The sequence below is a fragment of the Ambystoma mexicanum genome, chromosome 3p (genome assembly GCF_040938575.1).
Source record: "Ambystoma mexicanum isolate Mex_15411 chromosome 3p, UKY_AmexF1_1, whole genome shotgun sequence".
Lineage (NCBI taxonomy): Eukaryota > Metazoa > Chordata > Amphibia > Caudata > Ambystomatidae > Ambystoma > Ambystoma mexicanum.
The window spans coordinates 849755847-849827935 of NC_090925.1; positions in this window are offsets into that span (position 1 = coordinate 849755847).

Genomic DNA, 72089 nt, shown 5'->3' on the forward strand with positions numbered 1-72089 from the left:
TCGAACCGGTGATGGGCACTGAATGGTTGTCGCCTATTGTTCTGGTAGCTAAAGCCAACGGGAAACTGAGATTGTGCGTTGACGTGCGCAGCCTGAACCAGAACATAGTCATTGAGAGACATCCACTGCCGAACATTTCTGAAACTCTGTCAACCTTGGGTGAGCCAAAGTTATTCTCCGTCATTGATCTTTCGTCAGCCCATCATCAGGTTCCGTTATCCAAGGATTGCCAGCACCTCACCGCTTTCATCACTCCCGAGGGTGTGTTCCAGTACAACCGCATGCCATTTGGTTTGGCCTCCGCGGCCTCTGTTTTTCAGAGGGTCATGGAGCAAGTTCTCAAAGGTTTAAGAAAAGTTACTGTCTTTCAAGATGACATTCTTATTTTTGCGGAGAATGAAATCGAACATGATGAGATGTTGAGAGCTGTGTTAGTCAGACTCAAAGAAGCTGGTTTGACAGTTCAGAGGGAGAAATGTAAAATTGCTGTAAAAGAAGTGGATTATTTAGGCCACAGAATTTCATGTGATGGAATTTCCCCTAAGAAATCTCTGGTGGACAGTATTAGACCCCAACATAAGGAGCAGTTACGCTCATTCATGGGGTTGGCGTAGTACTATCACAAGTTTGTTGATGGTTTTGCCACCGTGTCCTCTCCTTTGAGAGAATTGTTAAAGAAAGGTGCAAAGTATGTGTGGACTGATGAGTGTCAGAATGCTTTTCTAAGAATCAAAGATTGTATTGTGAGTGCGCCCTCTTTGGGGGGGTTTGTTGCTAATAGGAAAACTGTGTTAGCAGTGGATGCGAGTACCCTGGGCCGGAGTGCTGCTCTTTCTCAGTTTGATGCTGGCAAGGTGGAACATGTCATTGCTTTTGCCTCTCGACCTTTGAGGGGGGCTGAAGAAAATTATTCTGTTGTAGAAAGAGAGGCTTTAGCAGTCTCGTGGGCTGTTGCACATTTCAAGTTTTACCTCTGGGGTCAGACTTTTACTGTGAGAATGGATCACAAACCACTAGTTCAATTATTGGGGAGTGTGGAATGGGCCAAAGGTTCTCCCAGAATATACAGATGGATGGTTGATTTACTAGCTTATGATTTTAGGGTTGTGTATATACCTAGTAAAGACAACATTGTGGCAGACTGTTTGTCAAGGTTGCCTGTACAATACAAGGACTCTAGGTAAGTGAGTATTGAACAGGGTTTAGGCATTTATGAGGTTGAATATGAAGCCATAGGAAGAGATGAGTGGAAGCTTGCCGATGATATGGATGAAATGCTAAAACAGGTAAAAGTGTGGACCAAAACAGGTTGGCCCAGGAAGGATCTCATTGAGAAGAAATATGAGTGTTACCATGGTATAAAGGAGGAATTAAGCTTATCAGAGGATGGCTTTCAGCTCAGGAAGGGAGTGAGAGTGGTTCCCCCATGTATTATTAGATCCAAGTTGGTGAATATTGCACATCAAGGTCATCTGGACATAGGCGGCACGAAAAGACATGTTAGACAATTTTTTTGGTGGCTGGGAATCGACAGCGAGGTTGAGAAATGTGTGAGAGGTTGCAGAGAATGTGAAAAGAGTGACAAGAGTAAGGTCATTAGGGAGACTCCCATAAGACCCGTGAGTGTTCCAAGCGAGCTATGGAAAAAGGTCGCAGTAGACTTGATTGGTCCACTGCAAGATTTGGGAGATGACTTTAACTACTTGATTGTGCTTGTGGATGTTATGCCGCCGAGTTCCTGGCGTCTATGGAGCCGCTGGCGACGCAGAACTTAGTCCCGTCTGCCAGCGGCTTTCGGCCACGCCCCCTGTTTCCTGGTTTCACTTTCCTTCTGTTCCCATTGGCTGGGCGCTCCGCGGCCTGGTGTTTTAACCAGCCACTTCTGGGTCACGGATGCGTCGCAACGCTTCCGGTTTCATCCTGTTGCCCTCTTCCTGGATTACTCGCCTTTCCCGCCGGTCGGGTCCTCCCGCCCAGTCCGGCTCCCCCCGCTGTTCTTCCTTCGTCCTTCCGCTGGTTCTGTCTGCCTTTCTCTCGCTCCCTTGGCTTTGTTTCACTCGCCCGCCTCCTCTGCCCTCATTCCAACTTGCTTACCCTCCCTCCTTCCCATCTTCACTTACCGCCTTTCTTCCTCTTGTCTGTTCCGCTTGCTCCGTCCTTCTGTTTCCTACTTACTCTCGCTCAGCTCTGTACCTTCCGTGTACCAGTTCCCTGCCTTGTCCTTTGGATTTGCACGCGCCTACCTCCCGGATAGTTTTGCTGTGACCTTCCGTTTACCAGACTCCGGCCTGTTCACCTGGACTGCCTTTGCTTACCGTTTTGTTACTTCCACTTCAAGCCTCGTGTACCAGTTCCTCGGACCGCTTACTCGACTGCCTGTGTCCTGGGGGGGTTCACTCCCACGTGTGGCCTCCAGACACTTTCCACCAACTCTCACCCTTCAAGCATTCCTGGTTCCACTCCTCCAAGGCACCCGACGATAACACAGGGGTTTTTTGTTCCTAAGGGCTTTTTCCCCTCCTGGTCGATCCCAGAGGAGGGGCCTCTTGGTCTCCCTTCTTGGGGGGCACGGTGGCTTCCTCCCGGGGTCGTGCCTATCTACATAAAAAAAAGGTGCGATCACGAAGAAAGGAAAAGAAGGATTCTTGGAAGGAAGAAGAAGGTGAGGAGTCGGGGGAGGGGGAGATCTCAGAATCTACACTGTCGGACGAAGATATCACCGATCCCGGTGACAGTTTGCGACGCCAAAAAGAGATGGCCACCCCACAGCAGGTACAAGAACTCGTAGCCGCTGTACAAAGTCTAAATTTGGAGATGCAGAACCTTAAGACAGCTAACGCCACCCTACAACAGCGTCTGATTGACAGGGAAAGACCTTTAACCGATTTACCTCGACTTGCCCTAGTATCAGGGAAGTTCGATGGTTCCCCTAAAAAGGTTAAGGAGTTCCTGGACGCATGCAATCTTAATTTTTCCTTTCGCCCTCAGACCTTTGCCTCAGACCACACCAAGGTGGGGTTTATGATCACCCACATGACCGGGAATGCCCTGGCTTGGGCTACCCCTCTAGTAAACCAGCCAGGCCCGGTTTTACAGGACTACAATGCCTTTAAGGCTCTGATTCAACAAACCTTTCTGTGAACAGAGAGTACCTACTTGGCCTCGGAGGAACTCCTTGACATCCGTCAGGGGAATTCTGATCTACTGACATACATCACCGCTTTCAAACAGGTGGCAGCTGAGGCAGGTTGGCAGGAACAGGCCCGGTATGCCATATTTCGGCGAGGTTTAAGGGAGGAATTGAAGGACGAACTAGCCCAGATAGAAAGACCGGTGTCTTTTGCCGAACTCCTGACAGCTGCCCTCCGAATTGACTTCAGAATGACGGAAAGACGTCAAGAAAAGAAGAAGACCAGGTTAAGTGTACCCCCTCTCTTGGAGACTCACTCACCCGCGTCAGTGCCCTTCCAACGGACCGCTAAGGAAGAACCTATGCAGATCGGAACCACCAGAGCCCCGCTCACACCTGAAGAAAGGAAACGGCGCAGGGATGGTTCCCTGTGTATGTACTGCGGGTCTTCCTCACATCTATTAAGAGATTGTCCGGAAGTACCACCCAGAAGGTCGGGAAACGCTCGCCCTCGGTAAACATTGGGACGCATTACCGAGGGGCTGCTCTTAGTCCCTATGCGCCTCTTTCTGTATCCTCTACTGAAACGTCTGAGGACTCCCGGTTGATGGTGCTCACAGTTTCTCTCACGGTGGGCCCCAAGGAAGTAACCACTTTAGCCCTACTTGACTGTGGAGCAGCAGGGAATTTCATGGATACCCATTGGGCAGAACGACATGGAGTGAAAAGGATAGCCAAACGAGAAGATCAAAAGGTGGAAGGAGTTGATGGTGAACCTTTGAGCTCGGGTTTGATCACTCACACCACAGAAGCACTTACTTTGTCCATCCAACAACATATCGAAAGCATCACATTCGATATCATCAGGGCTGCTCACTTCCCCCTAATCCTGGGTATCTGTTGGCTATGCAGACACAACCCCAGTATTGACTGGCCTAGAAACTTACTTAGTTTTCAGTCCTCACTATGCAAATCGGAATGCTTGCCAGAACCAAGATTCGAGACCGTCAAGACCACAAATAGCTGCGAGGTCAGAACAGTACACTATCTCCCACACTACCTGCAGGAGTTCAACGAGGTAGCAACTGAAAAGATACCCGTCGAGCTCCCTCCGCACCGGCCTGAAGACTGTTGCATAGATCTCACCCCAGGTGCACTGGTACCCTTCGGTAGGATGTTTCCACTTTCTTTGGAAGAGAAACAATACCTCCGAACGTATTTGGACAGCAACATGGAAAACGGGCTCATAAGGCCTTCAAAGTCCCCTGCAGGGGCATCCTTGTTCTTCATCTCTAAAAAGGATTCAAAGGAGTTGAGGCCGTGTATAGATTATCGCGGTCTAAACAAGGTAACCATAAAAGACCGGTATCCTATGCCATTGATCACCGATATCCTACAAGCTGTACAGGGTGCTACCATCTTCACCAAACTCGACCTGAGGAAAACTCTATCTACCCACACCGGCTTTCCGCAAGACGGCACTTACCTGGTGTCATGACTCCAAACTTGCAGGACACAGGGGAGTGGCTGGCACTCTCGAATACCTTCAAAGACATTTCTACTGGCCTACGATGAAAAGGGATGTAGATCGGTACGTTCAGTCATGTATTGTCTGTCTGCGGAGTAAGTCATCCCGTCAACGACCAATTGGTCTACTGGAACCAAGTGCTGTACCAAAGGGTAGTTGGAGCACGATCTCTATGGATTTTATAGTGGATTTGCCCCCGTCTCAAGGATGCACCTGTGTCATGGTGGTAGTGGATTCATTTACCAAATTGGCTCACTTCTCCCCATTGCCTGGTGTTCCCACTGCAACCAAGATGGCGGAAGTGTTTCTCCAAGACATATTCCAGTTACACAGTATGCCTAACAAGATAATTTCAGACTGGGGTAGTCAGTAAACCTCCCGGTTCTAGAAGGCACTGTGTGTCAGACTAGGTATCGAAAGAGCTCTCACCTCTGGATTCCATCCGCAATCCAATGGGCAAACCGAACTCCTGAACGGAACCCTGGAACAGTACTTAAGGTGCTTCATCAACTCCCAACAGGACAACTGGTGCACACTACTCCCTCTAGCTGAATTCTCCTACAATAACTCCACACATACCGCTCTGGGGTTTAGTCCTTTTTTCGGTAATTATGGTTTTCACCCTCGCTCCATTCTTCCTGTCTCGGGCCTCTCTACTAGCGTACCATCGGTAGATTCTTCCCTCTTCCTCCTTAGAGAGACACACAAGAAGGTAGAGGAAGGCCTTAAGTCAGCCCAAGCTCAGTATTGCATTCAAGCCAACAAACACTGTAGACCCGTACCAGGATGGGATGTGGGTACCATGGTCATGCTCTCCACTAGATATTTACCTCGTTGGGTACATCCCTCCAAGCTATCTCCCAAGTACCTAGGGCCATACGAGATCATACAGAAGATCAACCCTGTGGCTTTTCGCTTGAAATTACCCAACAACTTCAAAAGGGTCCACCCTGTTTTCCATGCCTCTCAACTCAAGTCATTTCATGCTGACACTTGGGCACGTCAGGTTAGACAGGCCCCGATTCCTCAGGGTTCTACTCGGGCGGAATATGAGGTCGCCCAACTCTGTGACTCCAGGTATCATAGAGGCAGGCTGAAATATTTGGTTAAATGGAAGGGCTACCCTTCATCGGAAAACTCTTGGGAACCCATCACACACATTAATGCTCCTGTCTTACTTTGCAAGTACCACTTCTTTCATCCAGGGAAACCAGGGGGAGGATCTTATAGGAGGGGCATACTGTCATGCCGCCGAGTTCCTGGCGTCTATGGAGCCGCTGGCGACGCGGAACTTAGTCCCGTCCGCCAGCAGCTTTCTGCCACGCCCCCTGTTTCCTGGTTTCACTTTCCTTCTGTTCCCATTGGTTGGGCGCTTCCGCGGCCCGGTGTTTTAACCAGCCACTTCCGGGTCACGGATGCGTCGCAACGCTTCCGGTTTCGTCCAGTTAGCCCTGAGTTGCTTGCTACCTGTTGCCCTCTTCCTGGGTTACTCGCCTTTCCCACTGGTCGGGTCCTCGCGCCCAGTCCGGCTCCCCCCGCTGTTCTTCCTTCGTCCTTCCGCTGGTTCTGTCTGCCTTTCTCTCGCTCCCTTGGCTTTGTTTCACTCGCCCGCCTCCTCTGCCCTCCTTCCAACTTGCTTACCCTCCCTCCTTCCCATCTTCACTTACCGCCTTTCTTCCTCTTGTCTGTTCCGCTTGCTCCGTCCTTCTGTTTCCTACTTACTCTCGCTCAGCTCTGTACCTTCCGTGTACCAGTTCCCTGCCTTGTCCTTTGGATTTGCACGCGCATACCTCCCGGATAGTTTTGCTGTGACCTTCCGTTTACCAGACTCCGGCCTGTTCACCTGGACTGCCTTTGCTTACCGTTTTGTTACTTCCACTTCTAGCCTCGTGTACCAGTTCCTCGGACCGCTTACTGGACTGCCTGTGTCCTGGGGGGGTTCACTCCCACGTGTTGCCTCCAGACACTTTCCACCAGCTCTCACCCTTCAAGGATTCCTGGTTCCACTCCTCCAAGGTACCCGACGATAACACAGGGGTTTTTTGTGCCTACGGGCTTTTTCCCCTCCTGGTCGATCCCGGGGGAGGGGCCCCTTGGTCTCCCTTCTTGGGGGGCACGGTGGCTTCCTCCCGGGGTCGTCCCTATCTACATAAAAAAAAAAGGAAGACGAAGGTGAGGAGTCGGGGGAGGGAGAGATCTCAGAATCTACACTGTCGGACGAAGATATCACCGACCCCGGTGACAGTGGATTACCACTCAAAGTAGATTGAATGGAAGGTGATAAGAGAGGCTATGACTGCTCAAATGATCACATTTTTTGAAGAGGTATTTTATAGGGAGGGATTCCCCACAGAGCTGGTATCAGACAATGGAGTTCAGTTCTGCTCTGACAGAATGGTAGACTTCTTTAGGAGGTTTGGTATCAGACATTACAGAACAGCCCTCTACCAACCTATGGCAAATGGTTTGGTGGAGAGGGCAAACAGATTTATAAAAGGAGGGTTACAGTTAGCCATTGCGTCAGGTCTAAAATGGCAGACTGTTTTGAGGGAAATGGTGTGGAATTACTGCACGACCCCGTATTCTGTTACTAGAATTTCTCCTTTTATGTCCCTCAAAGGTAGGCAACCAGGGACCAAACTGTGTCCGGGATGGTTGGATTTGGCGAAGAGTACTTATGTGGACAGAACTAAGATTATGTCACAGATAAGAGAGGCTCAAGATGAGTACATGGAGAGGGCTAATGCAGAAAGGAAATCCAAAGCCATAGTTTGGAGGAAAGGAGATATGGTTTATATCAAAAACCCTAGATTGTCTCCTAAGTGTATTGAGAGCAAATTCATTGGGCCAAAAAGAATTTCAGTAGTGAGAGGAAATGTAGCCATCATGGAGGGAGGGGAGTGCTGGTCCATGTCAAGGTTGGTGAAATGTAACAACAATGGTCCGGTTGAGGACTGTGAAGGCACTGAAGATGAAAATGATGATGATTTATCATTTAGTTCAAATGCAAACAAAAGGGTGAACAAAAATGTATTAGAGGATAACAATGTGAATGTGAATTTGGAGAGAGTGAGGAGTAAACCTCTTTGGTTAAGAGATTATTATCTAGAATAATTTCAACATTGTGGGGGAGGAGATGTGTGTTGAGATATTGTTTTCTCACTTGAGTTAAGCATCAGTTCTTAATGGTTTAATATGCATCTACACATGTAATCTTTTGTATATTGCTTCGTTTCCATTCTGTTCCACTGTGATGTAATGTATTCATTTCAGAGTGTTGCTCTTTGAGAGCATTCCGTATCAAGTCAGTTGGTGCCTGCTGCTTCAGGCAGTGCCTGCTGTCACCTTGTGCTTAATCTAATAAATATCTAGAAGTGTACATTTGTGGCCTGGCCCTGATTCTTAACAATTCACATTGTTGCCTGACTTATAGATTCACAGTGCTGCCTGTCCAAGAGATTCACAGTGCTGCCTGTCCTAGAGATTCACGCTGCTGACTTTCATAAAGAATCACACTGCTGCCTGCCCTAGAGATTCACATTGCTGACTGTCCCAGAGATTCACATTGTTGCCTGTCCTATAGATTCACACTGCTGCCTGTCATAGAGATTTACACTGCTGCCTGTGATAGGGGTTCACGCTGCTGACTTTCATAAAGAGTCAAACTGCTGCCTGTCCTAGAGATTTGCACTGCTGCCTATCCTAGAAATTCACATTGTTGCCTGTCCTAGATATTCACAATTCTGCCTGTACTAGAGATTCATATTGCTGCCTGTTCTAGAGATCCACACTGCTGTGTGTCCTAGAGATTTACACTGTTGACATTCATAGAGTCACACTGCTGCCTGTCATAGAGAGCCACACTGCTGCCTGTACTAGAGATTCACCCTTCTGCCTGTCATAGAGATCCTGTTATGACATGCTCATTCCGCCCATTCTGGACTGCCTAGAAAGCCTGACGCTTTCTGGCGACGGAAATTTCTCCTTCCAACATGGCTGCCGCTACTACTAGCTTATGCTCTGGCAGCGGTCTAGTGTTTCGGGCGCTCCCGTGTTGTCATCATATAAGCTCCATTCAGCATGACAACCTCGCGTGTCAACGCTCAGTTGCCCAGGCCATTGCTTGCTTCCGTGCTCAGCACTTCCTCCTGTTCCGTTCCTCGCGGAACTGTTTGCCTTCCTTGGTTCTTTGTTTCCTGTTTCTTCCTGGCACGGCCGCACATCCTGTGCCATTCATCCTGCCTTTTCCTTACCTCTGTCTGTTGCCTTATCTGTTGCTTAGCGTGTTCTTACGCTACCCGCTCCCGCTGCTCCTTTGATCCTCCTCACGCTCATTCATCCACTATTCGCCTTCTATTCAGCTTCTCGCGCCAACTTTGCGGAGCGGACTCGATTCCCTGGAACTGCAAACTTGTCACCACTGCATCCAGGACTCTTCCAAATTTTTGCCCTTGCAGGGTTTTTTCCTGTTACTGGGCAGTTTCCCCGATGTCAGCCAACCTGGTCATTTAGGACCGGCAGGGTGGCTTCAGGGGAGGCTCGCCCCTTCCTGCATGAGACCCGCACCTCCAAAAAAGAGGTCAAGCCACCACCTAAGAAGAAGTCATCCAAGAAACCCCAGGTGAGCCAAGAACCATCACCTGCACGTTCTGACAGATCCACACTGCGGCCTGTCCTAGAGATTCACACTGCTGCATGTCATAGAGATTCACACTACTGCCAGTTCTAAAGAGTCACAATGATGTCTGTCATAGAGATCCACACTGCAGCCTGTCCCAGAGATTCACACTGCTGCCTGCCTTAGAGATTCACACTGCTGCCTGGCATAGAGATCCACACAGCTGCATAGTCCTTGAAAAATGCACATATTTTAAACTTAGCTTATGCTGTATCCTTTTAGCCATACATGCAATGAATGCACTATTGTATCTTGCATGCCTCATTGAATTCATTTCCAGCATGGCAGCAATTCCAAGAGCTACCCATTGCCTATTTCCATGACACTGCCTCGCTGACCAGGGGTACTAATAGGGTTAGACATTATATTGTCTGAGGTGCCATCTGCTACCTCATGAATCATGCCTCAGTCAAAGGGATGACTATTCCATTGGCCCCTTGGACCTCAAACTGTTTTGTTCACACAGTCTATCATGCTGTGTTGGCACCTGTGCCAAAAGATACTAAAACAAACCTTTGGGTGGTTGAGTTGGAAAATCCATGATCCCCATTCTTTTGACCTTAAAGCATCCCCTAGTTTCCATGAGGTCTTTGGAAACATCTTGGTCCCCGGGATATCATCCTTAGAGCAAGAGGAGTGCAGGTTCCGTAATCATGGTCCAGATGTTTGTGAGGAAAAATGCCTGAATTAAGCTGGATATTGGACTCCTGTGCAGTAGAGTGGGGCTGTTATTGATAATTTCAATGACAAAGCGGTCCTCAAAATCGTGGAAAATATATTCAGAACTTTTTAGTAACCGGAAAGGAAGATACAGAGGAGGGTTGTGCCATTGAGTCGGAACCGGGCTAAGTGGCTCCCTTTGGTCACATGAGTACACTCTCAGGAAGCGAAAAAGAGACACTTAAGGACCAACTTCAGGAAACTCCAAAACGGGTTCATTGCTTCATCGATATCTACGGCTGGAGCATCCTTACTTCTTGTGCCCAAGAATGATGTCTTGCTCTGCGACCCTGTGTGGACTATCAAGGTTTGAATAGTGTTACCATCAAAGATCATTATCCTTTGCCCTTGATTGGGGACGTTTTCGAAGTTGTACTTGAATTAGTATTTTTTCACCAAACCGGGATAGTGGAAAGCAAACACTTGACGCATGTGAATCCCGTCGATGAGCCTGTGATGCAATCCCTTACCTAATTTTGGGGACAGACAGTGAAGTGGTCGAATGGCCCATGTGCTGCCCAAGTTAGAGGATGCTGGGCCTGGTAAATGGTGGATCCCTAGACCACCCCCACTGTCCTTGCCAGAAGGCACACAGGTTAACCCACATTCTGAGATGGGCTACAAACCTAGCTCATCTTGCTAGCAGATACTAACATGGAGTGCAACAGGTGGTGTCCCTTTAATTAATGCTGGTCTCTCTCCATCCACTGCAGATTGGTTTTCTCATGGTCCCCATGCACTACTGCTATTGGGAACATTTCGGATGTTAGGAAGCCTTGTCATTAGCAACATCGAAAGTTCCGGGGACAAAGAGCCTTCAACCACAGACCCATCGTGCTCACTCCAGACAGGATGCACTGACTGCAGGAAACAAAAAACACAACAAACATTGTTTGTGGCATCTGCAGTATGCATGCAATACATTGTGGCAGCTCCCATGTACAAAGACCACAGGAACATAAAACAATGCCCAACCAGAAGCTTCCCTAACAGATGCCGGGTCAGCAGAGAGGAATGCAAAAGAACAGGAGGCATTCAAGGAGATTGTTGAGGGTGGGGGAAAATCAGCCATGCTTACAAAATAAATGGTTCCTGGCCTGAAATGGCTTTAGATCAGACCCCTACTATACCCCAATGCACCCCATCACCTGGCTCAATCAGGGAACAGCATAATCCAGGTCCCATGGGCCAATATCATTGAGGAAAGACCAAGACGAACACAGGAGATGGGATAACCAGTTTATTTATACCACCTCCTTTATTCAGAAGGTGTGGGGTGTTGGAGAAAGGGCTGGAGAAAGGAGATCAAAAGGGAGAGAGGTAGAGAGAGGAGTGCTATTGGAGAAGTGCACTTGGAGGAGGGGCTGACGATCAGAAGAGAAGAAGGAGGTACAGAGTGAGGAAGGTGCTTATCTGGAAAGTAAGAAGGAGACACTGAGAATTTGGAGGGAGAAAGGTAGCCATCCGAAGAATAAGGAGGAGTGACAGAGTGGTAGGAGGATGGAAGATAATCTGAAGGATAAGGAAAGGCAAAGTGTTTGGAGTGAGTAAGATGAGCGTCTGGGGAGTAAGCAGGAGCAACAACGTGTTTGAAAAGAAGAAGGCAAGAGAAAAGGCAGACGCCTGGGAAGACTGACTGCATATGGAGCTTGTAGGAGGAAGATTGGAAGCAAGGTGCAGATGGGGGCATAACAGTTGGGGGAAGGTGCTTCAGAGATCAGGACCGATCAGTCAAAGAGGAGAGGACTGCCCTGAGGAAACAGTAAGGATCCACGGGATGATTGTCACAAAGTTGCAGGAGGGTGGTGGGGGCAGAGCAGGGAGTTTAGAAAGATCCCTATGAGACAGCTTCAGGGCAGGGTACAGACTGTAGCATGAAGAGGTGGCACAGGAAATAATGAGAAAATCTGAACTGGTGAGGTGGGAGGCCAGAGAGTGACGGGAAAGAGAGATAGAATAAGAAAGACAAAAATGGGTGAAGTTAAAGGAAGACATCAGGAGGGGTTCAGGTGTTATTAGAAGCTTAAAAAAAAGAACAGGAGCCCTGAGTCAGACAGAGCTGCAGTGAGCCAGGTTGGTCCAATGTAGGCACAAATGTAATGAAGGTTAAAGGTGGTGCATTAACACTGAGAGTACGGTGGGTTTATAACATGAGAGAAGAGGTCAAGAAGCCCATGGACCACACTCAGACATTGAGTCAGCCAGGAGCAGTGAACTCCAGCGCCTCCACATCTCCATCAATCCTTATTCCCTGCATTCCTGCAACTTGTCTAGCCGACAGGCAGTGATGGACAGTTGGAGAAGCAGAGACTCCTGGGTATCACTGCTCTTGGCATCAGAGGCTGGGTGAACCTGTTTGGCATGTGGGAGTCCCAGAAGCCCTGCGCCAAACTTAGAGAGACTGTTCACCGGACTGAGCATGAATCCTGGGAAGGAGAAGGAGTTTCCAGAGAATTTGAGTCCATCTTCTGTATTCATCTCTTTGGGAAACTTAGTGTTTATTTTGTTCCCTGTGACATATTCTTGTAGAAATGAAAAGTGTCAGACATTTCTTTCTGCCATAGTCTCTTTTCTTCTGTGTTTTAATTCAAGTGCCCAAAAGGGCGACACACCAGAACCCGGGATGGGCTCCCTCTTCTCCTCTACTCTACTACATCCACAGGGCTGTGGGTGAGTTACAAGGAAAATGCACGCCTATGTCTACATTTCTCTTTTTTTGTTTATAGGCCCGTGGACTAGGGATTGCATTGGGACTGGAGTACCGCTTCTTGCTTCTTTTTCACATTTATTCTATCCTCCACACGCCACAGATCGTGGGTGTTATCAGGTGTTTTTTCTTGTTTTTTCGTCCACCCAGCAGACCATGGGTGGCACTGGGGGCAGGGGGCTCCCCTCTTTTCCTGTTTCCTATTTTCTGTAACGCTCACAGATGGCAGTTGGCATTGGGGCCAGAGTACTTCTCTCGTTTCCTATTTTCCTTTTCTTTTTTCTTCCACGCCCCTCAGTAATAAAGTGCTTTTTCTTCTTTTGGTTTTCTTACACCCTTTAGAACAGGGGTGTCATTGGGGCCTGAGGGGCTCTCTTTTCCTTTTCTCTTCACCCCATAGAGATTGCAGGTGGAATTGGGTCTGGAATACTTCTGTCTTTTTCTTTTGACTCTTTTGATTTTCTGCTGTACCTGCTGACTGCTGGTGGAACTGGTACTGCAGTACTCTCCCCTTTTCCTGCTTCCCTTTTTCTTAGGCACTCCTGCAGACTCCACATGGAATTGGTACTGACCCTTCTCACCGTTCTGTTTCCTTTTTATCTTTCTTTTTGTGCGCAACAAGAATTGTATCATAACAAACCAGCGTGTGCTTGGCGGGGCTACGGCTGCTTCCTGCTGTTGATCTTAAACAGTATATGGGGCTCCATTTTTAAAGCTATAACATTTTGACAGTGGGAACACCGCCTGTTTCCGGTATTAATCCTGCCCTCTGTGTGATAGGATTTTTTATATCAATTTAATAAACAATTAATATAAAAATGATATCAAATGTATATCCAATTTATATTGGATGCATATAAACTGAATATAAAGTGTGTTTGTGATTTGATATGAAAAGGGTATCATTTATATCAGTTTCATATTAAAATTATTTCAATATGGGAGAGCGTCTGTGCACTGTTGCTCGGTGGAGTGCAAAATGAGTTGTGAGGAGTTAAACAGTGAGTGTTAGGGTGATGACCCAGCAGTGGGCTTGGCCTCTAAGTCCCGACGTCATCATTTTATAACAGATTTTATATATATTTGATACGCCTTTGAATAGTTTTATATAAAGCTGGTGGGCATTTTGATCAGAACTTGAATAATGTTTATATGGAATATATATTATTTTTTTATAACGTAGGCGTATATTTGTTAGGACCTTGAAGAACGTTTATATATATTTTATATTATTTTCATATAAAGCCGGCATATATTTTAAGAATGTTTGATATCAATTTGATTGAAAGGGCCGGCTTAAGGCTAGGGTAACATGGGGGTGGGCTTTAGAACCCGGATATATAGCTTTTTGTGACGTGGTAGAAAACACAGCACTTTTTGAGCTAACCAAGGGCTATTCAGAAAATGGCGACTAGGATCAGCTATAGTTGTGACGAGGGGAGAACAACCGCATGTACACTGGTGGATTTTATGGTGTATGAGGGGATGGAAGATGCTCAGGTTTTAATGGCTGGTTATGAACCCAAAGAGTTTTGGGGCAATGATGATGCAGTTATGGAGCAGCCATTTGCAGCCAATGCAAGATCAGAAGACAAGGACTGTGAAGCTATGACACTGCAGGCAGATGCAGAGATGATTACAGAGACGGTTTCCGCCCCCCAGAACCATGATGAAAAACAAGGTTGTGTGTGCTGGGGTGGGTTGAACCAGGCTGCGGCAGAGACTATTAATACTTATTGTGTCAGTTGTACAAACCAGCTTGAAAACCCAGGTTATTGTAAAAATAGCCTGTGCAAGACCTGTCTTCTGCTGATGGAGACCGATAGCCTTAACGACAGTGCTATTATTCAGTGAGCTTGCTGTTCAAAACAAATTGAAAACCCGGGGATAACAGTCTGTGTAGGCCTGTTTTACGCTAATGGAGACTGGACACAACGGCCACTCTTCGGACTGATATTTGAGCCATTAAGGGGGTCACTGCAATAGTGGCTGAGGCGTGTTTAAAACAACCCTTTTACAGATGGTTCTACGGACATAAAATGAATGATCCCTAGCAGGATGTGCATGAACCTCTGGAAATATATTACGCGGATAATTCTGTAAGTAAAATATGTTTTGTATTGAGCCCTAAACGCATTGTAGACATGCTGCGCTTCACTCAGCCATTGACTAAGATAAGGATTGGTGCTGGGACTGAACAATGCATATCTAAAACATTATGGACCATAGAATCTACGAATAACCCTCTCTTGAAAATGAGCAGTTTAGACGCATGTGTTCGATGGGTGTTAGAAATATCATTGAGAAAACAGTTCCCTATTGGGCGGGGATAAAGTTTATTTAAATGAGCGCCTAATGTAATGTAACATGCTTGCTTAACGAAGCGGCAGCATTCAATGTGCTTGTGCGGTATTTGCATGTATTAAGCATTCTATAACGGGGTCGATTACTTAAGTATTTTGATATGAATATATTTTGAATAAAAATGACTGTTTTAAATGCGAATAAAAATCTGTTGTTTATAAAAGCTGACTGTGTCTTTATGTTGAGCTGTTATGGGCTACCATGCCTGCCCCGAATCTGTCAAAAATATATTATTATGAAGGAGGTGTAGGCAGTTATGGAGGGGTTGACAGCCTGTATCATAAACCGATGGGCGCGGTTAAAATGTAGCTTTCAGGGGAGGAAGCCTACATGCTACACAAACCGACCTGAATACATTATAAATGGCGAATGACTGTGGTATGTGATGTCAATCAACAATGGCAGGAAGATATGGATTTGAGTCAGTTTCGTGAAGATAACAATGATTTTCGCTATATTCGAGCCATCATCGATGTTCTATCAAAATATGCCTATGTTGGGGCTTTGAAGAACAAGTCAGGCCACAGCATGGCAACAGGTTTTAAGTGCATATTTAATAAAGGCAGAATTCATGCTAAACTACAGATGGACGCTGGTAAAGAGTTTTTAAATAAGCTGTTGTAGAATTTTCTAAAGGAACACAGTGTGCACCACTTTGTAACACACTGTGAAGTTAAAACCACTTTTGTAGAACGTTTTATACGAACATTTAAAAAACGGCTCTGGCGAGTTTTTGCAGCTAAAAACACCCAACGATATGTGAATGTGCTACACGCATTTATAAATGTATATAACAATACGCATCATAGATCTATTAAAACCATCCCAGCTGATTTAAAGTCACAGAATTCCCTAGAGGTCTGGAACAAACTGCACAGTGAAAGACTTTTAAAAAATACAAAACGTATACCCCTTAAAAGGGGGAAGCATGTGCAGATTTCCAAACACAAGGCCGACTTTACAGAGGGGTATGAGCAAAATACAGCGACGAGATCTTTATCGTAGAAGTGGTGACTCAAAGGGAGGGTGTCTATATAAACACACTAATTGATTATTCGGGCAAGGGTGTTCACAGTGTTTTTTATAGGGAGGAGATCCAGAAAGTCATTAAAGACCAACTGCGAGTTTATAGAATCGAAAAAGTCATAAAAAGTAAAGGCCATGGAGCCAGAAAACAATATTTAGTTAAATGGCTGGGTTGTACTGCCAAATACAACAGTTGGGTGTCTGCTGGATCCCTACAGACCACTGGTGTGTAATGGTGGTCGAAATGGAGTCTGCATCTTTTTATATTATGCTTCCCAGCAAAACTTCAGTCGAGACATTTCCAGGGAACTAACTGTCCAACTTTACTGTGAAGCTGACCAAATCCATATGTCTGGAGGGGCAATGGACGGTGGCGCTCACTGAAGTTCAGTACGTCCGATCATGGGACACTTTAGCCCCGGGGAAGCCACCTTTATTATAAAACAAACAAACCCTCTGAGGCTCTGGCCAGGTGGATTTCCTGAGGGGCATTATTCAAATATACAGGAGCTTTTGAGAGTCATCAACAAGCCCATATCAAACACACCTGAATATGAGCACACAACGCTACAACTAGACCCACAGCAGCATCAAGTTTTTCTACAGAGTCCAGACCCATCTGTTAGGTTTTCAACAGCGGGAAGCCTGCGCAACATATTGGGAACTGTGCAACACATTGGAAGTAAAGAACATTGGGATAATACCTTTGCCAACATTAACAGGGTTTCTTATAGCTTATTGCTCTATAGCGATGTTGTGGAGTATCAACGGGTGGGGATAGCTATGCCCCGCTACTTAGAACCGTGGAGATTAAAGGGAACAACAACGATATTGTGAACATTCAATACAACAAACCCGATTATGTTCCTGTGTGTAAAAACCATCAACATACAGATAAGAGACGACCAAGGGTAGTTTGTATCATTTAAATACAGAAAAATCTGGTTGCGGTTGCACTTCAGACCGCTCCGGCTGAAAAATTAATAACACAGCATTATAATTGCTGTGGTAAAGAACTATGGAGACCCAAGGGCCCATATGAAACATTACATGAACCAGGCCGGTTATAGTGATCAGCCATATTTTTTAGCGGAACACCTGTAATGTGTGGGGCGGGACTCAGCTGTATCTTTAAAAGTCTTTTTAGACGCAAAATGCCCTCTCTATATCGCAGTTTTGAATAAAAAAAACCACACGTGAAAACGGCAGTGGGCAATATTGCAAAATACGTCACGGGACGTGTGACAGCGATGGTTGCTGAACGGCTCACCCAAGAGAAAAAGCAGGGTCAGGATGGATCAGGTCTCATTTATAAACCACGTAGGAGTGTTAAGAGGAAGAGGTCAGCATCCCTGCTACGTGGCCCTTCACATCCCACCACGCAAAGCAGATCAAAAGCCTGAAGTGCAAAGTCGAGTAGGAAGGAGAAATGTGTTATTTGTAAAAGACACAAGGGCAGTGATATTTTTTAAAGAACACTTGCATACTTACATGGAACATCAGGGGAATGTGTAAAACCAGAGCTCGATCTCTTTAACATACCTCCGACACAGGCCAGCATCGATAACAGTTTCTTTATCGAGCTCTCACCTCTCATGGCTCTATCACCATTAGCCCCCATAGAATTGTTTGTATCGGGCTCGACTGACATGGTTCTAGATTTGAACAAAACGCTGTTACATCTAACCTGTAAATTATCAAAGGCGGATGGAACTGACATTGTGGCTACAGCACGAGTGGGCATGATCACTTACACGATAGCCAGCATGTTTAATCAGGCGGATGTGACGGTAGGCAATATATTGAAAATGCAGAACAAAAATATGTTTACTTACAGGGTCCATATAGAGAGCTTATTAAATTATGGCCACAATGACATGGATAAGCAGCTCTCAGTGGGTCTTTTTTATCACGATAACGGGGGACATTTCAACAACACTGCTCTGGACGGTTACAACAAGGGAACGCAAAGGGAGCCTTTCATGCCAAGACCAGTAGAGTATTTGCTTTACTAGTCCACCTACACGCTGACCTTTTCTTTCAGGATAAACTATTGATGAACGGTGTTGATTTTAAAGTGAAACTATCCAGAAAAACAGACACTTTTTGTCTCATGAGCGGGGATGCCAAAAAATACAAACGAGTCATCATATCGTCCAGTTTATTCGTTAAACGTGTAAGCTGCTCTCCAACTATTAGACTGGCGCATGCAGAGGCTCTGCAGATATCTAAAGTGAAATATCCTGTGAATAGCCTCTCTCTTAAAGTCTTAAGCATTTCGCCCAGTAGCCACGGCACCAGTCAAGACAACCTGTTTCTGGGGCAGCTCCCAAAAATAATCATCAGGGAATTGTGGAAACAACATTGCTTATCGGTGCATATGATTAAAACCTCTTTGACCTCAAGCACTGTAACACGAACTATGCGGTGCTGCACAAGAACGGTGTTCTAATTCCTGCCAAATCATAGACTCCAAATTTTGGACTGCCAAACAGAATCAGAGAATACATGGGGCTGGTGGCTGTCACTGCAAAGAACATGCGTGATGTACCAGTTTCATTGACACACAATGAGTATGCTCTCGGCTATACCTTGCTAGTCTTTCATCTAATACCCGATAGCGCATCAGTGGGTCCTCATGAGGAACAGAAACATACGCGCTGAAATAAAGTTTGAAAGAAACCTAACCATTACACATTCCCTGCTAGTGTGTAGCATTTTCAATAGCGTTCTTGAGATCAACGCGCAAAGAAACCTACTTTTTGATATTTAATGGATACACTGCAGATAAAAGGATTTTTTTGTATAAACATAGACACGCTCGAAGAACATTTAATGGTGTGTACGCCAGCGATACATGTCCCAAGCACCTACCCAAAAAGCTCCCGGTTACCCTGCTGGTGAACACCAATCGTCAAGACCAGTGTGGAACACATTGGGTAGCTTTGTGGTTGGAGGGAGATGTGCTGACAGTGTTTGACAGTTTGGCGCACTTCCCACAACATCCCATATACACCAGAGTTTTAATGGACTATGTAAAAAGGATTGCAAAATATGTATACTACTATGCCGGTTCAAGACTCTAAAGCCGTGACATGTGGTCAACACTGTATATTCTTTATCAGTCAACTGTCAGAATGGAAATTGTTGCCGGCTGTTTTGAAAATGTATTCGAGCAATCGCATGCAAAATGATCAAATGGTAACCAGATTTGTTAACAAGACATTACCTAATGTGTATAGATCTCACAAAATGTTTACAGTGTGTCAAAAATGTAAATTTGGATCGTCTATACAGTGATACATGCATCAATAAATAGCTTTAAGAATCAACATGTATTGTGCATTATTATGCATACTAAATAATATAACTTAATAAAGAACAAGTCGTTTTTATGAATTGAAAACCTTTATTAATAAAAAAAAGCATTTTGAATGTTTTAAAGAAAAGAAAAGGAGGTTATACCACAATATAGGAAAGAAGAAACGTATACATTCAACAATGATGGGGGTTGCATCATTCAGATAGCCCTATAGGCATGTCACGTCTTCGAGGTGGCCTAGACATTTAAGTGTCATGTGTGATGGGGGTGGGTTAAAATTCCTTAAACTAGCTGGTATTCCGTTCCTTTTCGGGGTTGAGGGAGTCAGGACTGTTTATAGGAATGTTAGAGGGCTAGGATGTTGGCAAGGAGTTGCGGGAACCCCAGTTATTAGCTGTTCCAGAAGGTGTTGTTGGGCGACATTACCCACAACCGAAGTCAGAATATTTAAATCAGCGACCGCTTGCATAAACCCATTCCAGTCGATGGAGGAATTTATTGTAGCATTGGGGTGTCGGTCTGTAAAACGTTGTAATAGATTGTGCAGGTTCAAACCCCTTAAAACCCTGCCTTTGAAAATAAACTCTCCCCTTTCGGGCGACACGGCCACATCTGTTGCAAGTTTCATCTTATGTAGCAATAGTTCCGCATTAGGTTTGTAGCACTGGCTGAGTGTGTTCACCACATGGGCCACAACCAGATCTGCCTCTGGTGGAGCCTTCACAGCACTAGATTCTTCGGGTGGCATGTATAAAATTAGTTTGTTTTGCTCTGCATCACCGTGTCGGGCATGGTTTAGGTATTAATGCAGAATATTTTAATATTAAGCTGCTTTATCATGCGCTGCTAAATCAGATCTGTTTAAAACATCTTAATTTCTGTCGTCGATACACACGGTCACAACCTTTCATATATCCCAAGCCCGCTTGGGCGTCGGAGTCATCAGGTTTTCTAACTGATGCTTGTCCACCAAATACATTTTGTGGGGGTGTTCCATTATTGTCCCCCGAGCAAGCTGGTGATTAGCGATAGGGCTATACCTATGAGCAATCGTATGAACCCACCGTCCTGTGAGACCACTTTTCTTTTAGTCCTTAGCGATATTTGCTTGTTGCTCAATTTCTTGATGACCTTCTTTTTCCTTTTCAACACACTCATTTGCCAGTGTGTTAGGGGGACATGCTCTGAGCAATCTCCCAAATTCTCAGAAGCTGCGGCTAGAATGCCCTTGCATTGTTGAAGGGTGTCATATACAAGCATTTTCAAAAGTGCAATGTTTCTTCGTATGCGTTTCGAGATGGTGAAAGCGCAACCGGCTAGTGATGCAATTTTGCTCATAATGTTGTTTTTAGATGCCTTTTTCGGGATATAAACAACGGGTAGCTCCGGCAGAAATATATCGGTGCACAATCTATAATCCTCTAGAGTGGCTGTTTTTAAAGCAACCAGGAGATAATCTGTAGGGTTTACTGGTCATGTATTCAAAAGCCTCCATGAAAAAATGTGTTTTGGTCCGATGCATCTGGCGGGCTATCATGGCTAATTGTTGTACGGCTAATTGTTGTTTATCACTGGGGATTTTAAATTACACTATATAACTAGCGTTTAGCGTTATAGATCTGTTGCTCTTGCCCTTGTTGAACACGTTTTGCACAATATAACAAATGTTCAGATACAGTGATAGGAATATTGAGTAAAGGCTTTTTCTAGTTTGAGGTTCTGACCCCCCCTCGGTCATCAAATCATCCACGATGACCATATTCACCATGCTCCATGGTAATAAATGATCTTCATTTTGAGACTCTCAGACATACCTTCTACAAACCGAAGGTGTTTAAACTGCTGTTGCAAGGTGTTGTAAAGAGGTTGCTAGGAACTGTAAAACCAAATAATATTATCGGGGGCATGTGATATCGTGGAGAAGGCATTTTCTTAAAGTGTTTTGCCAAAATAACTTTTCCTGCAGCTGGGAGAGTCAGCCAGCACACACACGAAGGGGTGTTGTAGCCTAGTATCCATAATGACAAATACTTGCGCATAAAAAAATATGTACAGTGATCTAGGTGTGTGCTTCTTGGGCAAGGTTAAATCACAGCGGGTGGTTAGCCTTTCAGCCTTCTACGAGTTAATAAAACAAACATTGCTATATTTCCTTATCTATATCTGACATTTAAGCACTGCATAAATACTTACAAATCAATTGTCATATCACATAAATTGTCTTTACCGAAAATACATGATATACTGCCTGAAAACTGTATAAAACCCATGCACTGTATATCACACACAACATAGTTTTAGAAGTTATAATAAATAATTCAGCATGCTGTATCATGACACCTGTTTTTACAAATAAAAGAACAACTCTGCTTGTTGGGGCATCGGGCAATTCAGAGACCCATTAATAAATCAAAAGAACAACTTCGATCATCGGGGTGCCCAGACATTTCTCAGACCCCTATGGATGAATCAAAAACAACAACAAAAAAAGAACAACTCCACGCTTTGCCCCCCCCAGACATTCCTGGGCCCTTTGGATGAATCAAAGACAACAACAAAAAAGAAGAACTCTGGGTTTTGGGGCCCTAAGACATTCCTCAGGTCCCTTTCAATGAATCAAAAAAACAACTCCACGCTTTGGGGCCCCCCAGACATTCCCCCGGGCCCCTTTGGATGAATCAAAATAACAACTCCATGCTTTAGGGCCCACCAGGCAATCCTAGGGTCCCTATGGATGAATCTAAAACAAAAAAGAACAACTCCAGGCGTCGGGACCCCCTCAGACATCCCTCAGGCTTTTGATGGTGAACAACAACAAAGATATTCCATTGATGAATGAAAGAAAAAGAACAACTTTGTTCATATGGGCCCCGCCCAGACATTCCTTGGGCCCTTCCGATCAACGGCCAAGATGACCCATCCTTGGGCCCTGACATTCGGTAGCGCCAGTTGTCAAAAGTCAGCGCTTGATATCTTGGTAGCAGCAGCTCCTCTGGTGTATAACCCTTGGTGATTACAAAATAGAGCGCCCTATAACCCACTCTATACCTTGTGCTTGCGGATAGGGACTGGGTCCAAAAAGCCTGTGTTTTGACAGAGATATTTCCATAACACTTGTTGCCGGGACTCCTTAAACTATCCCAAAATCCATTCTCCCTTTGCGTGGCAACCCCCGGGCTTTTGTTCGAAGTGCCCTGAGAACCAGCGAATGGCACACTCCACAAATCCTGGCTTTGCAGATCCATCCTCGATGATTGCATGAACCCATCAGCCACATCCATGGGCATTCCTAGATCCATTTCTCCATGCCTTGATGTTTGCAATATTGCACAATCCCCAATACATTCCATACCCATGACATCAGCATCCATTGTTTGCAATGGCCGACATGCCAGACACAGTGCTGCAAAAGCGAAGAGACCATGATGGTTTGTCGGACCCCCAAGCAGCATTCTCGGGCCTACAAAACAGTCATCTCCGCAGGCTGTTTTTCTAGAAGCAGCCTGCAACAACATCCAATTGTTAAGAGACATTTCTGTAAAAAACATAAAAATATAGAGCCAGAATTCAGCATCTTAAACCTTTATAACAACCCAGCACAAGGTCCTGAAAATTACAAATGTCAAACGTTTTATGCATCATTGCATCACATGTTTGATCTTTGAGACTTGGCAAAAGTGTCAATATTTTATAAAATTTGCAACAATATTTATTGCGACACACACAACTTAGAAGACCCAGTGGTCTAAAATAATATTATATATTTCAAAACATTGGACACATGGGACAGTTGGACCAGACATAGGACCGTTGGACCAGACATGGGACAGCTGGACCAGACATGGGACAGATGGGCCACACACAGGACAGCTGGACCACACACGGGACAGCTGGACAATTTTCTAAAATGGGCTCGCCATCCAGGTCATAGAGGGTCCAGCATATATTTGGTATAAACACTATTTCAGAACACGTTTTTGCTTCACTATGTCTATATAAATGCCATGCCCATTTTCTTGCTCAATTGCTTTTTTTCTTTCTAAAATGTATTCATACAGGTTCAGGTCCTAGGTGTACATGTAACATTGTTTAAAGCAACAGCACATTTGGTTGTGTGCTATCAAAAACGAATGGTTTGCAGTTTTTCCATAGAAAAAAAGGGTCTCTACAAACATATAACTTGTGCTGAGCGAAGTGTGCACACATTTGAAAACAATGTCCTGGCTGTGTGAAAAGCCTGTTAAGCCGAACTAGATAAGGCCTAAATACTTGCAGTCCTAAAACACAATTATATATTAAGCCTTTCATTATTTCACCAGCCGCATTCCAAAGGCCGTTTTCAATATAGTTTAAGCCGACCCCCCTGACACTGTTAAACCACGCTTTAACTTCCATATATAGAAATGTAGGCTGGAAGTTAATGCTAGGTATAATAAAAGGGTACCTGCACGTACCATAGGCCCTCCAGGTAAACTTATATATCAAGCAAATAATAAGCAATAAACAATGTTCCTAGGCACAGATGAGGCTAGAGAGAAGATTGCAAAAAATATACACATTTTATAATTTTAAGAAACAAAACCAATTGAACCAATTACATTTACATAAGGACTCAATTTCCAAAATAGTTTTACCCCAACCTATTGCACATCATAATTTCATCTCACCAGTCTCTATTCTGTCATACTTTCACAGATACCATCACTGTCTCAAATGTTTGAACACAAAGTGCATAAACACAAAAGTCATTGCACAAAAAACACACAAAGAACAATAAACAGTCCCGTTACTGTCAATACTGTTTTTTCACATATATGTGACCAGTTCTTGTTCATAAAACAACTACAATTGTTATCTCAATGATCTACATATGTTTCGGTCTGCTATGGACTATTCGGTCCTTCGTTTGTTCGACCTCTCTCAGGATCTAGGAACCACAGTTCCTGGTTTCCACAGTAACTAAACAAGATGTCTTCTGGGATGTAATTCTAAAATATAAACAAAAAATGTTCTAATAAATTATGTAAAGCCATCGATTAGATGGTTTTCACCCACACTCACCTCTAACCAGAGATGTGTCAGGGGTAGTGTGGATGCCGGTATTCAATCCACCAGGGCTCTGCTAGAAATTTGCTGACACCTGGAAAAAATAGGACATAAAGTGTATTACTCCCTTTACCCTAGTATCTATCTTGTTTTTTTTTTTTTTACAAAATATTACATTTGTATCTGTTTTCATTACTTACATCAGTATTATCTTTAGCTCTAGAGATGATGCTTCACCTCGGCTCCTGGAGGGAGCTGTACATTTTCTTTGTCGTTTTCTGTTTTCTTTCTTTCTGGTACCAATGGCCAATAGAATGAGACAGAGAGCCACCACTCAGTAAGGAACATCATTCATAGTTTGGTGTAAACCTAGCAGGTACGGGACAGTAGTTACTTATAGACACATTATTTTAGTACTCACCTAATATATAATGGGTACTTGAGACCACATAAGTGTTGTGTGACCGATATAAGAATCACTGTGGAGTTAAAAACAGAAAGAATCCTGTTTAGCATCTACAAATTATGTTCATTCCAAGCATCAAAGAGATTGCTTCAGTACATTCAGATTTAAATCTTATGCGGACATCTGCCATGTACTCTGCAATGTTCACTTTTATAAACATGGGCAAATAAAGTGTATGTCCCAACCACTGGTACTGGTGCCATGCGGGCAGCATAGAAACTGTCCCAAGACTCAAAACGCGTATTGCCCGTGGTTGATACTCCTGCTATATTTACATCCCCCGTCCCGCTTTGCAAGTCATTACAGAGTGTAGCAATGCGGTCTGGACCCCCGCTGTATTTACATCCTCAGTCCCGCTTTACAAGTGATTACAGTGTGTGGAACCACGGTCGGGACTCATGCTATGTTTACATCCACTGTTCCGCTTCATATGTGTGTCATATATGTGATGATAGAGTGTTGCACTGCAGTGTACTATTGTTAATTATGCAGACATGTGCTTACCTTCTTATCATTTTTGATTAATCTCGCCTCTCCCGTATCGAAGAAAATGAATGCATGAGTTGCACAACTCTCATCTCATACCTAAATGGTCTTGGCAAAGTGGGCTGTCCCTCTTCTCATGAACCCTTAAACAACGGTCATAGAGAGAGGACTTAATCCTTGCAGCAACGATCCTAGAAAAAGGACTCGATCCTCATATTCCGGCCAGACAAAGTAAACAGTCGGATCCATGTCCCGATCGTCAATGGAAACCTACTCAATCCCCTTATTCCTTCGGGTCTCCCACTTAGCCCCATATTATACTTTTTTGGCAAGTTTTTTAAAAGAAAATACCGATGAGATAATCAGATGTAAAAAATTGAAAAATTATGAAAAATACACATATATATATATATATATATATATATATATATATATATATATATATATATATATATATATATATATCAAGTGGGGAAAAATAATAATAATAATAATAATAATAATAATACGGGGGCGTGCTCACCTCTAGTTGGACTACGAGGTTAAATTCCACATAACTGCCTAAGATGAAATGTTTGCCACTTTCTCACCTTTTAATCATGTATGGATAAGCTTATTCCATTCGATGGAAACGTTAAACCCTTGTTTGACGCTGTTCAAAGAATGTATCCATCTTTGTTCAGTGCCATGCAAAATCACTGACATGTCACCACCTCTTGTTGGTGTTTTAAACTTCTGCAGTACAAACCACCTCAAGTCCCTGTCTGAATGTCCTTTTTGCAAAAAATGATCGACCACGGGTTTATCCGCGATTTTGTTGCGTATGCAAGAACAATGTTCCGATATGCGTTGGCATATCTGACGAGTGGTTTTCACCACATAGATCTCATTGCAGGGACACATAATTATGTATATCACATTGGTCGTCAGGCAATTGATGTGTTCCTTCATTTTCCATTTTATTGCACCCCATTCAAATGTTTTTGTTTCAGTGAATTCACAAGCAATGCATTTCCCACATTTATAGTGGCCCACAATGGGTTCAAGGCCCCATTGATTTCTCACAGTCTGTTCCACTCTTTTTTCTTCAATATAAGTGTGGACGAGTTTTTGTCTTAAGTTCATATTTATTTTTAAGGCAAATAATGGTTTCTTAGCTAGACTGCCCTCCTGTCTTATCAGATGGCAATTTTTGTTGACGCTTTTCTTCAATATATTACTAATAGGTGAAAAAGTTGAAACACACACCAGTCTTTGGTTTTCAGGTTTTAGCCTAGTTGTAAGGCATATTTCCCGATGGGTATTAGCTGCCCTTTTGCATTGTTGTTTGACCAACTTTTTAGGGTACCCTCGATCGATCAGTCTCTCTTTAAGGGTTTCTGCATGATGTTTAAAGTCATCATTTTGGCTACAATGTCTCTGAATCTGCAAAAATTGGTCATACAGAAGGTTTTGTTTTAGTCCATTTGGGTGAAAGCTAGAGAAGTGTAAGAGACTGTTTTTATCTGTTTTGTTCTTGTAAAGGGTGGTTTCCAGAATTGTGTTGTTCTTCCTGATCAGCAAATCTAGAAAACTGATCTCTCTTTGATTTCTCTCCAATAGTGAACTTTATGTTAGGATCACATACATTTATCCATTTCAAGAATCTTGTCAATGAATCATCTGACCCTCTCCAAATTAGGAAGATGTCGTCAATAAAACGCTTCCAGACAACCACCTTTCCATGAAACTCTTGTTTACTTTTTAGGCTGTTCTGGGGCCAGATATCGGGCCAGATAGATTTGTTCCTTAAAATTATAAAATGTGTATATTTTTGCAATCCTCTCTCTACCCTCATCTGTGCCTAAGCCCATTGTTTATTATTTGCTTGATATGGAAGTTAATGCGGCCTGCACATAAAGAATAAAAACAGTTGGTTTTGAAACATCTCTTTTAAAAATATCATGCAGAGCCCCTAACATGGACAGCCTGTTTAAAAATCAATCATTTCGACCCCTATATAAAATACCGGCTACACCATTTCAACACATGGCTAATATTTAACATGCCCTGTTAGCATGACCTAGCAGTGTGGGGGTCTCACAAAACACTTATCTTAGAGCGGTTTATAATAATTAAATAATTATAAAAAGATACTGGGAATAACTTTTCACCTCGTGCCTGCTTTTCAAGCTTTAATATGTTAAGCGCCAGGCAGCTTAATTAATAGGACCTTGACCAGTGTCAAACATCTCTACACATTATTTCATTCATTGCGCAGGCCACAAACTCTACATTTTTAAGAAATGTCCCTAGAAAAGCACAAAGCTTTTTTCATGAATCAAACAACAAAGAGCTATAAAATATCAACCCTGAAAATGCATTACCCATTTAAAATGTGAAAAAAATCTTGTGACTGCAAAATCAAAAAATGTTTTTAAAAAAAGCATAGGATTCACATTAAAATACAAAATGTTGTTTTAAATTAAAAGTAAAATTCATCTCACCTCTCTTCCTTTCTTTCAATGAAAAATAGGCCTCTTCTGTCCCATGGTCTTCAGTTTCACCAGGGGTCCACGGAACAGCAGCAGTCCTCTGTAGCTTTGCAGTGCTATTCTGGCCAGCTTCCAAAGCCTGGTTTTTAAAGACATCCAATTAGTGACCCCCACCTTCTACACCCCTCCCCCATCATCAGAACCTGAAAACCAATCACTCATAGTAACTTTACAAATAAAATGGGTTGTTCAAAAATACAATTCATGGGCGTCATGCTTGCACAACACATGGCCACTCAAGATAACACGATCCTCATGGCTTGGGAGACATTGTTGCAGCCTGCTATCGGTTTCATTTACTTTCTAATTCAGCTGACTGGCCTGAGTCATCATATTTGCAGCTAAGCCGGACCTTGTGTGTTGTTGCAAGTCGGCTGCGAGCCTTGCATCATTCTTTGGCCTGTGCTGCCATCTTCATAGATAAAGCCCCGCTGCTAGCTATGAAAAACAGCCGTGAGTCTCTGCCCCTCTGTGCACCCATCATAATTTCTGAACAGCATTTTCAAAGGTCATAGGTTTTCATTTAAACTTTTACTCTTTACCTTTAAATGACAGAAATGCACTGTCAGCAACACAGTGTCATTTTGTCACTGATGGTGTTTTGCAGTCAGCAAACCTTATACAAAGGATATTATTTCAAATATAGACCTGTTGTGTTCCCAATAACAAACATGCTCTTGTTTGAAAACACTGCATGCATTTTACACTCTCATTTAACTATGGCAAGCATTCTACAGCATTTTACTATTCATTCTTTTTCAAATGAGCGCGCATAAAAGCGCCCGCTCTGGCCCAATGCATCGTTCTTTCCCATTGGTGCTGCAAACCACATTTACATATAAAAAGGCTAATTGTTCTGAATATGATAGCACATTCTATATTTTTATTCAGGCCCTGCTCTGCTTTGTTATTCTATATTTTCAATGACTTCATGGCCGCTTTATAGCCACCATGCCTGGACATATTATAAAATGTTTTTTTATTTTTATTTAGCTTTTATCCACTTTAAAATACCCCAAACCATCTGAGACCTATTTATAGCTCAATCCTCTCCTTCACATTTTGAAAATGATAACGGCGTGCCCTAAAAAAACACAACCTCCTTTTTATATTCCATTTATCTATAATATTGGGGCATCAGATCTTAAAAGGCAAACCCCATCTTTATATCATTAAATCTATAAAAAAGCAAACCCTGCTTTATACTCCAGCTATAATAAATCTTTATAAAATTTATTATAAATTTGTGACGTCACCCAATCTACATAGCTTTATACTCCGTCTCTATTAAATCTATATAAAATCATCATGCCAGGCCTTAAAGTCCAAACCCACTGATATACATGATTCCCTTTTTGATATCAAAGCACAAACACACTTTATAATCAGTTTATATAAATCTGAATTGTAATATGCATTCAATATAATTTTTATATTACATTTATATTAAATTGATATAAAAAATCCTATCACACCCCATTAATCCCGGACGCATGGGGCGTTGCCAACTGTCAAACTTTTATTGCTTTAAAAAGGGAGCCCCATCTACTACTACCTTATTCTGAGTTCCCATCAGGAGTCATCGTTCTTGTTTTGCCACACTACTACTTTCTCCATTTTCCTTCTTATATAACTCATGGGAGGGACTTAGAATGCTTCATAGCATCAAATAGATAGCATTAAAATTAAACTTGTTTTCATTTGGTAAATTTCTTTTACACTTTCTGTGTGGGGCACTGACTAGATGTACTGGCCTGTACTCCCACACGGCCTACTGGATGAGGAGAGTACCCATTCAGGTCTCTTGCTTCTTTATTTCGCCATAGACACCTCACAACAGCAAGGCTGCCTTAATTGCGTTTTCCTCTCATACAAAGGGCTGAGGGGCTCTTGTTGGTGGAGATGTCCGGTAAGGTGGAACAGATGCTGGTTTTGCAAGCCAGGTCCTGTGAGGCAGGGCTACCAGAGATAAAAAATAATAATTTGGCGCTAATAATTTATATAGCGCTACGAACCCTCAGGTATCTGCGCGCTGCTTATTATTTCCCACGGTGTGTGGTGCTCATTTATCGATCTCGGAAGGATGAGTTTGGCCCCGCCGGGATTCGAACCTGCATTAGCAAGCTCTGCATGGATGTCAAAGCGAGCGCTCTACTCGCTGTGCCACTTGACCGGCTAGATCATAATACACTCTGACTTTTCATTCATGCACAATAACCCTGAACTATTTATCCCTTCCACTGGTTGCGCACCCTCCAGCGTCCCGTGGGGAAACTATTTTTCCTTTTCTATAGCTGCATTACCTCCAAGGACCTATTGAAGTAAAACTAAAGGAGACTAAGGATCCTTATCAAGAATTGACAAATCAAGATTCCATTTATTGCAGACTTGCAAGTTGATAAACGGAAAGCATTCGCTACAAGCCCAATTACTCAAGCCAACCCAACCCGCCTCCATTCTTCCCCTCATGATCGGGCCCCTTGTAATATATCTAACTTCGGTTTGACCGTTGCGGCCCCCAAATATAACAATTGTATCCCTTGTGAGTTTCCAGTCTGTCTTCTGCTTCCTTCTCGTCATTCGCAGCCACGTGATCCACTTCTTCCGGGTCGATCGCTCTGGTCTGATGACATCCCTTGTCCACATGCTCAGGTGAGAGGCAGAGGAGCACGGCTTCCTGCCATAGTTCAGCTGAGAAATAAGGCTCCATTGTCTGAACAGATACGGCTGGTGTGGTGCAAAGATGTTGGCTGGGAGGCCTTCACCCAGTAACCTTGAGAGCCTCTGAAAGTGCTGCCTCAGCAGTCCTACAGCACATGTCCCTTTAGAGAGAACTCGAGGCTAAGCATTGCTTAAGGCAATAGGTGGTGAATTTCCTATCCAATGTGCGCTAGGATTTAAAAGAAATATAAATAATAAAAGCTCAAGCTTATATGAAGTGAGTTTCAATTCAGGTATTCAGAAATTATCCCAGGCTACTCCTCTCCATATCATAATTTACCCACATATTGAGACTACACATCACAAAATACCTTTATGGCGTTAACACAATACAACCCCCCAAACACCCTGGAGGTTCCTAGTGTTAACAGACCCCACCTGTTTTTCCTTTGCACAGAGAATTCTACTCTTTAATACTTTGCTATGGTCCAGTGCTGCTTTTTATTTGCGCAGGTAAACCATCAATCTCCATAGTTATTATTTTTCAGAATACATAGACATTTTCACCATGCTCCAACTCTTTTTGCAAAATGTCAATTTCCTGCTGTATTTGTAGCAGGGCAAAAGAGGGACAGTGATCAGGGGCCAACCAAAGAGGAGACGAGCTGGAGGGTCCATTTGTGATTATCACGGTTCGGTGCTGGTAACAATATCTTCTACAGCACCAGATCACCCTTGCCAATAAGAGAGAACACAGTGAGAGACACAGTGGTGGTGATGCAAGGTTGTGCAGATGCTTCTTAATTCACTGCACACAAAATATCTCCTGGAGTGCATTTAGTAGCAGTATGATGAGCTATTTCAAATGTATGTTTCGTCTTATTATATGCTGTCCCCAAAACCTGTAAACTCTTAATTACATCTGTCACATGTCTTACATCTTCCTCTACTTCCTCAAGACCCTGAAATAGATGCAGCACTAACTTAGGCCATCCTTTCAAAAATCAAACTTATACCTTTGCCGTCTTACTTTCAGTAGCTGGCCAGAAAATGGTGAACTGCTTGGTATTTGTATGAATTGTAAAATGTACATCTGACTCTGGAGAAGCCACTTGCTCTATACAACGATCCTTTCCTTCAAACAACCTTCTTCCTACCAGACTCTATCCAGCACCTTCAGCTTCCCAACACACTCTGTTTCCTACCAGTACTATCTGTCCCTCACCCAGTTTATTTAAACACTGCAATGGTGCTGGCATAATTCCCAATTTGACCTGAAACTAAACCACAGATCAGGGGTCATCCCAGGGCTGAGACAAGGTATCAGGAGGCATCGTTGCGTGCTGAAAGTGCTAATTCAGCAGCAGATAGGGAAACACACCTTCCAACTGTGGGAGTAAAGAAGATGGCAGGTGGGCGTGGCCAAATGGGAAATAACACAGATACTCTGGGTCACAGATACACTGTATTTAGGACTTTGCAGAGAATGGTAAGGGGTAACGATACATTGGATGTAATCTTGGTCCAACACATTGCTCTTTGATTAGCTAAAGGAGGGGAGGGACAAAAGAAGCACAATCACAAATATGCGTTGTGGGAAATCACTTGGAGCGGGCTGGATCTGGGAACAACGACAGATGTGTGCAAAGGGGGGAGGAGGCTCTTTTTACTCATCACATGGCAATTAAGAAAACCGCAACTGGGTAAGGTAACTGCAGTGCATTAAGCTAAAGAAGCCGCCCTGCACGGTAGCTGGAGGGTGGCTCTGTACCAGAGTGTCCGTTATATGACCACTCAGGCCCTTCGGCAGATGACAGTGGCAAAGGAACACGGGACAGAGTGGTGTTCATGGGAGGACCAATCAGATGGTAAATTCCTAAGCTTTGACGAGGGTGCTAGCCCTCAAAGTATCTACCACAGAGTCCGCGAAGGTCATTATCTAACAAGTATCATGTGAATGTCCCCTTTCTCACTAGTTGCAGGGTGTCTTGTGTGCCATTCTCAATGGTGCTGACCAGTGGCAGTATATTAAAGGTTCGGTGGTCAGCACAATTGTTGCTTCATTTCACATACTAGTGAAGGAATTGCCTACAGAAGTAAATGCATCCGTAGAACAGATAGTGGGCATAGAAGCTAAAGGCTGGCTTGAAATACAAGCCACAATAATACACAATTGTAAAAGGAAGCAGGAACGTGAGAGGCAGGCAGCACAGAATGCTGCAAAGGCAAAAAACAAATGAGTACAAAAGAAGCTGGCTAAACACACTATGGAAGGAGCACTGTTAGTGTCAGATGCTGCTGCCGAGGTACCAGCACCTCAGGGAGGGTTCCCCAAAGGACAAGCACTGCACCAAGGAGGGTACATGCAGCCACAGTATGGGCCACAATGAGAAATACTACCACAGCAGAACTACATGCATTGGGGATACTTCCCTATGGAAAGAGGGTTTTCTGAGAAACCCGAAGGTGTGTCACCCGCTAGTACCTGGAGATCTGTCGTCCAGGTGGCCCGGACACGGCCATCGCTATTGGATCCAGTTCCTGGGGGTGGATCAGTGGGGGAGAATCACCTGGGCAAGGGGTCTTCAGGGAGTGGAATTGGGAAAGCAAGGGTTGAGATGTGGTATCCCCTTTCCTGTAACACTTTTTCTCCATCCCACCCTCTAGGATATTTAGAAGCTCTACCCCCACCACGTTTCCTGCACAAACACTTTCTTACACAGTAACAGACAACGGACTAACACAAGAGCCATTTACCTGACATTTCCCAATACACGTGTCAGGCAGAGTCAGGTAATTGACAATAACCAGGCACACCTGATGGCCCTTTACCTTCCCCACAGGGATAAAAGGCAGAGCACGAAAGCATACTTTGAGCAAGGCCGAACGCATAAGGAGACAGCTACACCAAACCAGCAGTTCAAACGGAGAAGACAGGTGGTGAGACCTGGAAGGACGACAAAGGGGGAATTGCCCTTTTCAACTCCAACCCGCAAAGCCTCCGAAAGGGAAATCATAAGACCGGAAGTTACAGCTGGTATGTGGAGAAGCAGATCTCAATGGTACACAGGGGCTCCTGCATTAATAACGCAGGCAGTGAGGTAAGCTGGCTACCGTGCTACTATCTTTGACTCCAGAGAACAGAGAAGCCTACGGGTTCAGCACAGCCAGTGAGTCGGAGGAAGCTGATAGCAAACCAAACTGTGTTGAGCCCAAGGTTGCAAGTAGCAACATTTTTTAATGCAAAGAATTTGCAATAGAAAGAACTTGTGTGTATGTTTGAACTTTAATGAAAGCCCCTTTGAGGTCCAGGTGCAGAAGGGTCTAGCGCCATGTGGGCGCTCATTAGAAAGACTGACCAGGACCTGTTTTGAAACTACAAGAACCAGAAGGCCCTAGGAAAGGATGGCATGAGGCATCAGAGTGGTCCTACAAGGGTTATGTCAAATCCCTTGTACAATCAAAAGTCTCTATCCTATTGCCAGAGGAAAGCTAGGGGAAGGGAACCCCGCTTTCCGATAAGATTATGAACTGTGAAATAAAGCAAGTGTGAACCCGACAGAGGGATGCCAAAAGAAAGCTAGGAGAAAGAAAACACTGCTTTCTGATGAGAATGAGCAATAGATGAACTGTATTAGCAATACATGAAGTGTTTTAAAGAAAGGCCGTAGTGAACCTGACGGATGGATGCCCAAACTGTAAGGTGGAGACTAATACACCTGTGAACTTTGTGTCGACAAAAGTGAACCCGGCCAAGAGTTGTCCACAAAGAGAAGTTGTCATTGAAAGGCCGTAGTGAACCCGACGGAGGGAGGCCTGAGTGGCAAGGAGGACCCGAGCTCAACAGAGGAAGATCCTGGGGGTGAAGATCAATCAATCAAGGTGCAAGGTCAACAAAATAACTTTTGTTTGTTTGTCATTGTGAAACAACAGGCCTTCTCGGGCATGAGACTTTTGCAGGAAAGAAACTTAACCTCTGAAGGTTTCGGATATCGTTGAACTGGAACTGTGAACCTCATGCTGTCGAGGTCCAGGAGTGTGCTGTGCTCAGAAGTGCCGCCTTGCCTTGTGCTTAAAACATGGGGAAGGGAGACCCAGCCTTACCATCCTGACTCGTCATTTTGTGAACATTTCTTTCTTTTCTGGTGTACATTATCCCACACTCTTTTTGTAATTTAGTAGTAAGGATTGGCAATAGTTTTTTTTTAGTATAGGCCCTTTTTATTTGACAAGATGCCACTAGGACTGCCTTATTATTATTTGATGGTTGTAGCTTGCTCCCACCTTAGATTTATGCTTAGATTATGCATTTACCTCACCCATTATAAAGTTCAATAAACACCCTTGAACTGTGATCACATGTGTTACATTACTTTACATTACATGGCATTTATAATGCGCACTATAGACCCACAGGCATCAAGGCGCAGACAAAAGTAAACATATAAATAGAGACACCGGGAACTGTAGAATCTGAGACAAGTGAAAACGCAATGATCACTACTTGAGATCTATACGTTCTGAGGCACTAGAGTAGAGTTTTCAAATCTTTCTTAAAGTTTACTAGCGATTTGTGGTTGGGCATATATCCTGGCAATTGGTTACACAAAATGGGCGCTTTAAATGCGAATGCACCATTCTCCACTTTGGATGTCTTTACTGTTGCCACCATGAGTTCCTTACAGTTTTCACAACGTGAAAGAGAGGGGTATTGAGGAACAGGATACAGGGTCCTCGGACCATGTTATATATGTCACAACAATGGACATGTAGCATGCATTTGTCTGTTTCTGGCAAGGCACAGGCACAGGAAAACCAAGTAGCACAACAGCAATGACTCCAATAGCAGCAGATACTGAGTCTTCCAGTGCAGATACAAGCACAGCGGGGGGGGGGGGTGCAGACCCAAGGAGGATCAACTGACCACAGGGCAATGGTCCCAGCAGTGACCAAGCCACCCAGAGAAGCATGGGGAATCCCAGTGGTGCTAGGGCAAAACGTGGTGTCCCACTACACAGGAGTCCGCGTGGTAGATGGGAATCCCTTTCCCTCCTGCTGAAAAACACACAGCAATAAGGGAGCCCACAGAAAGTCTGAGTGTGTCCAGTCCTGGCAGTTACTGATGACCCCAAAGAGATGACAGTGAAAATAGGACACAGAGAGTTCTCATTTCTCATAGACCCAATCCTGCATTAGAGAGGGGGGATTCCAACTATCGAACAAAGTCATGGACACGCAGGGGTTTTCTGGGGCCATGGTTGCGATTCCAGTAACATACGATTTAAAATTAAATATCGGGATGCAACATCTCGTAGCCCCCTTACTATACTCCAAAAACACACCCATCAACATATTGGGTAGAGATTTGCTCAATAAATTGAATGCAATATATCCTTCACAGGGAAAGGGATGATGTCCTCCATGCCCAGCATTTACAATGCCTGGGAAGCATCTCTTCTCTCAGCAGCACACGTGTAAAGCACCTTGCGAGCACAGCCAGTATATCATAGCAGGTTCCTGTATGGTGTCAAAGTTCTGCTGGGATGGGTCCTGGGAATACAGGGGAAGGTGTTGAGAATGGCTTCAGAATTCCTATTCAGACCACAGTACCAGAAGGATGACTTAAAGGGGAAAACAACAGTGTTACAGTTGGAAGAAGTAGTAATGTGCAAGGACATGGTGATTCTGTGTGGCACAGACGATGACAACATGGAGTGGCAAACAGTACTGTGCATTGACCCCAATTTGACAATTTCAAGAGTGTCAGGCGGACAACTGTTCGCGATGACAAGGAGGAAGGAGAGATGGTGTTCCAGATACAGATACCATGCCCCGTTCAGGTAGTGGAAAAACTGGTGCCCATTCTAACACAGTTAGTGAAGAAGAAAAGCAATCACACAGAGGCAGATCTTATAGAGTTGCAGGATAAATGATGACCATGTGCACTATACCTGAAACTGTAAATAGTTTGCATATAAAACAGAAGCAATATTCAGTATTTATATACAAGACAATTTTCCTGTAATCATTTTCCGCCAACACGTGTTTCAACCTTTACTACCAGGTCTTCTTCAGGGCTACAATCACATACAGCAAAACCAAATATTGACATACAAAAAGGAGAACACAAAAATTAAATAGGTTCACACAGTAAAGGATGTTCCATATTATTCATTACCGCCAAATTAGAAATAGGAATCCATATGTCTGATACATTCTTACATTCATATTAGTTTGAAACACAAGGATCAATTATGATTCACTGCATGGTTTACAAAGGTAAGGGAGAGAAGCATATATTCAAGCTCATATTAGTACCTATTGTTGGCAACATATACAGTAATCACACTGCCATTTACAATGCTCAAATGCCGAAATAGGTAGAACATCTCCTTACCACCACCAAATCCATGTGTCCACCACCAAAGCATTACCCATTTTGTGGTTTATCTAACAAGCAAGTGCTCAAAAAGATTTGTCATTACCGTTGAGTTACAGTAATTGAGATTTGCTAGCACCAATTGTTGATCTTGAGTGTCCAGCTAATTCTGTGCAGTCTATAATAGCCTCAGTACTTATAGGAATAAACAAGTATTGAGTCTCCTAGCCCTCATATAGTCCACAATAGATATTGTGAATTAAATAGAAAAGGTTAAATACCTTGATAGTCTCGTGCCAATCTCTCCCTTGTGTGAATTCTGCCCGCACAGTAAAGAAATCAAAAGGGGGGTCATGCCGTTTGATTCAGGATTTGCATCCACTAAATGAAGTGGTAGAAGAAAAATTTCCCGTAGTTCCGATACTCGCCACAATATTGTGTAATGTACCAAGGCAAAATTCTTCACAGTCATTGGGGGTCATTACGAGTTTGGAGGTAGCCATGGCGCTATTATCGCCATGGCTGCCTCCAAACCCGGGTCCGGGTCCGGTCTGACTGAATGGGGTCTGACTGAATGGGGATTTACTGGGTCATTCCGACTTTGGAGGACCCAGTAAGTGCCCATAAGTACCCATTCAGTAAACCACTCCCCATTCCCATTTGAGCCCCCATAGGGCTCAATGGGAATGGGGAAGGCGCTAATAACGGGCCCGCAAATTGCGGGCACTTTATTAGCTCCAAGGTCCCTTAATGGGGCCAGCCGTTCCTCAGGACCCGCCAAGGGACATCGGAATAGGGTGGTAAGGGTTTACCAGCACCGGCATCCTTACCGGTGCCCGCAAACCCTTACCGCCCAACTCGGAATGACCCCCATTGACTTAAAAAATGCCTTTCTCTCTATACGCCTGCACCCAGATTCAAGACCGCCATTCACGTATCGTGGAACCAGATTTAACATACTTGTGTGCCCCAGGGGTATTGTGAATCGCCCAGCATCTTCAATAGAATAATACAAATGGATCTATGCAACGTGCACACAACAAGCACAGTGATTCAATGTGTAGATTGCCTGCTAATATGCAGTGAGACAGAAGAATAGTGTAGAGCAGACTCAGTGCAAATTTTGTCACTACTCGCAGAAAAAGGGTACAAGGTGAATAAGGAAAGATTACAGTATTGTCTCAAAGAGGTAATGTACTTGGACAAATAATCTCTATTGAAAGGCGAAGAATAATGCCTGAAAGAACAAAGGTCATTCATTAAACCGCTCACCCATGAACAGTGAAAGAAATGCAGAAGTTCCTAGGTTTGTGCAATTACTGCAGAGTTTGAGTATTTGATTATGCCACATTCACTAAACCCCTATTGCAGGGTCTTAATAAAGCACAGAAAGAGAAGAGGGACATAAAATGGACATCTGACATGAATGAGAGTTTCGCAGAACTAGAAGAGGCACTTGCGCATGCGCCAGTGTTAGCAACACCAAACTGTAGCGAGAAATTCAATTTGTTCTCGCATTCAGATGGCTCAGTGAGGACAGCTGTCCTCCCACAAAAGAAGCCGCGGGGACATTAACCACTAGCTTACTACAGTGGAAGCATAGACCCAGTAATGCAAGGACACTTCCCTTGTGAACGATCGCTGGCAGCTGCAGAGTTGGCAATTGAGAATGCGTCAACGATCACCATGGGGTTTCCCATAGTATTGTACGTAGAACACTCATTATTTGCTGTTCTTGAGAAATAAAAAGCACATTGACCACCCATAGGGCATTGGGATATGAGGTCATACTGACAAACCCAGCCATAGAGGTGGTAAGGTATTGAAGTGTAAACCCAGCAAACTACATAGCAGAACCAATACGGGAAGGGGATTACATAAATGATGGGGCCGCACACAAGGACAGGATGGATGGGGACGTATGGGTAAAAGCAGAAGAAATATCAGGTGCAGAAAAGGTCTACATTGACAGGTCCTCAAGTACTGACCAAGAGACAGAAAGGAGACATCCTTTTGCGGCAGTGCTATGCTGCATAAATGGGGAATATGTAATAGCATGCCTCAGCGACTACCATCGCATTATTCAGCACAGGCAGCAAAATTGGTGGCGATGATAAGAGCACTAAAAATGATGGAGGGGCATGCAGCAAATTTCTTTTCCGATTCTGCCTATGTCACATCAACTATCCATTCCGTACTGGCACAGTGGGAAAGGAGGGGATTTCAAAAAAGTGATGCTTCTCCGGTACAACATGTCGAACTATTCAGGGAATTCATTGAGGCATGAAAAGCTCCAGTAGAGATGGCTATAATAAAATGTACCGCCCATTTAGGAAAACAAGACAGGGTATCAATGGGGAATGAAATGGCGGACAGAGCAGCAAAAGCAGCAGCATATTTACCAGAGGAAGGGGGAGTGCTGTGGTACCACAAGGAAGGGGAAAGGGTGCCACTAATTGCAGCGGAAAGAAAGAAGAATGGGAGGAAGAAAGGGAGGAAAGTTTCAATATGATCCCCATAGTACACATGATAGAATTACAAGTAGAAGTATCAAAAGAGGAAAAGGAATTATGGATACAAAGAAGATGTTCACTGTCACCAGAATACCTGATTTGTTGGCAGAATAGCACAGGGAATCCAGTGATGCCGAAAAAACTGTTAAATGTAGCTTTAGAACAGCTGCATTTCTCCACTCATGTGTCCAAAGAGAGCATAGCAGCAGAGCTGAGTGAGCGATGGTACGTTCCAAACATGAATGAGCGAGTAAATGAGTTTGTGGGAATTTGTATGGTTTGTAAACTGTTTCTGTCTGGTCACACATTGAAAACCTTAAGTGGAATGATACCACAGCCGGAAGTGACCTTCCAGCACTTGCATATCGACTATGTCAACATGCAAGATAGATGTGCCTTCTACAGGTACTTAATAGTAGTAGTCTGTCCATTTTCACATTGGCTTGAGGCGGGACCCTGTACAAAGAATGATGCCAATCCGCAGCTACATTCCTAGTGAGGGAAGTATTCCCAAGATGTGGCGTATGTTAAGAGATAAGACCAGATCAGCATTTTGCCAATTATCTCTTTGAGAGAGTTAAAACGTCTCCTAGGAATTCAAAGTGAAACACAAACTTTGCCCAGTTTACCGGCCCCAGGCGAATTAGACAGTAGAAAGGATAAATGGCTTGCTAAAAGAGCGCTTCTCTAAGCTAACAAATATTATGTGGCAAAATTGGCTTTTTTGCCTTCCCCTTGCACTCTTTGCCCTCCATAACACACCTTCTGCGGATCACCACTTGACTCCACTTGAAATTGTAACAGGAAGGACAATGCATGCGCCTGACCCTCCTTCACGTCAATTTCAGACGCTAACCCTAGCTCAGAAATCCTTGGAAAGGAAATGCAAAACGATCTGACTGAGATGATAAATTTGCTTCGCTACATTTCCCGCCAGTTACAGCAATCCACAAGTGTGCCAACCAACATTGAAGAGAGTTATAAGGTACTCCTAGTGGCAACAGTAAAGACACACAGAAGTGATCACATTTCAAGGGTGTTTATTAAACTGTAAATGTAAGGTGGAATAACTCCTAACCTAAAACCTAAATCTAAGATAGGAGCCAGCATTGACCATCAAATGAAAAATAAGGCTGTCATTGTGGTGTCTTGCCAAAGTAAAAAGGCCTATACTAAAGAAACCTATTACCAAATTCTTAAAACTAATTTTAGAGAGAGTTTTGGATAGGGTTTTCAATAAAGAAATAAGTGTTCACAAATAATGAGTCAGGATGTGGGTCTCCCTTGCCCACGTTTTCAGCACTGGACAAGGTAGGTCCCCTGAGCACAGCAGACACTCAAGCTTTCCCAGCACGAGCTGACAGTACCGATCCAGCTATCAGGTTCTTCTGATGGTTAATGTCTCTTTTCAGTAAAACGTCCTTTGCCTTCGAGAGCCTGATAGTTCAACAAACAAACACAAATGTTCTGTTCCACGTATGGCTTTTGGTGACAGTCTCACCCCTGGGTCGCCCTCTTCCGGGCGCAGACCTCTCTTCAATTTTTAGCCTCCCTATTTCGGGTACACAATGGCTTCTCTTTCGGGTTCTCCCTCTGCTGGACTTTCCACCCACGTCAACACATTGCTCATGGAAGTTTAGACTCTTGCACTCATGAGTCTTAATGTATTTTCAAACAATTCACTGTGGACTCCCCTCTGGCTGCTTCACTCCTGTCAACACAATGTTCATGAAACTTAAGATTTCGTCCCCACTTGTTAGCATCCCTCCACTGGGTTTACTCTTGCGAACCTTTACAATGCACTATTTGTGTATTACTTTTAGCATGCAGGATTCGTTTGCCTTCATTTCTCCATCATCTGTCGGTCAAAGACTTTCGCCGGTACAGAGGATTTGACAAGACCCTCGTATGACCACATTGACCCCCCTTCTGCCTTTTCCTAAGGTCTTCTGGTTACTGTAGTTCAACAACAGGGCAATCACTTAGAGTTTCTCAGGTGAACACCCACATGGTGTTTGATTCTGTTATGGTGGCTTTCCCCTTTCCTTATATCAATAGTTCTTTGTTCATTCAAAGTTCAATTAGCCACTTGCTACTTTTGCTCACCACAGTTCGTTTTCTTTATTGGCTCTCCCCTCGACTCACCGACTGTTATGAAATGCTTTGCTTTCTCATCTGTAGAGTCAAGAACAGTACCATTGGTCCATGCATCTCACCTCGGCTTGGCTGTTGGCGTAGGAGGTGCCCGTGTACCATTTACATCTGCTGCAACACACACTTGCTATTGTTCAGGGTCTTAAAATTCCTTCTCTTGAGGCTTCACAGGTCTCTGCCAAAAAAGGCAAGGTCACTTATCCCCTTGATATCCTCTTGACTTGCGCTGTCTTTCACCTTCTCTTGAACTGCCATGCTGAGTTAGCTCTCACATTGTGCAGTCTGCCTTGCTTGTCCTGTGCTCTCGTGCGCCACCTTTTATCCCTTTGGGGAAGGGAAAGGGCCGTCAGGTGTGTGTAATTCTGGTCAATTGCCTGGCTTTGCCTGATCCTTGTATTGGGACATGTCAGGTAAAAGGCTCTGGTGTTAGTCCATTGTCTTTCCTGTTGGCAGTGTTTTGGAATATCCTACGTCGTAGGATGGGGAAAAGGTATTTAAAGAAGGGGGATACCTCATCTCACCTGTTGGTGTCCCGCTCCCACTCTCCAAGGACCCCCCATCCAGGTGATCCTCCCACACTGGTCCACCCCCATGAACTGGATCACAAAGCGATGGCTGTGTCCTGGCCACCTGGATGACTGATCCCTGGGGACTAGAAAGGGAGATAGCTTCAGGTTTCTCACAGAGTGCACAAGCATTTCCATAAACAGAGCCACTCTATCCGGGGGACAGGTCCTCATTCGAACCACAGTGATAAAGTGGAAAGAGCAACAGCTTTGTGGTCCGCTAGGAAGTAATCTTCTCAACACCCACAGCAGTGAAGATAAAAGAATGTCGTGCATGGATTCATAACACTGATGTTCTACGAGATACTAGCAGCATGTTTGAAAGAGGAGGAGTGACTTGATGGGAAGTATAACCAAATTTACATTAACATTTTGTACCCGGATAAGGTGTCACAGGAAAGCCACAATAAAGATGGACAATGGACAAAGAAAAGGGGCTGGGATTGATGAGAAGAGTGGGGCAAAAGTAAAAAGTATGATTCTGTTCTGCATATTTGTTTTCTGTCTTCTTCTTCTCTTCTGGTATTTAGCACACAAGGATAAATTGAGCCCATTGGCTGTGGTGAGAGGGAAACACGCACTAAAATAAGTGGGGCTAGCATACTGGAATTATTAACCACTGGTAGTGAAGGAGTAGATCTGGCCTCGGAAAATATATGGTATGGATAAATGAAGAAAGTGGGACAGGGGCACACTGATGATAACTGTTACGTGTGCTCACTGATTCCACATATCACAGGAACGCTGAAGCAGTTCTTGCCACAAGATATGACAGCAGAAGATGGAGGGTGTTTGGCACATCTGGCCTTGTGCAGAACCAGGGGTATGTTCCAGGGACATAGGGTAGAAGTAAAGTGGATTGTTGAGGGGGAAGAAGTGTACAAGGACAACTTTATACAACTGGAAATCATGGCCCAGGAGGAGAAAAAGAAGCACATGGTTCTGGAAGTTGTAACAAAGCGGGCACAAAAGGGAAAACAGGTGGCCGCTGTCCATAAAACAAAATATTGTAAAACCTCCACAGGGAATGATGTGCCATGGTGGTACACCAGACACTTGATGCAAATCCAGGGTTCGGTGTTACACAACGGGAAATGGGAAAAAGCGATGGCACAGTGCCAAGCGGAAGGTTTGGTGGGCTTTGAAGAAAGAGTGGTTAAGAAAATTAATGGTAGATGTAAGAACATTTGGAACAGTTATATACATGCTTTAACTTGGATAAACAAAACTTACGTCCAGAAAACATAAAGCCACTGACACAATATCCTCTATGTTTTAGAGCCAAAGGATCAATAATGTTGGGGATGAATACGGCTGCAGGAGGATGATGGACATTGCGGCTTTGCAGAAGGGGACCGCTGCTGTGATGGACACTTGGTGGGTGTGCAGAACAAGAGCATACGCCCAACTACCACCAGATTGGAAGGGAATTTGTGCACTGGCGACACTTCATAACCTGACATTAGTGATGCCCTGTGCAGACTTGATACCGCTCAATGAGATGTCCACAGCTAAGGAGAAAATGGCAACAGAAAAACAAACAAACCAACATTAGGTACCAAGGAAGAAAAGGTCCAGTAGTAACTATATTCTGGCTTTGTCCACCAAGAGCCTTGAGAACATTCCATTTCATTTGCAACTATTTAGTTCAGCATCTGTTTTCTTTACTTCTCTTCTGGTACCTGGGATGCAAGTTGCAGGCAATGCAAAATGGCTGCAGATCACCCACTATGAACTGCTCCAACTGGGAAATGAAACTGAAAGGGGACTCGACGCGGTGCACAAATAAGTATGGGCTCTATGGTTGGTGACCATCCAAAACCATTTCGTTCTTGATCTTATGATGGCAATCGAGGAAGGGGTATGTCATACGATAGGCAGCTCATGCTGTACCGCAGTTCTGGCCAATGACGCTACAAATGTAAAAATCACAGAGGCAGTAGAGGAAATATGAACAATACACTAGCGAATGACAAAAGAGGAGCAAGACATTTCATCAGCATCCTGGTTAGATTCATTGTTCACTTGAGCACCCAACTGGCTTGTGGCTATGTTTAAGATAACTGTCCCTCTGCTTGTCGCAATCCTCATCATCACCTGCATCCTCATCAAACCTGAAGGTGTCTCACCCGCTAGTCCCCAGGGATCTGTCATTCAGGTGGCCAGGACACGGCCATCACTTTTGGATCCAGCTCCTGAGGGTGGACCAGTGTGGGAGGATCACCTGGATAAGTGGTCTTTAGGGAGTGGATGTGGGACACTGGATGGAGAGACGCTGTGCCCCCTTTCCTGTAACACCTTTTCCCCATCGTACCAGGTAGGATACTTATGAACTCAACCCCCCCCTTTCCCAACACGAACACTTTCTCAAGGACAGCTCACTGTGAGAGAAAACAGATTAACACCCGCACCATATACCTGACATGTCCCAACACAATGGTCAGGCAGGGTCAGGTAATTACTGATCATTATACACACACCTGACTTCCATCACACTTCCCCACACAGATAAAAGGTGATGCACGAAAGCACACTCTGAGCAAGGCAAAGTACACAACGAAGCAGCAGTTCCAAGATGGCAGTTTAATACAAGGAGAAAGACAGAAAGACCGGAGAGGGTTCAAAGGAAGGAAGTGCCCTTGATCTTTTCATAGAAAGACCGTTACTTTCAGGAGCCTTTAAGAATAAGAAAAAATAAGTCTAGGAATCAAAGCTGAAGAAACCTGCATTGTGTGTCGGAGGTACCCTGGGCTCTCCCACGTCGATAGTTAAGGCGGGGAGAAGCATTTGCCGCTGTGGTACTGTCCTTGGCTCCTACAACAAAGCAGTGCCAGTAAAGGCAGCACAGCCGGTGAGTTGGGGAGACTGATACCAGACTGGCCTCTGTTAAATCCAAGGTAGCAAGCAGAAACATTGTATAGAGAAAACTGAAGAGAACAGTGTGTGAAGCGTATGTGATAAGTGACGCAAGTATAATCAAACAGCAGATGAGTGACTGAACTTTTGAAGACAAGAGTGATACCATAAACAGAGTGGTCTGGCGTCACGTTGGTGCTCATTCGAAGGTCTCTGCAAGGTATCCAACTGAGAGGTGGCAAATGTAAAAAGGAATTGTTATATTGAAGTGGTCTTGCAACAGGTAAAGCCAAATCCTGTGCACATTCGAAAGTCTATAGCTGGCAGCAGTAGCTTCCCTGTCTTGGCAGCCCAACACTGGAACGCCATCCCACTCAACATCAGGACAGACCAATCCTACTACAGCTTCAGACGAAACACCCTCACCTGGTTACGGTCCAATGATCCCCATGACAAACCTTGCCCTCTCACATGCTCATGCCATTATTCAACCTGACTGCTTCTATGCACAGCATTAAATATGTAAATACGTAAGCAACTTGTTAACTATATGTATATATGTACATTCCATGCAATGTAATGCTATGCTTCTTACTCATGTGTGCCTTACCCGGCAACTAAGTTTTTATGTAATCTTAACTTAGTGTTCTCTGTTGCGCCCTGTTACCTCTGAGTTTTGCGCACCATACTAAATAAATAAACAAACAAACAAACAAATAAATATAATAGTTGATGCTAACTGAAATTTGTCAGAACCCGTCTGAGAGTGACTAATTGTATAAGAGGAAGGATTTGAGCCCGGCTGAGGGGGATCCAGGGTGAACCGTGAGTCACCCGAGAAAGAATATTTTATGAACATTGTGAAAGGGGATCTGAGCCCGGAAGAGGGGGATCCAAAGTGACAATTGTTGTATAGAAGGGATCTGAGCCCGGCTGAGGGGGATCCAGGGTGAATACGGAATCACCAGAATTGAGTACTTGTAAGAGGAAAATAACTTTTCATTTGTTTTGTTGCACCAGGCCCTCTGAATCAAGAGACTTTGATAGGGCATGAGACTTGGGCACAGAAGGCCTTTATGCTAGTGATTGAACTGTATCCTTGTGCCAAAGAAGCCAGAGATTGTGCTATGCTCGAGTGAACCATCTTGTCCCCTGCTGACAACATGGGCGAGGGAGGCCCACGGCCTGAACATCCTGATGTATCATTTTTGTGAACACTTCTTTCTTTTGCATAAACACTACCCACACACTATTTGTATTTAGAGGTGAGGATTGGCAGTAGTTATTTTTTAGTATAGCCCCTTTTATTTTGACAAGACATCACTAGGACTGCATTATTATTATTTGATGGTCATAGTTTTCTCCCATCTGTAGATTTAGGATTAGATAGGCATTTATCATACCCTTGTTGAAGTTCAATAAACACCCTTGAACTGTGGTCACTTGTGTCTGTCTTACTGTTGATACCATGCCTTCCTTAGAGTTGTCATATCCATAATTGTGTGTTAATTGTGTTTATTTTATTTATTTAAATTTATAAAGCGCACAACGGCCCTTGGTCATTGTGGCGCTGTTACAGAATGCTTACTTAATTGAGGTTGGTAGCGTTAAATGACAGTGCAGACAATAATGATAACAGGAGAGAGGACAGTACAGGTTTCTTGGTTACAGTGACGCTAGATAACAGGACGGGTCCAAGGTTACAGTGGAGCCGGGACAAATAACAGAAACAGTTATTAACATTACATAGGTGCATCTGTCACGATCCTACTCGCCTGCCATCCAGCACCACTACATGCGTCAATACCTTAATTTCCTTGTTTTATCGCTGCAGTTTTGAACTAATCTAATTGGGTTAAACCAGCAGATGCATTCTGGGACATATATGCTGTCCAAAAGGCAGAGGGCTGGAGGAGGCATACTAAATACATTTGTTTGCAGCAAGCTATTAAGAGCTGCAGAGGGCCTGATTGCATTCACCTGTTCCAAGCTACTGCAGGCTAGGCTACAGAGAGCTGGAGAGCACTTTATTAGAAATTACTGCTGCTACTGCTGCAGGCTACTGAAGCCAGGGCTGGGCTTAATTGAGCACAGCTGCCAGAGTCTGCAATCAGCTCCACCCTGCTGGCCTGCTGGTTGGGAGGGCCTTTATAAGCTCACTTTGAATAGAAGCAGTTGTCAGTCAACTGCTTCCACTGGTGGTTCGTGCTGGTGCTCCTGTTACCAGTTTTTGACCTTTCCTGGAAATCCTCTTTTGGCCTTTGATTCCTGTTGCTGTTGATGCTTGCAGCTCCCTTTCCAGTCTGCCACACTCTGTTGCCTACCGCCCTGCTCCTTTGGGCTCCCACCTGGTGGCTCTGCCGCACTCGGCTGCCTTCCGCCCTGCGCCTCTGGGCTTCCACCTGGCGGCTCTGCCGCACTCCGCTGCCTTCCACCCTGCTCCTCTGGGCTCCCACCTGGTGGCTCTGCCACACTCCGCTGCCTTCTGCCCTGCTCCTCTGGGCTCCCACCTGACGGCTCTGCCGCACTCTGCTGCCTTCTGCCCTGTTCCTCTGGGCTCCTTGCCTTGCTACCTGCCTGTTCTAGCTTCTGATATCCTATCCTGTCATCTACCTGGTTATTTCTTTCCACACTGCTTTCTACTTGTATACATCTTGGTCCACTGTGGTGTCTCCACTTGAATCCATTTACCAGTGTGACCCTGGGTTGGTCTCAGTTCAGATCAGATAAGGGAAGACTTCTGTTGCCTTCACCTAGTCCGTTGAAGTTGTACCTGCCTCAGTATATGTCCTTTCAGTTTTACCCTTGCACTGAGTACAACAGTTTCCCCGGCACAACCAAGTCATGCCGTTGCTATATGACTGTTGTTAAGAGTAATCTGCTGGTACCTATCCCAAGGGCTTTCCTTAATCCCTGGAGACCCCTTATCATATTCCAGTAAACCCTTATTTCTGATCAATCCGTGTTGCCCAGTGTACTTGCTTGTCTTTGCATTTTCTCTGTCTCTTTGTTTACAGCCTGCTCCTGCAGTTCTTGTGAATACCTGTTTCAACTAACAGCTTGGTATGTGCCTTTAATCTGTTATATGCTAGCATTGTCTCCGGAATCTCCCTTAATCTACTTGCATACAGTGAGAGATAGCCTCTGCCCTGTATACTCCGCCTAGACTTGTGACAGCACCAGAGCTGTTTCACATTACAGATGGGTGGAGGTAGGTCTGCATGGCATAATTAATTGAACAGTTTGTTTTTCAGTACTTTACGGAAGAAGAAATCATATTTTTAGCACCACCACCACATGCATTATGCGGGGAGTGGTCACCTGATGGAACAAAAATATTTATTTTTGGGGAATACTTGGATGGGTACAAGGAAGAGGGAGACATGACCAGGGTAACAAGAGGTTGGGCACGTAAAGAAAAGCAAAAGGAAATTAAAGAGGCAGAAGTATCAATCAAAAGATCAGTTGAAGGGGGAATGTGTTGAAGGTGCTAATTCAGCACCAGATAGGGGAACGCACCTACCAACTGCAGGAGTAAAGAAGATGCATGGTGGGGGTGGCCACATGGGGAATAACACAGATATTCTGAACCACATAGACACTGCATAAAGGACTTTGCTGAGAATGGTAGGGTGTAATGATACATTGGACGTAAACGTGGTCCAACACATTGGTCTATGATTAGCTAAAGGAGTGGAGTGACAAAAATAGCACAATCACAAATACACGTAGTGGAAAATCCCTAGGAGCGGGCTGGATCTGGGAACATTTCAATTAAAATCACATGACCACAGTGACAGGGATGTGCAAAGGGGGAGGAGGCTCAATTTACTCATCATATGGGAATTAAGACAACCAGCACTGGGTGAGGTAACTCACCCAGTTCAGTCAAACAAGCCACCCTGCATGGTTGCAGGAAGGCAGCTGTGTACCAGTGTTCCAGTCAGATGCCCGTTGAGGCCCATCGGCAGGCAGCAGTGGGACAGGAACACTGGACGGAGCGGCGTTCCTAGGAGTACTAATTTGATGGTACGTTCCTAAGCTCTGACGAGGGGGCCAACCCTCAAAGTATTTACCACAGAGTCCGCAAAGCTCATTATCTAACAGGTATCATGTGAATGTCCCCTTTCCCACCAGCTGCAGGGTGTCTTCTGTCCCGTTCTCCGTGGTGGCAGTACATTAAAGTCCCGGCGGTCAGCACAAATGTTGCTTCATTAATAACAAGATGTTCCGGGATGGGTTGTGAATAAAATGTGGTACCACATGGGGAGGCGATGTGATGGGAAACTATTGAACTGTTTGCTCTAATGACGCTTTCACTAATTAATGTAACTATCGAGGAGGAGGAGGAGATTGCAAACCAATCAAACCCTTGGGAAGCCCAGAAAAAACGAATCCTCCAATTTACAAGTTTCTCCTGACTTCCGACTATTGTGTTCCTTGTTATAAAACTGCTGTTCATTGTCCATTCAGATGTCAGCCTTTCGATCAGAGCCAATCCTCTGTTCTGTTTGATTTGTGCTCACCTAGCTGTAATAAACAGTGTTGCTTCTTGCCCGGTTTGTGCTTCGTTTTTTGAGTATGTGCTATTTTTTATTATGCACTAATTAGCAGTCCCCTGACTACAGTTGTGTGGTTTAACTTCTGTCCCTCAGGGTGTATCACTCATTCCCAGTTGCATCCGGCTCTCAGATCGGGCAGTATTCTGCTTGCCAGCACCCACAGTCCCTTGATCAGACTGTGCGGCATTAAAGGAACATTTGTTGTCCCCACAGTACCAGCTGCTGTACTTCCAGAAATGTCACCCCTGCCATAGGCGTTCCAGTTTCCCAGAGTCATTCTTTAGCATTCTTGGACAACTATTGTGTTGCACATCTTCTCTGATTTAGATCCGCTGTATGTTCCGGTAATGTGCTACTGTGAATTTATTTTGCAATGCTTTAAGGACAGCACTCCACGTTCCTACTTAACAAAGTTAAGTGAGGCGCAGCTCAGGCGATTTATTATCTATTTACGGTTTAATCTTCTCCCCACGCGGGAAAATCTGGGCTGCTTGCTAAACAAGCCAGTTAAAGAGAGGCATTGTCGGCTCTGTGATTTAACAACTGAGACAGCAAGGAATATATTAACAGACTGCCAGGTGTTAAATGCACTGTATACAAAGTCCTACTCCAAATGTTTGTCTACATTTCATTCTGTTAGTTCTAATCTGTTTTGGGGAGCATTATATTCAGCGAAATCCCTGGTAGTCACAGCGGCTGCTTTTTTAGTTTTGCGCAAATTCATGGTTTTATCTGTTGATGCTGAATTGCTTGTATAGGGTTTGTTTTAGTTTTATTGAGCCTATGCACCTCTGATTTAAGAAATGGTGTTGAAAATGTGTACATTTTATATTGTGCACGAAAAGAATAATAATAATATTCCGATAGTCTTGCACTTCCTTGCACGGCATGTCTCAGTCCAGGTTTCTTCTTGCCTCAAGCCCGCCATTAGTCTTTGGAGAGCACCCTTGGTAAGCTAGCTGAGGGTGCAAATTGCATGCAGATCGCCATTACGTCCCTTGCTACCTGTAAGCTCTGCCCCAGTGGCCTTGTCAAGTCGGTCAACCTGACCTTCTAAATTTGATCCAATAAATGTTCCCCATATTGCAAGTGCAGTGTTAGCCCCATTCCACATTTGATCAATTACTTCTCTTTTCTGTCGTCCCCAAATAACTCCCCTCCCTGCTGTGCCAACCAGATTCCAGCCCCTGAGTGCAGTTAAGATAATAAGTGGTCATCTAAAAGGCAGATAAAGGCACAGGAAACAGTACGGTGGCTGCAGTCACATTCAACACTATACATTGATATCCTGACTTATCCAAGTTCAACGTAGTATTGTACCACAATCGTTGATTATATACCTGAGTTTACCTTAGAAACTCCTCTGTGTCAATTTTTGGAGATTGCAAATGCGGAATCATAGTACACCTTCCATTATCTAAATTTCCTGGAAACGGACACTGTGCGTCTGTGGAATTTGACTGATCTGGTACTATTGGTTCCATCCAAAATTGTTAGTAAGCAACTCTCCAGATGTATAGGTTGCTCCCTTCCTCTACCTTATATAGTCCTAAGGTCCTCTAATTCAGAGTACTCTGGCACCACCTCCCGGTGCATAGTCATGGACAAATTTACCAGTGTGATGCCACACTTCCATTACCACCAAGTTCTTGTTGGGCAGCCACCACCATGCTTCCCGTCCATTGCTTATACAAATAAAAGAGTTTGGAAATCATCTTGTTCCTCCTCTTGGTGAACAGGACAGAATGACAGTTGGAGTACAAAAACAGTACATTTTTCAGTGACAGTAGGCATGTTAGTAGTAGTACTCAAACCTCTCTAATGTTAGGTTGGGGCGTCACTGTGGGCAATTTGGGATTTAAGGCTTTCAAGTAGTCATCACTCATCCAATTTGGTAGAACCTCACAGGGATATGGAACTACCCCCACTGGACACCCAGGCTGGCTGCGGTACACATTGCAAACAAAGTTCCACCCCACATTCCCGGGCTCCATTCAGTTCACAAATCCCACCCTGCCAGTTAGTATCCGATGCTTCTTATACCACATCCAAGCCCTTACATCAACCAATGTCATAATATTAGTCAAATTCTTCATAGCTAAAATAGTTTGCACAATAAATCATGTTCTTCTTGTCATGACCCCCATCCAGAAGAACCCCTGGCAAGCCCATGGGCCAGGAAGGGTCTCCACTAAAACCAGGCATCCTTGGCCTAGGCCTTCTTGGGGCCAGTCCTGGTGCCTTTGGCGCCAGGCTCATACTTGATAAAGGACTTGTATTGGGAACTACTTTATTTCAGTGTCAATCAACATGGAGGCATCCACATAGCTTGGCTCCTTGGAACCAAGCTATGCGGTATAGTATTTTTGGGTGTGGTACCATAGGAACTATTTTACCTGGAGTACTTTCTTGAAGCTATTTAAACCACACCGACTGGCATAACATGCTTCGCGTTACTTTCCAATACTGCAACGTGACGCGCACCGTGTTCATCTGCACCCGCGAACCTCTGAAGAACAGCATCTGTTAAGGAGAAAAAGGACATCGTTAACAGCAGCAGCTTACCTGCAATTTCATTGTTAGCTGTCCACGGCTCATGAGATCAGCATCCTGGAACCAGCGCTCCTCCCGAACTGATGGATCTGCAAAAAAGGAAGAAACAAGGCATTAGACATTTTTACAATTTAATGAACGATGCCGAAAAGCTTACCTCGCAAGCCACTCCTCGACCAGCATCGCCTCAGGAATTCCATGCACCGGGTGAGCACCGCGACCTGCGGGAAGACAAGACAACAGGTTAGCAAGAGGCAAGGCATCATAGCGCTGCGCTTAGCGCCTTCTCACCACATCAAGGCGCTCCAAAAAACGCCATTACTTACCGGCGAGACCCAATTCAGTCTATGCCACATATTGGACTTCCACGCACCTAAGGAAGAGAAAAGACATTAGTTAAACCAAAAAGGCATGCAAAGACATTAATATAGCACAGCAATAAGACCTACCTGAAAGACTCAAAGCGGGCCGGCATCAGTGAAGTAACTCAATCGCAAACGCCCACCAAGCACAACACGCCCCTGCCAAGAAGGCAGGACGGAGAACACACCTGCATTAAAAACAAGGTGAGGAGAGGTCCAGTGAGGCCGCGGGTATATGGGGTGGTGGGGGACTGTTTACCCCACTTGCCCAGTCTTGAACATTGCCCACCTGTATTCCAGGCAGAACCCTCCCGCTGGTCACATCTGGGAACTGTAGAGAAGGATACCTGAGTCCCAACTGCTGGGTGGCATCCCCGTGGAATCAGGTGAGCGTAACAGAACGCGAAGCCTGCCAAACAAATCCACTTGGGTGCCATGGAGACCTCGGAATTAGACCAATTGGCCCAATTAATAGGAGAACTGCGCGCCAGGGTTCATTCTGCTTGACAGGAGACTAACACTCTCCGAAGAGATTTAATAGTCACTAAGGAGCGCACAGAAGACATTAGCAGACAATACTTGCAATCACAAGCAGGACAGACACCTCTGCCTGGAAGCAACCCGATGATGCAGAATCCTGCCCTGCCATCCACTTCCTCAACTCTGGTACAAATTATGTTACCAGGAACGGTTCCTTTGGCACTGCCGGAGCGGTTTACAGGTGATCCACGGAAATACGCAGCTTTCATGAATCAGTGTCGCCTTCACTTTCTTTGCAGACCAGGAGCATTCCCAAACGACCAAGCTCGGGTAGCCTTTGTTTTATCATACCTGAGCGGTAGCGCAGCAGATTGGTCTGTACCAATGGTGACCCATGATGATCCTTTATTACATGACTTTGGGGGATTTCAGAGGGAAATGGAGAAACTAAAATATTATGTCAGAAAATGTTTTCTGACTGGTTAAGTGAGGGACAATTACACCCCCTTTTGTTTGTTTTTAAAAAAAGTTTTTCTTTTCTCCTTTTCTTTGTTTGTGTTTTGTATGCAATCACAGGGTGGCAAAGAGTTCTTTTACTACATAGAGACCCGTTGATAGGGCAACATTGAAGCCCTGAACTTAGATCCGGACAAAAGGATCTGTCTCAAAGGGGAAGAACTTGATAAAAAGAAAAAAGTATTTCCCTCACACCTAGGGGCAACAACTTTTTTAGTTTCCTCTTTCCTCTGAAAAAAGTTTTCCTTTATCATATGTAGAAGAACTTTTGTTGATATTTGAATTTCAGTTTGTCATGTTGTTGAATATGTTTTTAAAAATGTCTACAATTTTCCCACTTACATTCTTGTAGCCAAAGAACCATCAAGTTGAATGACTGTGTCTTTTTCTGAACCTATGTAATGCACAGAAATGTTCTTATGCACTTTGTAATTATTAATACAACTTTGTAGAAAATGCACACATGCTTTGGGCTAGATTATTTCTCCAAATGGAGTTTTTGATTTATTGTCTCCAACCTGCTAATGATTAGTGGCTAACACATTATTGTTTTGGTTTTCTTTCTCCCTCCAACCTTATCATCCTCACTAGAAAGCGGACTAATACGAGCACTAGTGTTTTGATAAAATCTTGAGCTCCCTCGCAAAGAAATAGTTGAGTATTTGCTCCCTCAACAATCACTTTAGACTTAGTCTAACAAAGGGTAGGATACACTTATTGTTTATGTATCTTACTTTTTGTTCGCCATACACGAGAGCAAGCAGTGGACAATGAACTCCTTTCCCTCCGACAGGGGAATCAGGACTTGTTAACGTACATTGCTACTTTCAACAGATTGGTTGCCGAAGCTAGGTGGCCTGAAAACAAAAGAACCACGTTGTTTCATCGGGGCTTACGAGGCGAATTAAAAGACATTCTAGCTCAAGTAGTTGATCCTACTCGAGACTGTTCTGAGTTCATAAATCTGATCGTATAACTAGACCACCGGTTGCAAGACCGTAAAGCAGATCGTTCCAAAATGGATCCTCGGGCTGTGTATGTTCGGTCTAGAGACAATGTAACCTGAGCACAAGAAAGCACTGTGGAGCCCATGCAACTTGGGGGGGTGCGACCTCCATTGACAAAACAAGAGCTAGATAAAAGAAGGCAACAACAGTTATGTCTGTATTGCGGAAAACCTGATCATTTCCTGAAGGACTGCCCAGTGAAACCTCCAAGGAAGATCGTCGGGGCCATGGAAAAAGATGAAGAGAAAGAATCTAAATCGGAAAACTACCCAGCTCGGCAAACATAGAGGTCAGTTTGTCCAGTGAGAGGAAAGAGCCACCAACCTCACACTTTGCAATACCAGTGATCTTAATCAATAACCAACGGTCATCAAGTATGCATGCCGTTGAGGCATACATCGACAGCGGAGCAGTTGGGAATTATATAGATCAAGGCTGCAGAGATGAGGCTTCCCTTATGTTCTAAGCCGACTACAGACAAGGTGACTACGGTAGATGGGACAGAAATCGCTTCTGGACCCGTAATCCAATGCACAGCCGAGATAACCTTGCTGTGCCAGGACGGGCATCAGGAACTCATTTTGTTCGATCTCATCAAGGCACCTCAATTCCGGCTTATACTAGGGATGCCATGGTTAGTCGCTCACAACCCTTTGATCGATTGGCGGGCCGGGAAATTAACCTTCCCCAGTGACTGCTCTCCAGCCTGTTATTATCAAGAACAGAAACCAGCTTTCAGTATTTCTGCAACTCCCGGAGCGACAACATCAACCCTGGGTGTAACTAATACCTTGCCAGAGGAATACCGCGATTTCCAGGATGTATTCCAGAAGGACCAAGCAAACACCCTGCCGCCGCACAGGCCTTATGACTGTCAAATTGACCTTGTTCCTGGTGCTCAAGTCCCTTGCGGTAGAATTTATGCTCTTACGGAACCTGAAAATCTTCATCTGAAGTCTTACTTAGACCAATACCTTGCAAACGGATTCATCTGTCCATCGAAGTCCCCTGCAGCCAGTCCTTTGTTCTTCGTGCCGAAAAAAGAAGGGGACTTAAGGACCTGTATTGACTACCACGCATTAAACCAGATCACTGTAAAGAACCGTTATCCCTTGCCACTTATCCCAGAAATGCTGGACCAGGTCAAAGATGCTCAGATTTACACCAAATTGGATCTTCGGGGAGCGTACCACCTGGTCCGGGTCAGAAGCGTAGACGAATGGAAAACTGCTTTCTGTACCAAATATTGTTTATTCGAATATCAAGTCATGCCCTTTGGGTTATACAATGCTCCGGCAGCATTACAATATTTCATGAATGACGTCTTGAGAGAGTTAATTGATGTCTGCGCCCTAGTGTATATAGATGATATCCTAGTGTACTCAACCTCAAAACAGGATCATATCAAGCACGTCCTTTCAGTCCTCGCCAAGCTCCGTAAACATCATTTATATGCAAAGCTTGAAAAGTGTTTCTTTCACATAACCGAAGTAGAGTTTCTAGGCTTTATCCTTACTCCCGGAAGCATCAGGATGGACCTGCACAAAGTTGACGCCGTTCTGAAGTGGCCATCACCAACGTCAGTAAAAGGAGTGCAAAGTATGTTGGGCTTTGCGAACTTATATCGCTGGTTCATACCAGACTTCTCCCAAGTTGTACACTCGATCACTGTATTACTATGAAAAAATAACAAAAAATTTGCCTGGAACGAAGAAGCAGAAAAAGCTTTTCAGGAACTTAAGAAAAGGTTCACCTCAGCACCGATCCTGCGACATCCATGTCCAGATCTTCCTTATATCGTGGAAACGGACTCTTCCAGTATAGCAATGGGAGCTGTCCTCTCACAAAGAGATCCTGACACCGGCCAGCTACTTCCAGTGGCCTTCTGGTCGAAGAAGTTCTCACCTCCAGAAGTAAATTACGCCATTACGGACAAAGAACTCTTGGCAATCAAATCCGCCTTTAAAGCTTGGTGACACTACCTTCTGGGGGCCAGACACACCATTACAGTTATCACGGACCACCGAAATCTGCAATATCTTAAAACAGCTAAAGCCCAGTCTTCACACCAGTTGCGGTGGGCTCTTTTCTTCGCCGAATATGATTATGTCATTACATTTCGACCAGGGGTCAAGAATGGAAAAGCTGACGCACTCTCTCTTACTGGCACTGATGACATAGTTTATACGGCCCCAGACCCATTCCCCATCATACCCGAAGACAAACTCTTAGGCCTCACTGCGGCCTTAACCCAAGTGGAACTGGGAAAAGAAATTCAACAAACCATGAATCCCTATGCCCTCCTTGAATGGCAAGCGCAGAGGGAACAATATTCCATCAAAGATCACTTACCCTTTTTTAAGGACTTACAGCAACAAATCATTTCAGGTTATCACGATTCTTTGATCGAAGGACACCCTGGAATTACCAAGACCTTAGCGAAGGTAAAACAGAACTTCTGGTGGCCTACCTGGCGTAGGCGTAGAGATGTCATCCAATACATTCAGTCTTGTGGAGTCTGCGCACAAAACAAGTTGCAAAAACAAAAACCATCTGGCCTTCTAAAACCTTTCGACATTCCTCCTGCACCATGACACACTCTTTCCCTCGACTTCATCACGGACCTACCTTCCAGTCAAGGGTTTAACACCATTCTTGTAGTCGTAGACCTATTCTCAAAAATGGCGCACTTTATTCCGCTCAAAGGCCTCCCTGACGCATCCACTCTAGCCAAGGTATTTCTGGACGGTATTGTTAAACTACATGGCTTCCCATCAGTCCTGATCTCCGATCGAGGTAGCCAGTTCGTCTCTAACCTTTGGAGAAAGTGTTGTGCAATGGCGCAAATTGACGTCCGGCTATCCACTAGCCATCACCCCCAAACGGACGGTCAGACCGAGAGAACCAACCAGACCCTTGAGCAATACTTATGATGCATGTTGCACCATGAATTAAGAGACTTTAAAGACTTACTATGGATGGCCGAGTACGCATATAACAACTCCTTGCATTCCAGTACCTGGCAAACACCCTTTTACACCCTATATGGTAGACACCCACGTACCTCAGAACTGGATCTCCCAACCAGCTTGGAAATGTCAACAGTAAAAACCCTTCACACCAACATCACTCAGGCTTTCAAAGAGGCCCAAGAACATCTAATTTGCGCCAAAGATAAGCAAAAACTATTTGCTGGCCAACACAGGAAAAAGGCCCAAGACTATCAAGTAGGGGACAAGGTTTGGCTGGCTGCTAGGTTTATACCCATCAAAGGAACCTTTCAACCCAGGTACTTAGGACCCTACACCATCAAGGCGATTATTAATCCAGCGGCCGTCATATTAGATTTACCATCCAACCTACACATCCACCTGGTATTTCATGTGTCCCTTTTAAAACCAATGCAGCCTTGTACATGGATTGGAACACCACCAAAACCCATTCTTGTTGACGGAGAACCAATTATTTATTTTTTATTTTGGTTGGTTAATTAATTAACCTTTCAAAACAAATGTTACAATACAAGACAAAAGAAAACAAATGTTACAATACAAGACAAAAGAAAAGACACATTTATACATCATATCATCACATCATCACCAAATTATCTAAAAACTAGAATTTACATTGGGCAATAAAACATATTTAAAACATCTGAACACATTTTTTCAAATATAAATCAGCACATTAGAGAGAGAAAAAAGATTACTAAACCAGCAGTGCACCAACCTGCTAATCCTGGCACATTGGGTACAATACTTTGTTTAAAAATTGGATAGTAGCTATTCTTAATGATATTTTAGGTGTCGCGAATAGCTCATGCCATACCTCATTATTTGAGCGCATTATATGATGTGACCGTGTTAGTTTATTATTAATGTCTTCTCTTTGTTTTCCCAGGGCCACACACTCAATCAGTATATGTTTCAATGTTTCTTGGACTTCTGCACCTTTACAAAATCGACATTGTGATGTTTCCACTGAGACAAGACCTCTTCTCAATAGAATTTGATTTGTGGGCCATAAATTCAAACGAAATCTCAAAATCCGACTCCTTAGATTGAATGAGGGACATTTTAGTAGATAGTCAGCTGCTTGTCGAAAATGTTTGTGTCCAAACAGTGCTCTATCAAAATCTTTCAGTTTTAAACAGCTTTGTTGGGTTAAGTGCCAATCCCATCATATAATTTGAGTCTGGCCTGAATTGAATTACTAAGCAAGAGATCTAATGAAATATTTGCTTCAGACATATCAAATAGGACAGCAGCTCTCCATTTAGATGGAAATGGGTGCTCAGAGCGCAATAAATAATTGCCAATACTGTCAACAGATTATTATTACCTAGACCCAATAGACATTTTCGAAACAAGCAGCATCTCTTCCACAATACTTGGATATGTAAAGATAAGATGCCTAGCTTGAATCGCAGAAGAGCAGTAGGAGCTGAGTTAGGGAGGTTCAAAACTTTTTTCCAGAATCTTGCTTCAATTTTGTTCCAATAGCAAAGATTTGGAGGTAACCAAGCATCCGCCCCATATATAATAATAGGGGTTACTTTTTGTTGGTAAAATATAAGAATATGTGCACTTGAAATTGACCATACTTATATTGGAGGATCTTTGCTTGTGAGATTAGGGTAGTCAATTTGCCATTTACATAATTCTGCTGTGGTTTGTTTGTGGGAGAGTTACTAAACATGACGCCAAGATATTTGTATTCATTTACAAGAGTCATAATATTTCCTTTGCCTCATTTTATTTCTGCCCAACTCCATAACTTGTGTTTTCTCCAAATTTAAACATAGATTATTTCTATCGACATATTGGTCCTATTTATTAAGCATATTCTGCAAGCCACTTGGTGTCTGTGATATAAGGACCAAGTCGTCTGCATAAAGAAGCCATGCTATAGGCTGATTTCCAAGTTTTGGTGCATCATTCATCACTTCCATAAATTCAATTCCCAAATCATAAATGAACAAATTAAATAGTGTAGAAGCAAGTATGCAGCCTTGTTTCAGGCCGCGTTTGGTGTGAATCACTTCAGATAGCAATCCATCCAAATTAATTTTGACTTGCATGGAAGTATTTGAGTGAAGTAAGTATATTATCGTTACAAGTGAGGGAGGACAACCAAATCTTATCAGCTTTTCAAGGAGTAACTGGCGATCTACCGAGTCAAATGCAACTCGAAAGTCTACATACGCCAAGTAGAGAGGTTGATTTCTTGCCGCATAAAGTTCTTTAATCGCATTAAGTGTCGTAATATTGATAGCAGTGCCAAGACCTGCAACAAATCCAGTTTGAAAAGGATCACGATAGTTCTCTTTGGAAGCTCAGATGTTAATGTCTCTTAGAACAATTCTACTGTAGATCTTTCCAGGGGCATCAAGGAGAGCTATCAGTCGAAAACTTGCAGGGTTTGTTCGATCACCTTTTTTATATATTGGCACTGTTATAGCTTTACACCATGATAACGGAACAGTTTTTTTTATTTGAATGACTTGGAAGACAGCATATAAGATAGCCGCCCATAACTCTGGGTTCTGCTTCAGGACAAAATTTGATAAGCCATCTGGGCCAGGTGCTCTTGAAGAGCTGGCCTTATTTATGTAGTATAGCACATCTGCTTGATCGAAATTAATGAAGAAAGGGGTTTGAGCAGAACCAAGAGACAATTGTGATGTACTATTTTGTAGGAGTTTTCTGAAACGCCATTAAGCTGAGATATCGGCTGTGGGGCGGCTGAGCCAGCGTTTATCAGCTTCCAGATCTGTGAGGTATTTTTGGTCTTCATCACTTGTAACCACCTTTCCCCATCATTTTGTTGCATAACTGCCTTATGTGCTCGCATCCAGTTTTTATAGTTTGTCTTTACTTTACGTAAAGATAACTCACGATATTGCACCGGAAGAGATAGTATCTGTCTTTTCTGCTTCCGAAATAGCATCTTCCTCATTCTAACGGATTGATCGAATATGTGGGCACAGGGCTTGTTTAGTTTCTTACCACTAAATACAGAGGGAGATGCAAATAGATGCACCTTATCATAGTATTCCGGTGCCTCCAAACCTCTTTCTAGGCGATAATGGTCATCTACCAAGCTACCAGCGAATGCTTCTAGTGCAGGTTGGGTCCACTGTAATCTGTTTTGTTGAGGGTTTACAATCATATTACTCAGCTGCTTTGGTTGAAACGGAACCTTGCCATGCAAGTAAATCATAATTTCGATCGGCAACATCAGATGATCACTAGATACAGTTGGCAGTATACTGAACTTAGACATTTTGGCAAACAGTCCTCTGTCCACATATACATAATCAATAGTTGCTTTTTGTAAACCACAAGCCCAGGTATGTGAGGGCGGGGTGTCCGTCTCCATTGCACCATTTAGCATTATTAAGTCCCATGTCTGTACAAACTCAAGCCATTGAATGAGCCGATCCGAATTTCTCTTGTTTGCCGGTGCTCAGAGGTGAATATTCAAGTCACCGGCCAAAATAACATGTGCTATATTGGGGGTGGTGGTATTTTTTTCCATGATTGCATTAAGATCTTTGAAAAAGGTGGCAGTGAGTATCGCCAATGTATTCCAAAATATGTTAACCACTGCGAATTTCACCTTTTGAACCAGTATTATTGAGCATTGTAGAGAGGAATTCAGGGAGGGCCAATCTGCTATATTGTTTGTTGTAGTTATATTGGAGATGGTTACAAGGCCAGACATGGGTCTTCCTTTTTGACCTTTTACAGCAGGAACTAAATGAACATAATGATTGTCCCACGATAACGGTGCAGTTAACCAAGTTTCCTGCAGCAGGACTATATCATAACCCTTTAAAGAGCAGTTAGAATTGTTCAATAAATGCTTCTGTCCTCTGGTATTCCAGCTTGCAATGGTTATTTTATGAGTCAGAGGACAGGGTTCAACAACTTCTAGTTAGGATTTATTACAACAGCAGCCCTGACCAGATGGGCCATCACCATTGTCCCTCTGTCTTCCTGACTGTTGTGAGACCTCCACAACCGGGCTCTCTTTTGTAGTAGCGATTAAATTAAATCCCAACTCATAGAGAGCAGATCTTACAGACCAGATGGTGTTAAAAATAATACGAGATCTTATTCAAAGACACGATACAGTTGGATCGTTGTCGTCAGGAAACTCTACCTGCTCGATATCGCTTGTAGAGAGTTCTTCCAGAGTTGGAATATCAGAAAATATTTGCATGATGCTCATTCGATTCATGTTGTAAGCTGGGAATGAGTCACCACGACAACTAAGAAATAATGAGAACATTTGGGAAGGCTTTTTGATCTTAGAGTTCCCTTTTGAGGTTATTTCTTTTTTTTTTAGCAATGGATTCTGCCTGCTGATTACAATTCCTTTCATCTACTATAGGTTTGAAAGTGACACCCTTGGTATTAGCTCTTGCATCCAAAGCAGTTACAGAATCAGATTTATTACTAATGAGAGATTTCATAGAGGATTTAAGATTATTCTGTTCTGAGGTTAGAGCTACCAAACAATCCTTGATTGTATTTAGAATGCTATTTTGCAAGATATTCTGAGTGTCTGGCAACATGTATTTTTCAGTTAATTCTTTATTTGAGGCCTTTGCATCTGGAGTACTTAACGGCCTCGCAGCATTTGCATGTATTTCATTACACAGCCCAGATTTTTTCGCAATTGCAGAGGACACTTGCGCTAGCGGATGACTCACAACCAAAGCTTGATGAGATTGACTCATATACTCATCCACAGCTTTCCTGAGTTCTTGTCTATGAAATGTAGTGTCAGAATTTTCAATACTATTCGCTAGATTAGCTTGGAGTGTGGGTGCAGATGGAATCTCTAACAACACCCTCTCCGACCCAAGTTCCGTATCCACTGCCACCTGGACAAGCATATCACACAGAGAATGAGTTAGATCTCCCTGGGTCTTGGAACTTGCAATTTTTTTCCTTTCTTGCGTTAAATTTAGATATTTTTTGGTTATTGCTTTAGATGCTAATGTTGAGCACCTTACTGGTTTTGATAATGATTTAAAGAACTGTCTTGTTTGTCCATTGGAGACCCCTCCTTTGTTTTTTTGATTTTTTGATTTTTTTAAATTTGCCTGGCGTTCAGAGTTTTGTTTTTTTGAGTTTTTTGCAAAAATCGTATAGGCCTCTTTAAGAGGCTGTAGATCTTTTGACTTAGAGGAGGTAGCAGCAGTTGCAACTACCAGTGCATCTGTAGTCAGGGGCTGGGGAGGCAAGGGTACTATTTCTGCCGCCTCTACAGATAATTCACGTATGATACCCTCAACACAAGGTACAGCGGTCTTAGAGCATTGAGTGCTCTTACTAACTTTCAGTGAACTCGACTGTACATCCAAATGCTTAGTTATATTTTTCTGTAGTGTTAATAACTCTGCAAGTTGCTTTGATAACAGTGCAGAGGCTTCATCATCAGACTCTTGTCTCTGGGCCATGGAATCACTGAATATTTTCTGCCAACTCATCATATTTTCAGAATGGGTATGGAGTGAGTTTACCTTTTAATCCAAAACTTCAAATAATTTGGCAAGAGACATTAATGCAGTATTCATTATTTCGATTGTTGCCACAGGAACTTTTTTTGGATTGAGAGCCCGAAAATACCGAACTATTTCTATTCGGTCTCCTAGGAGTTGGAGGAATAAATGAAATAGAAATTTTGGACTCCGAAATGTTTTCATTTTCAAATAATACCGGAGATTTCGATAGGTTAGATTCATCATCCCTGGCCGAGAAACAAGAGTTTGAAGACTCTAGCTCAATAACCACATTGTCTACAACATTAGCAAGATTAGGATTATTTTGCACTGAACCAACAATACCAGAGCGAGCATTCTGTAGGATCATAGTGTCTGACAATGAGATATTACATAATTGTTTGGGAGCCTCAGTTCCAACATTCAAATCTTGTTCCGTCGGTGAACTCATTAAGGGTTGCTGTGCAGCTAAACCATCTAGAACAACGGGAATAGGCTGGGCCTCCGCATTCAAGACACTTAGATTTGTGAGTTCAGACAAATGCGTCATGGGACATGGAGAGCGTGAGGAAGCAAACCCAAAGTCTCGTAAATAACCAGTTACAATATTAGAGTATGTCAGTTTCTTCATCCGGCGTTTATCCCAATGAGCACCCTTCACAAGAGTGCAAGCTGATTTTGGAGTGGACACAGGACTATATTTGGACGAGGAATCAAAGATAGCACGCAAACGTTCAGGACATGGCATGTCCGTGCGCAGGGTAAACATTATTGTCCTTTTTCCTCGTTACAGTGAGGCAATGTTAAAGCTTATAGTGCACTGCCAAGGGCTGTATCCATTGATGACACCAACTAATAAAACTAATGAGAAAAAGAAAAAAAATATAAGATTAAAAGGACCCTCGCTATGCTAACCGCGACGCCGTGGCGAAGCGGCAAAGCAGGACTTGACAGGGCTTTACACAGGTGTGCGCGCGCAGTGCGCGCGCGACTGTGTTCAAATACCTCTGCCCTGTATTACGTGAGGAGAGCCTAAGTAAATAAGAGAAACAAACGTGTCAGGATTTAGTTTGTACTGAGTATGCACTTTTACAAGTGTCTTTGCTTCAGTCTTCACCTGTTGGACCTTGAAGTTCACTGAAAATCCACTGCAGCAGCCGCAAACAGCATCCAAAGGAAAACGCTGGTAAAGCAACCCGCGGCAAAGCGGGACTTGACAGGGCTTTACAAGGGGGAAGCTATACTATCTTATCGATTGGAAAGGATTTGGACCCCAAGATAGATCCTGGGAACCCTGTGGAAATGTTCATGCACCACGTCTGATCAAAAACTATCATCAAAACTTCCCAACTAAACCCGGGTCGGACAGGAGGAACACCTTGAGAGGGGCCTTGGGGGGGGAGACTGTCATGACCCCCATCCAAAAGACCCCCTGGCAAGCCCATGGGCCAGGAAGGGTCTCCACTAAAACCAGGCATCCTTGGCCTAGGCCTTCTTGGGGCCAGTCCTGGCGCCTTTGGCTCCAGGCTCATACTTGATAAAGGACTAGAATTGGGAACTACTTTATTTCAGTATCAATCAACATGGAGGCATCCACATAGCTTGGCTCCTTGGAACCAAGCCATGCGGTATAGTATTTTTCGGTGTGGTGCTATAGGAACTATTTTACCTTGACTACTTTCTTGAAGCTATTTAAACCACACCCGACTGGGATAACACGCTTCACGTTACTTTGCAATACTGCAACGTGACGCTCAAAGTGTTCAGCTGCACCCGCGCACCTCGGAAGAACAGCATCTGTTAAGGGGAAAAAGGACATTGTTAACAGCAGCAGCTTACCTGTAATTTCATCGTTAGCTGTCCACGGCTCTTGAGAACAGCATCCTGGAACTAGTGCTCCTCCCGAACCGATGGATCAGCAAAAAAGGAAGAAACAAGGCATTAGACATTGTTACAAGTTAATGAACGGTGCCGAAAAGCTTACCTCGCAAGCCGCTCCTCGACCAGCATTGCATCAGGAATTCCATGCACTGGTTGAGCACCGCGACCTGCGGGAAGACAAGACAACAGGTTAGCAAGAGGCAAGGCATCATAGAGCTTCGCTTAGCGCCTACTCACCGCATCAAGGCACTCTAAAAAACGCCATTACTTACCTGCGAGGCCCAATTCAGTCTATGCCACATATTGGACTTCCATGCACCTAAGGAAGAGAAAAGACATTAGTTAAACCAAAAAGGCATGCAAAGACAATAATATAGCACAGCAATAAGACCTACCTGAAAGACGCAAAGCAGGCCAGGATCAGTGAGGTAACTCAATCGCAAACTCCCAACAAGCACAACGCGCCCCTGCCAAGAAGGCAGGACGGAGAACACATCTGCATTAAAAACAAGGTGAGGAGAGTTCCAGTGAGGCTGCAAGTATGCGGGGTGGTGGGGGACTGTTTACCCCAGTTGCCCAGTCTTGAACATTGCCCACCTGTATTCCAGGCAGAACCCTCCTGTTGGTCACACCTGGGAACCGCAGAGAAGGATACCTGAGTCCCAACTGCTGGGTGGCGTACCCGTGGAACCAGGTGAGCGTAACACTTCTACAATTACAATAGTGCACATACATTCTTGCACTGGCTCACGTGCACCCATGTTCGGGCCCATGGACCTTTGCAGATGAGTTAAAGGTGAGCAAAACTGGAAAGGACCCTCTCCACCAGGGGGCCAACATTGCCTTTCTCTGATGGACTTTAATTAGAAAGTTGTCACCGGGTGACAGCAATTACCTGGAGTGGTTGGCTCCCGTGGTGGAGCGGCTTGGACCTGATTATGAACCAGACTGACAGAGGACATTAACATTTTTATATACTTTAATAATCGGACATCTAAAAACTGCAAATTATATGGCACTGCTTTCAATGGCATGCCGGATGAGGTCATGAAACCTCTCTGCTACCAAAGTCGCGGGCTACGCCAAATTTGTACCGTGAATCTATGTAGATATTAACTGACTACTGACTTGCAAATCGACAAGCCCTTTGAAGATCCACTAATTCTGCTGCCTGTGCTGACGTCACTTGAGGTAATTTTCCACTCTCCATCACCTCCCCATGGGCACATACCGCATACCCTGCAACCACCTGCCACTTTGATTTCTAAAGCACAACACATCCACAAAATACTTGAGGTCTGAGTTGGGCAGCGGCAGGTCAGAGAGGTCTGTGTGGGGCATCACCAGACAGCCAGTTATCCATACACAATCATGAGGGTTGGAAGGGATTTTGGATTCAAAAGAGAACATCTAGTCAGAGTGATGTTTTATGAGTTTAATAAAAGCATCTCATATCTACTGGCTCTCAATACAGACATGTGCTGTGTTTTTGTCCAATAATAGTGACACTATGGTGTGTGGCACTTCCACCTCTAGGTGTGACCCCAGTATGATATTCTCACTCTGTTCCACTGCCAATGCAGCAGCCATCACCGATCGTAAGCAGGGCAGCTTCACAGCTGCAGCTTGAGCCAATTCTATGCTATAATAGGCTGCAAGTCTATCGTGAATTCTGTGTTTCTGGACATGGCCAGCTAGGGCGAAACAATATCTCTCGTGACAATACAATGTGAATCCTTTCTTATGGTCTGGTAACCCTAAAGCAGGCTCTTTGTCAGGAATTCAACTCAACATTCCTGGCGGAAGTGGAGAAAGTATTATTCACGTTACCAACAATGGAACTCAAGTTGGCACATTCTCGGCGTCATCTACACAAACCGCTTGCAGCTCTAGTGTTTTTCCAACATGGCGACCGCATCTTACCGTTCTATATCTTTCATCTCTACGGTTATGTAAGAGGCGTCGCTTCTGTTTGCTGCACAGCGCTTTGCCTGTGTTTTCCTCCGCTTTCCAGCCAACTTGCTTCCTGATACTTTTCAAAGTACTCTCTAACCTTCCTTTCGCATTCCGCGCACCTTCTGGTCTGTTTACTTTCTTGAAGGATTATCCTTCTACCTTTGCATTCTGAATTCTTATTCTTCCTTCTTCTCTGTTACTTCTGTTTTTGGATCCTCCCAATCTTTTTTGTTTCCTTTCACTTTCTTCTATTATTCCTCCTTCATTTCTTACTCTTCCTTTTCTCCATTCCGGTCTGGCTACGATCCAGCCTGGAGTCCTGCCGGGCTCATTCCAGTGTCTGCCACTCTTACCTGCGTGTGTTTACACTTCTGCCAAACCGAGCAGGACTAAATCTTCTTGCTCTACTCCTGGATCCAATCGTCCCTTACAGCCTGCTGAACTTACCGTTATTCTACAACATAACCATTGGACTTTGGTTGGACTCACCATCTTCCAGGAATTGACTTTGGGTTTTCTTCCCCAAGAGGGTTTCCCAAGGGTGCTGCCCCCCAGGGTGCACTGAGTCCAGTTTCTGGCCTCTGAACACCTTGGTGGACACACCCACTGCATCAGAACCTCTTTACTAATCTGCTGTCCCAGACAATCGTGAGTACTGTTCCAATTGTGATAGAAAGCGACGCCCAAAAGAAAGATGGAACAGCAGATGCAACAAGTAATGGCAGCCATGCAGAGTCTCAATACTGAAGTACAGACATTAAAGAATGAAAATACCGTACTGATACAAATGGTTGTTAACCGGACGGAAATCCCTCCTGGACCCTTACCTATGGGAAAATACGACAGAAATCCGAAAAAACTAAAGGAATTGCTAGATTCCTGTTTGTTACAATTCACTTTAAAGACCTCATTATTCCCTACTGATCGAGCTAAAGTAAGCTTTTTGATATCTAACTTTGCAGGCAGCGCTCTTGCATGGGCTACACCTCTAGTCACCACAAATAATCAGCTAAAAGATTCCTATGCAGGATTTATCAACAGTCTTCAAGCCATGTTTGGCAGAAAGGAATTAGTGGTGTCAGCACAAGAGAATCTGCTTGATCTTAAACAAGGAAACACAGATCTCCTTACTTTCATTACACAATTCAAACAGTTAGCCAATGAAACCGCATGGGCTGATGATGCCCTACTGACCATTTTTTCACAGGAATCTATGTGAAGAATTCAAGGACGAAGTTTCCAGAGTTCTGAGACCTCAAAACCTTGCAGAAATTATCACTTTAGTTCTTCAATTGGACTATCGCATACAAGAGAGGAATCAAGAAAGAAGAAGAGGGAAACCTCGTCCACCACTAGCATCTCACAAGTCAGATGCCCCAAGGACCAGTAAAACCCAGGATCTCGGAGAACCAATGCAATTGGGCATGGCCCGAGGACCACTAACACCGGAAGAAAGACAAAGAAGAAGAACCTTGGGATTATGTATGTATTGCGGCTCCGATAAACATGAACTAAAAGTTTGCCATCTGACTCCTCCAAGACTCCAGGGAAACGTCAACACCCACCCATGAAGAGAACATGAGTGGGTCCTTGGAACAAAGTTCCCAGGAAACTGCTTTAACATACCAAAAAATGGTAGTGATCAGTGTTTCTCTGCAATTCTTAGGCCAACAAATCCAACAGATTCCCGCCTTAGTGGACAGTGGGGCGGCAGGATTGTTCATGGATTCCAAAATGGGGCTGTAAGAACGATATACCATGTGTTGCTAAAGTCTTGAGTTTACCAGTGGAAGGAGTGGATGGTACCCCTTTATCCTCAGGACTGATTAAAGAAAAAGTGTCTCTTCTTACTATGAAGATTCTCACGCATGAGGAAAAGTTATCTTTTGATTTAATAAAAGCAGCCCACTACCCACTTATACTCGGAATTCGATGGCTTGTTAAGCATAATCCATTTATTAATTGGGCAGCAGGAATGTTGTTTTTGGGGTCTGAACAATGCCTGCATTCCTGTCTACCAGAAGGTATAGTGAGTCTGTTTTCAGCTACCACTCCACGGGATAAATCCCCTGTAAAGTCTACCATTTCCAACCTAACTCTCCTTCCAGAATGTTACCACAAGTATATCTCTGTTTTTTCAAACAATGAATTCAGGGAACTACCACCTCACAGAAAGGATGGCTGTTCTATTGATTTCATACCTGATGCACAAGTATCCTTTGGTCGTATGTACACCCTTTCCATCCCAGAGAAGGAGGCGTTGAAAGAGTATTTGCAAACCAACTTGCGTCATGGTCTCATCACTGAATCTAAAAGCTCGGCTGGAGCCTCTCTTTTCTTTATACCCAAGAAAGGCTGTAAAGAACTCTGGCCTGCATCGACTACAGAGGCCTTAACAAAGTCACTTACAAAGATCGATACCCACTACCTCTCATACAAGACATTTTGGAGGCAGTAAGAGGCGCGTCCATCTTTATGAAACTCGACCTTAGAGGTGCGTATCATTTCATCAGAATAAAAAGCGGTGATGAATAGAAAACCGCTTTTCACATGCCTTTTGGGCATTATGAATACCGCGTGATGCCTTTTGGGCTAGCCAATGCCCCTTCAGTATTTCAGTGGTTTGTCGATCACATATTTGCAGACTTGCTCCTACATACTCTAACTGTTTATCTGGACGACATCCTCATCTTTTCCAAAAATCTACAAGAACACATTATCCATGTAACTGAAGTCTTAAAATGTCTTCACAAGAACTGGCTGTTTGCCAGTATTGAGAAATGTTCCTTTCATCTACCCAGCATGCCATATCTGGGTTTCATTCTATCCGCAGAAGGAGCAGCCATGGATCCAAGGAAGGTAGAGGCCATCTACAATTGGAAACCTCCACAGAACATTAAGGAGGTACAGAGATTCTTAGGGTTCACTAACTTTTACCAAATGTTTATTCCGAAATGTTCTCGAATCATCAAACCCTTCACTTTTCTTCTTGAAAAAGGAAGGACTTTTATTTTGAACTCTGCAGCTCAAAAGGCCTTTGAAGGATTAAAACCGCCTTCTCTACGGCACCGGTTCTATGGTTGCGATCAGACTAAACCCTTTATATTGGAAACAGACGCATCTGATTCCACGATCGGAGGAGTACTTAAGCAAATATCAGAAGAAGGATTGAACATCAAGTTGCCTACATGTCTAAATCTCTGACAGAATCAGAACGCAACTATAATGTTTTAGAGAAGGAACTATTGGCTATCAAAAGGGCCTGCTAAGAATGGAGGCATCTCCTTTTAGGGGCTCAGCATCCTATTCAAATTCGCACTGATCATAGAAACCTGAGAGTTCTACAAAGTATGGAATGCCAAAATAGCCATCAAGCTTGATGGGCGTATTTTTTTTCCTCCTATGATTTTGTTCTCACGTACATTCCTGGAACCAATAACCAAATTGCTGACGAAGCTTCATGAAGTTCCAACAATACACCACCTTTACTCCCGGAAAAGATGTGGCCACACGCAACTTTTCTCTACTTTGTATCATCATATCTGCAAACGATACGAAAACTGAGTCAAGTTCTGCCTCATACAGAAATAAGTGATCATGGCCTGAGAATGGAAGATGGACTATATTTCCATGGAAACCAGCTGTACATGCCTGAAGGAACTCCAAGAAAGAAGGTATTATCTATGTGTCATGACCATAAGACCGCAGGACATAGAGGAGTTAATACCACGTTGGAACTCATCAATAGACATTTTTGGTGGCCTGGTTTACCACACGACGTCAAGGATTATGTATTCACTTGCTCCTTCTGCCAATAATCGAAGGTTCCCAGGCACTTGCCCACAGGGAAGTTGGTTCAACCTAAGCTTCCTACTCGGCCATGGGAGAGTATATCTACAGACTTTATTGTGGAATTACCACCCTCCTCTCACAACACAACCATCATGGTGTCCATAGACACTTTGACTAAACTAGCTCATTTTATTCCCATGAATCGATTGCCTTCAGCAGCTCAAATGGCTTCTTGTTTCCTGCAAACGATTTTCCGTTTTCATGGACTTCCTAACAACATCATATCTGACAGAGGCCCGCAATATATTTCCTCTTTTTGGAGAACACTATGCAAAACCTTGGGTATACAAGAAACCTCACATCAGGGTATCACCCACAATCCAATGGACAAACGGAGAGATAAAATCAATCTCTGGAGCAATATCTACGTTGTTTTGTTTCAGCAGCTCAAGACAATTGGAGCATGCTACTACCGTATGCAGAATTCGCATATAACAATTCTTTTCACGCAGCCATCCAGATGACACCTTTTCTATGCACATACGGATTCCATCCCTCCAGTTTCCCTACAATAGCTCCTAAATCTACTAAAGTCCCAGCAGTAGACACATTGGTCCATGATATTCAGAAGGAACACTCTACCGCCCTTGCAGCCCTTTCAGAAACCAGAAACAGAGTTAAACAGCAAGCCAATAAGAAATGCTTACAGGAACCCACTTACAAACCCAAGGATCTGGTATGGCTTTCCTCTAATACCTTCCAAAGCATTTAGTGCCATTGAAACTATCTCCCACATACTTTGGCCCTTTTCCCATCATTGAGGCCATAGGGAAGGTGGCATATAGATTGTGGCTTCCTCCGTCCTGGCATCGGATTCATAATGTTTTTCATGTTTCCCAACTCAAAACACAGGTATTAGACAGATTCAATAGGGGCTTCAATTATACTCCCCCTCCAGTTGACACTCAAGAAGGTCCAAAATACGAAGTAGCTGCTATATGCGATTCCAGATACCATCATGGTACACTACAGTACCTCATAGATTGGAAGGGTTACAACCCTTCAGACCGGACTTGGGAATCTGCTTCTTCAGTTCATGCATCAAGGTTGGTAAACAAATTCCATCGCTCTCACCCCTGGAAACCTTGGCCACTAACACCACAGGGAGGGCATACTGTCAGGAATTCAACTCAACATTCCTGGAGGAAGTGGAGAAAGTGTCATTCATGTTACCAACAATGGAACTCAAGAAGGCGCCTTCTCTGCGTCATCTACACAAACCGCTTGCAGCTCTAGTCTTTTTCCAACATGGCGATCGCATCTTACCGT